General features: G+C 34.6%; 1 protein-coding gene across 5 annotated transcripts; it reads right to left on the bottom strand.

The window, feature by feature from the left end:
- Positions 1–15316: 15316 nt before the first annotated feature.
- Positions 15317–51604, bottom strand: LOC106875963 (eukaryotic elongation factor 2 kinase). Of its 5 annotated transcripts, none has more exons than XM_014924302.3 (12): positions 50676–51604; positions 38458–39019; positions 37151–37188; positions 34971–35142; positions 32780–32926; positions 29104–29364; positions 24608–24931; positions 22891–23016; positions 20508–20699; positions 18041–18156; positions 16358–16536; positions 15317–15593 (listed from the first exon to the last, which is right to left on the bottom strand). In XM_014924302.3, exons 2-12 carry the CDS (start codon positions 38845–38847, stop codon positions 15472–15474), a joined length of 2067 nt encoding a protein of 688 aa, XP_014779788.1. In that variant the 5' UTR covers positions 38848–39019; positions 50676–51604; the 3' UTR covers positions 15317–15471. The 5 variants fall into 5 exon arrangements, with proteins under 5 accessions (XP_014779788.1, XP_089208608.1, XP_014779789.1 ...); XM_089352482.1 differs by lacking the exon at positions 50676–51604 and adding an exon at positions 49731–49762; XM_014924303.3 differs by lacking the exon at positions 50676–51604 and adding an exon at positions 47483–48354.
- Between the last annotated feature and the right edge of the window lie 20485 nt (positions 51605–72089).

Raw genomic sequence — 72089 nt, 5'->3', positions numbered from 1 at the left:
TCACTATTTCAGAAAATTATTGTAGTTCTCTTTGAGCATATAAAAGACAAATTTGGCTGGGACAAAATGAGTAAGCCAAGATAAGGTAAATTTGCCGCTTCAGTTCTCCAGAATACAGACTCATACACATTAATATCCATCCTTAGACATCAGAAAGATGAGAAATGCAAAAAAAAAAAAAAAAAAAAAGGTTAAATGAAAGAGGGTCAGGGAAAAATGACACATGATATGAAATTAAGTAAACTCAACTAAATAAATAAAAAAACTCAACATTAAATATTATCTCCAGCTGCTTGAAGATCGGTTGGAATGTCCTCTTCATGATATATTTACTCACCTTGCAGTGAAATAACACATTACTCATTTTGCCCCCCCCCCCCTTTTTTTTTTTGAAACTTGAAAAATTGACTTGGAATCTAACAGAGAAAAAATTATCTAGATACTGGTTGTAGCTTCATAGTCTCCATTGTAGCTGTCCATGTCATGTCATACGGCCTTTACAAGCTTTGAGCAGCATTCATGACATTGGCATTTTGATATCCAGTGTAAATCACCATGATACAAATAAGTCTTCCAGTATTCAGATGTCTTTCAGTCCTTCATGTCAGCTAACTTTTTCTCAATTACGTGAATCTTTATGTTCTGTAACATCATTGATTGTTCACCAATACATTGAGCTATTCCTGAGAAAAAGGAGATGTGCAAAGCAATTTATACAAGGGTTGGCTGAAAAGTTCGAGGCTGACCAAGATACTCTTAGAGAATGTGACCAAGAAAGTCTTTTTTTCCAATATAATTCCCCTTGCGGTCCACTTACCTCTCCCAATGGTGTTGCTTGGATTCTATTGGTGAAGAAGCTTTCATCCTGTTGGTCAAAGATGTCATCAGCAGTAGATATATCATCACTGTAATACTGGTTCCCAGCCAAGTGTTTATTCATGCTGGGGAACAGACTAGATGGGATCAAATCAAGAGAATAAGGGTGGCGGGTGATCAACCAGTTCAAAGCCAAGCACACACAGCGGCCATTGAAACCAAGGACTTACATGGAGTATTGTCCTGACAAAACAAGATCCCTTTTGTCAGTTTTCCTGGGCATTTGGTCCTGATAGCCTTTTGTAACTGCCTCAGCAAGTTGGCATAGTACTCTTCATTGGTGATGTGGCTCTTTTGAAAATAGTCAATGAACACAATGCTTTTTGCATCCCAAAAAACTGAGATCATCACCTTCCTTGCAGATGAAACAGCCATCTTTGGAGCTGGTGAGGTAGTTTCCACTGCATGGATTGTCTCGTTGTCTGTGGCTCAAAGTGATGAATCCAACACTCATCCTAGTTGAGGAAATGTTCAAGGAAACCAGCTGGATCTGCCTCAAACAACATCAGATTTTCTCGTGACATGATCAGCCTGGTGCGTTTTTGATCAGGTGTTAGAAGAGATGGCACCCACTGAGTAGAAACCTTCATCGTGCTAAGTTCATTGTGCAGAATATTCACAACTCTCACAGCATATTCTAATAATATTGGCTATTTAATTTAAATAACCACCTGTCATCTATCACCATATCATGAATACAATCAATGCTTCCCTTGGTGGTAGCAGTTGATGGACATCGGTCTTCACGATTCTCCCTTCCCCTCCAACATTCAGCTGCCCACTTTTGCCCCGTTGATAAAGCTGGAGCATCATTCCCTAATGTAGCAGCCATGTCAACATAAATGTTCTTGTGGGCTAAACCCTTTTTCCGCAAATATTCAACAACAATGTGATGCCAAATTTTGTTGATTTTTTAAGTGAAGTCACTACTAGTTACTTTTGAAGTATTCTTTGAGCAGTCAGATGTCAGCTTACCTAGCAAGAAACAATGTAATTATTAATAAGAAGAGTTGAAACTAATGCATGCAAGATTTCACAGCTCTAGCATCACCCTTTCATAGATGGCCTATGAACTTTTTTCCTCACCTTCATGTATATATATACACACATATATATTAAAGATAGTTATGGCCAATCCATGGGGTTACCTTGGATTTCACGTCCATAAAGCGCTTAGCTTTACAGCGTTTCTTCAGACCTTAATGGCCGTGTGTACTTATATATATATATATATATATATATATATATATATATATATATATATATATATATATACGCAGGCGCATACACACGTAAATGTATGTCTACCCAGTCAGCTGGCAGATCCATTAGGGCCTGACGAGACGTAACGTAAAACGCCTGGGACGCGCAAACTGACTGGATGGATTCCAGATCGTGGTCTAAGGGAGATAATCCCTTGCGCTTTACTTCTCTTCGTCTGTGCATTCAAAAACCAGCCACGGGACCTTTCCTCTTTCATTTTGAAGATAGGCTAAAAGCCACCGACCATTAGGGTCTGACGAGATATATGTAAAGCTAAGCGCTTTATGGACGTGAAACCATGGGTAACCCTATGAACCGGCCATTACTATCTTTCTCTATATACTCTACTGTTCTACAACTTAGAGTGTGCTTCTCTTTCGGGTTTATGATTTACTTATGATATATATATATATAGATAGATGAATATATATAACTCAAATATTTACCTCTATTTAACCATTTCACATCGTCTCTGCTGAAGGGATATCCGTAATATCCCAGAAACATCTGTACGACTATATCTATATCTTTTCCCTTGTAAATGTCCTGAAAACTCACAGCCTTGGCTTTGTTATATCATTTTGTCTAATATATATATGTATATGTATATATATATATGTTTGTATATATATATATATATATATATATATATATATGTATATATATATATATATATATATATATATATATATATATATATATATATATATATGTATATATACACACACACACACACCAATATATATTTATTTATATATATATGTACACACATACACACACCAATATATATATATAAATATATATATATATATATATATATATATATATATATATATATATATATATATATATATAAATATATATAAGTCAGTAAATGGTGGGGTTGTGTTAACCGCACGTGGAGAAATAATAGGAAAATAAAAAATAATAATAATAAGGCAGAATGCTAAACTGAAAGCATATTTTAATAGAGATGTGTATAAGGAGGATTAAAAAGTATTTCTAACCGGTTTTCATTGCACGGCAAATTTTCAAGAAGAGGCAAAAGGAAAATAATGTTTTTTACAACAAAAATTTAAAATATATAAAAAATAAACATACCAATACATTATATATATATATATATATATATATATATATATATATATATATATATACACACACACATATATATATAGGTGTAGGCATGGTTGCATGGTGAGGAGTTTGCTTCCCAACCACATGGGCATGTGTTTTCTACTATGGCTCCAGGCTGACCAAACCCATATGAATGAACTTGTAAAAGAAAACTAAAAGCTCATCCTATCTACAGATATGTATATGTGTGTTTCTTTGTGTTTGTCCCTACCACATCACTTGACAAATGGTGTTGGTTTGTTTATGTCCCTGTAACTTAGCAATTCAGCATGAGTGAATGACAGAATAAATACTAGACTTAAAATGTTAAGTACTGGGGTCAATGATCGAAACAAGTAAAAGAATAATATGACCATTGCTTGTTAATGTGCTTGGTTGATGATGAGCAGTTTTTTTTACAACAGTGATCACAAAAGTCTGTTTTCAACTAAATGCAATGCTGAAAGCTTTTTTTTTTTTTTTTAAATGTGTTTTAGGTCAGCCACCATACATGTATAACCCAAAGAGTACATTAAAGACTACACAATCTAAGAATAAATTTCTCAAAAGATATCAAGAAATTAACACAGTTAAGTGTACCATCTGCGTTAATAAGCAATACCTGTGCATGGATATCTATAACGAAAAGAAGATATGGCTTGCACAGCACCACAGTCTTACTTGGCCATATGTAAAATCACCAAAAAACAAAGCAATGCCGAGATCAAAAACACACTAAATAAAACATAAATAAAAAGTGGCACCCGCCAAATCAGAAAGATCCCAGCTATGTATTTATTCTAGTAACCTTCTCTTAGACAAACTTCCTTTACCATGACTAAGGGGCGCAAATCTCCTCATCATTCAGGGAACTTACAGGGCAATCAGACACCATCTCTAATACTTCTAAGTGTCTGTACACTATTGCTGCATGACTATTGACTCTACACTGGGTTCATCTGTCTTTTGTCAAATTTTGTTGGAGATGTCACTATGAAAGGTTGCTAAATGAAGAGAATGAATAGGAGAAAGAGAGTCTGCCGAATGTTGATCCAACAGAGGGACCAGCTATCCAAATTGACAGTACCTTGGTAGATAAAGCAATTAAGGGTATGAAGATAGGGAAAGCCCCTATCCCATCAGGAATCAGGGCAGAGATGCTTAAAATATCTGGTGGTGTTGGCTATAATCTAGTCACCCGTATAGTCAATCAGGTGATATATGAAGGAGTCATACCCAATGACTGGTGTAGCAGCATCATAGTCAACTGCTACAAAGGTAAAGGTGATGCATTAGACATGAATAATTGCAGAGGTATCCAGTTGTTGGATCAGGTAGTGAAAGTCAGGGAGAGAATCAGTTTAGATGAGATGCAGTTTGGGTTTGTGCCAGGGAAAAGCACCATTGATGCTATATTTCTGGTAAGACAGCTGCAGGAGAAATACCTAGCCAAAGATAAACCTCTGTACTTGGCTTTCATTGACTAGGAGAAAGTCTTTGACAGGGTCCCCCAATCCCTTATCTGGTGGTCAATGCGGAAACTAGGGATAAATGAGTGGTTAGTGAGAGCTGTACAAGCCATGTACAGGGATGCTGTCAGTACGGTCAGAGTTGCCAATGAGTACAGTGAAAAATTCTGGGTAGAGGTAGGGGTCCACCAAGGATCAGCCCTCTCTTATTCATCACAATCAGAACTAGAGAAGTTTCAGGTGTGAAAGCAAGGTCTAGAATCAAAGGGCCTTAGAGTCAATCTATCAAAAACCAAAGTCTTAATAAATAGGAAGACAGACAAACCACAAATCCCTTCAGGTAGATGGCCCTGCTTGATCTGTAGAAAAGGTGAAGGTAGAAACTCCATAAGATGTACCCGGTGTAAGCTATGGACACATAAGAGGTACAGCAATATCAAAGGAAGGCTAACTGGGAAGTTAGTTTTTGTGAGTGGCAAAATGACAGGGGAAATAAACACTGGAAATGTGGAGAAAACAGCTTCTATCACATACCAGGGGGAAAAACTACAAGTAGTTGATAGCTTCCATTACCTAGGTGACCAAGTCAGTAGTGGGGGTGAATGCTCTGAGAGTGTAGCTGCCAGAATAAGAATAGCCTGGGCAAAGTTCAGAGAGCTCTTACTTCTGCTGGTGACAAAAGGCTTCTTGCTCAAAGTAAAAGCAATATGTGCAAACAGCCATGCTACATGGCAGTGAAACATGGGCCATGACTGCTGAGAACATGTGTAAGCCTGCAAGGAATGAAGCTAGTATGCTTCGCTGGATGTGTAATGTTAGTGTGCATACACAACAGAGTGTAAGCACCCTGAGAGAAAAGTTGGACATAAGCATCAGATGTGGTGTGCAACAAAGACGACTGTGCTGGTATGGTCATGTGTTGCGTATGGATGAGGACAGCTGTGTGAAAAAGAGTCATACCCTAGCAGTAGAGGGAACCTGTGGAAGAGGTAGACCCAGGAAGATCTGGGATGAGGTGGTGAAGCATGACCTTCGAATGTTGGGCCTCACGGAGGCGATAACAAGTGGCTGAGACCTTTGGAGATATGCTGTGCTTGAGAAGACTTGGAAAATCTAGTGGGACTGTAACCATGGCCTATGACAATGCAACATAACTGGCCCATTCAAGAGTACCCTTCAATCATTGGTCAATAAACTGTACTTGCAAACACCTCTTGAGTAAAGTGAAGTCATTGTCATGGCCAATGACAATACCGCCTGATCGGCACCCATGCTGGTGGAATGTAAAAAGTACCATTCGAGTGTGATCATTGCCAGTACTGCCTAACTGGCTTGTAAAAAGCACCATTCAAGCACGGTCAGTGCCAGTGCTGGCCCCGTGATGGTGGCATGTAAAAAGCACCATTCAAGCATTGTCGTTGCCAGTGCCACCTGACTGGCTCTGACTCCTATGCTGGTGGGACGTAAAAAGCACCCATTACACTCTCGGAGTGGTTGGAGTTAGGAAGGGCATCCAGCTGTAGACACTTTGCCAAATCAGATTGGAGTTTGGTGCAGCCTTCTGGCTTGCCAGCATGGATAGCAGATGATGATGATGTTCTACTAGATTTCTAGCACTCTCCTCATCAGGATAGCTTAGAGAAGTTGCTGATTTAGTCACCAATGACCCAACCATATAACAGGTTGTACTAGATTACATATTACCAATAGCATTTATATACATGTACCTACATATTTGTATGTGTGTGTGTGTGAACTGGACGGAACTATATATATATATATATATATATATATATGCTCTTACTACTACTACTCTACTTTGCATTTTTTGATCTGGGACCTTTGACAAGGTACCACACTGTAATTTGTTAGGCACTAAGGAACTAGGTTTACATGAACTGCTTGTAAGAAGTGATGAATGTGTTAACAAGGAGTTTAAGTTATGTAGTGTGTTCAGGAATGAATGTAATGTACAGGTCAGTGTTCTTCAGTGCTCAATCATCAAGCTTTTGTTATAGTTCTTGAGACAAATATTAAGTGGTTGTCATTGGTGAGTTTTGTATGTTGATGACCTGATTTTCATTGCAGAATCTAATGAAGTGATTCCAAATCAAGAAGCACACTCAAATACCATTCTTTTTAAAAGTTAATCAGAGGAAGAGAAGTGATACCTCTCACCTGCTAAGCACCTCCCAAATTTGTGACAATCAGTTTAAATATCTGTGATTGAAATGTAGCCCGTGAGACTATTCCAGAAGATATCAGTGGATAAGAGTGATTGAGCAAAGTGTTTAATGCAGTACCTGGAAGGTGAAACAGTTAGAGTGACAAGAAGAGAGTGTTGGGTGACCCTGGGTGAAAATAAATGCAGCTAGGTAGTTCACATGATCAGAAATTACTCTTGTAGTGTGGAAGCAGCAGAGTATACAAACAGTATAACCATGAGCAAATCGTCATCGCAGAATTTGGCAAGTGAATTTTTATGAATCAACCAATTTAATTTTTTAATGTGATCTATATGTCGTCATATATAACAGCAGTACCATCTCCACCTAAACTGAAGATCGAAGTACAAATTTGTAGCAGAGAGCACAATATCCCAGTACTATAAGTTGATATGTAAGAAGAGAATTTGTAGAAACTTCATGTAATATACTCAATACAAAATTGATACATAAAAGCTAGACACATCTCTGGCAGACCAGTGAAGAAGCAGGATTTCAAATGTGATATATATGTAGTAATTATATCACCAGGAGCTCACTAGACATAAAAAAACAGTTACTAAAGTTCGACACACTATAGTAATTAAAGTAAATTATTTGCTCTGGATGGTGAAGATGAATTACTGTTAAAAAAAATGCTGCTCCAATGATATTTTTTTTTTTTAAGATGGTCCTCAAGTATTACTATAAGGAGGAACTGAGAATGCAATGTATACCTTAAGAAGATAACAGTAGGAATCACTAGAATGGAGCATGGAGGTCTCAAGTGTTGGGAATATTAGATTGATTTAGGATCTCACCTCAGCAGGAGTGAACATTGAAATCTATGAGCTAAAGCTAGTAGCCAGAGATTCCCATACAATCCCCTTTGGAGATAAGATAGTCTCTCCCTATATTCATTTACTTCAGCATACTGTTACACATTGAAACACTCCATCTTTGACACTACCAAAGTTCTTAGTAGCCATCTCAGTGTTATCTTGAAGTATCTTACTAGACATCATATTCTTACTTTCCTTCCTTCCAGAAAGCTGGTCAGTGACTTCTTGCTAAAAAGGGAATGATGATAAATTATTTTAAAAATCTTACTGATACGAGTTGAAATACTGTGAATGAAGTATATGCTTGTCATTTCCTACAAAATAAATGTTTATTCTAGCTCAACATGGAGTTCAACTGTATCTGCCTACTCCCCAACTATAATCTGACTTCTTTGTATTTTCTTACAGCAATGTATCTTTGCTTCATTCACACATTTTCAGTAGCATCCGTTCAGTAAGTTACCATTTCAGATGCAGACTTAGTTTTTCACATTATTGTCTAATGTCTAGTGAAGAAACAGCCAATCTACTACTGTTGACTGATGTACTTCTTCCAAATTGAACTTTATTGTAATTCTAAGGAATGCACAGCCAAACAGTTTTATTAATATAGCATAGTTTTCATCTAGTAATTTCTTTAGAATATTGTATTCATTTGTCTGATGAAACAGACAGCAATCAAGTAGATCTAGTATCAGACTCTCAGCTCTTAAGATTTTGGTTCATATTGCATCACATGCATAGATCAAATAGATTTTAATAGAAATACTGCTAGAAAGCTACCAAATGTGAAATTTTAAATCAGGTTAAAATTTGTTGACAAGGGCATCCAGCTATAGAAACCATACCAAAACAGACAAGTGGAGCCTGGTGTGCAGGTCTTCAGTTTGCCAACATGGAAAACATAATGAGATTGTTTACTACTTTGGATTGTAATTTGCAAGAGATCTTCCAATATTCAGATTTATGTATGTGCACACTTTGAAAAGATTCATAGACAAATCATTTTCTACTGAACACCGACATTATAAAAATAACAATGAAATGGTACTGGTTTCCATCTAACCAACAGAGTGACATACCTGTATCAGCAATATCAGTGGCATAATTTGAATTCATAACTATTTGTTTATCAACAACCATGCCATATGAAATATCAATACAAGGCATGATTATTAGTTCATACACTTTATTTAGAAAGGTACAGAATGTTCAAAAATGAAAATAAGGTATTTTATTAATTAAAAAAATAAAAATATAATCCAAAAACATTAATTCAAATTTTGGCAAAGAAAAAAAAGACATATTAAACTTAAAAGCAACTCAAGATTCAATGTAAAAAATATATCATAGGACAGACAGCATATTTGATTATTTGAAGACATAATATGGATCTCATATTTTGGCCCAAGGCCAGCAATTTAGGGAGAGTAAGTCAATTACATCGACACTAGTTTTCAACTGGTACTTATTATATCGACCCCAGCAGAAATTTGAAGACATAATATGGAACAACATACTGCTGGTTATCTTAAAACAATTTGGTGTGGGAGGGGGTAAATTTCTCATGATTGGTATGAAGTATATAAGATGGCTATGATAGCCCTGTAGTATAGCATAACTTTAACACTGAACATTTGTAGCACAGCAGTAAAGTTGTAACAGCAAAGAAAAAAAAATTTCTTTTGATAAAAATAATCAATTGTGCCACCCATCCTATGATATACGATGTTAACAGTAAAAAAGTGCGAGGACAAAATAACATTTTCTAAAATAACTCGGTAACTCTTTAACTACAAAGAATATATCACAATAGTAGTATTTGAGTTTGATTATATTATTACAAAAACTGAACCAACAAATGAATGATTCAACGTACATTTCTAATTTTCTTTTTTACTCATAACCATTTACACATACAATCATCCATTCATGTACATACACACACAATAATATACAAAGGAATATAAAAATATGCACTATTGTTCATAATTACAAGGTGAGCAGATTAGAGCAAATAATGAGCAGGTGACTTAGTTTTATATCTTCATTAAGGCAATTAGGAACAGCATGAACAGTAGAACACCATATAAAGTTCAACTTAGGTCCTTGTGTTGAAGTACTTTATTAGTTTTGAATTTTTAAGCTGTTTTGATGGTAATTTATAGATTGTAGCAGAAAAACTTTGCTTTATTCTTGAATTCACTTCAGTTCTGGAAACCAAGAAAGTATTCAAGCATGATAATTTTGATTTTCTTCAACCAAACACCTAAATGAGACCCCATTACAGAAGAGATTTTTAATAAATCTCTACATGTAGGTAAAGATACAGCCCTTTGGTTCACTGTGCATTGTGTTAATACTTTAAGAAATGTCTTCTACTGCAACCTGTGGTTGATCAATGCCTTGTGAGTGGATTTTGCTATACAGAAACTATGTGGAAGCCCAGTACATGTGTGTGTGTGTGTGTGTGTGTGTGGTGATGGTGTCGCAATCCTTTATGTCAAAAGGTAACTCAGCAATTCAATTAAATAAGCATATGACTGAAAAACTGAAATTAGTAAGAAAGTAAAAGAATATTTAAACTCATCAGCATCTACCACCACCATGAGAATGCACGTGTAGCTTTATTTTTGATTTACTGAGTAAGTGTGGGAATAAATGTGATTCAATAATACTAGTGGTGTGTCATGTTCATGATCAAAATGCTATTGCCAATTGTAAATTTGAAGTCACAAATCACAAGCCAAATATCTTACTCTTCTCAAATCATTTCACTATTGAAATTTAAACTGCTAGCTAAAAAATTACATAATAACTGTTTATTGTGGAAGAAAAGAGAAATTAACAAAAGAAGCCTATGAGTGTATTAACTCTTCTGAAATTAAATTTGCTGAGAGCATTGTCAACAGTGCAATAATAAACATAAAAAAAAAAATTTTGAATCAATATATTACAAAGATGCATGCAATCATTTAGTTAACTTCAGTTTACAAACGAATAAGAAATTAGTAGCAATAATGAAAGAAAAAATTAAATTTTAACATTGGTAATATAAAAACTTCAGACCCACATAGGTCTGATTTCCATGTTTAGTCCTGTTGTTGGAGAAAACGTTGCCAGTGTATGCCTATTAAGTAACACTTTGGCCATTAATAAAAATTATACACTCAAACTATAAAGAAGGAGAAAAGCTAAGAAAGGAAAAACACAAAAGCAAAAAGAAATAAAAGATTTGTATTTTAATCTCAAAAATATGATATCTGGTTTATTCACACTGAGCTGAATATGAGAGAAAAAAGTTCAAGAGATCAATAAGTGTAGAAAATATTAAACACTTAAAAAAAAAAAAGATTGAAAAATTTGAAAAAAAGAAACGAAAATGTAGATGAAAATAAAATGTATGTATGTATATGTAAAAAGTAAAATTAGAAAAGAACCAGAAATGGTAATAAAGTACAAATGGTTTGAAAAGTTTAAATGGTAACCATAAAACAAAATAGAAAAGTAAAAAATATTCAGTTGTTTGGCCAATAAGTTTTTAAAATAAACTGTAAATAAATAAATTGCAAAATACCCCCAACAATCTCAATGAGAATAACAATGGCAAAATTTTTAACATCAATGGTAAAAACGTTAGCAAAGATGCTCAGGTAATAATAAATACAGACATCCCCTACATTATAGAAGTGTGTACTTCAATATATTGCTATTAACATGAAATAAATTTTCCAGTGACTTCTATGTACATTGCTTTCAGAGTAACATAGAAGTCTATGGCAAAATAGGTTTCATGTTACAGAACACGACACTTCTGTAATGTAGAGGAAGGCTGCCTGTATATATTTGTATGCATGTGTACGTGTGGTCATGTATGAGCCATAACTTGGTTCATACAGGCACTACAAGACCACTAATCTTTTGAGTAGTGCTTCTAAAGCAAGCCAACTTGACAGAACCCATTCCATTTTCAGCAGGTCATTCCCATACAGTGTACAGTGTTTACAGAGTATTCTGTAACTGTACATTTTGTGTGTGTGTATACACACATACACACACACAATTGGTATGACATATTTGAAACTCAAGTGTATTAGGTTATAGAAATTGCACCTCACTAGTAATGAGATATAACCTGTAACCTTTTCATTTGCAATGTGAATCTATCAACTTGTGTACTAACACACATTAGCACAAAATTTAAAATTGTTCAAAGTGCTGAAGAAATAATCCACTTCCCACCCTCCAAAAACCTATCCCCACTTACAATTCTTCACCCATGATAAAGGGAGCAGTAAAATATCCCCATCACACAACTGTACGACACATACCCAACTCAAGATATCAGAAATTCTCAAAATTTACAAAACAATGTATAAATAAATGTGCTGTGATGGTATAGCAGCTGGTTTTCCAACTGAACCAAGGAAGTTTCATCTCCATTGGTCTTTCTTTACATTGTTGATACTATCTGTTGGTTGACACTAACCAGCCTATCAATCCACTAACCTGGACTGGTATTTTATTAATACTAAAAGTACAAAAAGCTAAGTTGACAACAGATAGATTTGAAGTCAACAGAGAGTTATAACAAATACCAGAAGGCATACTGCCCAATGTTCTAATGACCCTACCATTTCACTTACTGTGATGATAGTAAAACTTAAAACATTTTATCACATAACACTGGGAAATCATACAGATAGTAATAAATTCTAGTTACTGTAGTGCTAACTGGGTTTGACAATTCTTAACCTCATACTCTAGACAAAATATTTTGTTTTGTATGACTTTCCCTGATTACCCAACAGATAAGTAAACTGAAGCAGTGTAGAATAAAGTGTCTTGTCCCAAACACTATGAAAAGTTTGCAGCAGATTTTAACTCACAAACTATAGGGAAGTAACCCAATACTTTATCTACTTAGCAATTTCACCTCTTTGCTAGCATTTGAAGTTAAGGAAAAAGATTTAAAAAAAAAAAAAAAAAAAAGACACCTTAATCTGAACAAAAGATGTTTCTTTATACATTTTTCTTAACTGATTCATATCAATAGAGGCTGAGTATCTACATATTTAATGAGAATTATCATAATTTCCATAATTAAAGAACAAAACCATGACAAACAAAAAAATAGTAGTAGGGAATTGTAAATTATAAATCAAATGAATGCCATCATAATGTAGTGAGGAGAAAAAAAAACATTATTTCAGTGATTAATATTATTCTAATATCAATAACAATAATTTTTTATTAGGTATGAAGCGATAGTAATGCGCAGGAAGAAATGCTGAGGTGTTCAAAACTGAACCCCATGCAATGGAAACACACATTTCCTTCTGGAAGACAGTCAGTTGAATATATTTGAGAGAAGAACTTAACAGGACTTGAAATCAGTAGAGCAAGCCAAGAAGGCAGTATTGCAGCCTATTATAGCAGTGAACTACATTTACCTACATACCCACTTAGCATTAGATGAATTTGGTCATCAAGTGTTAAGTGTATGTCGGTTATGAACACAACACAGGTGAAAGGTCATAACCCACAACTCTTCTGGCAAGTTGTCCATTAACTCTGCCTTTCAATGCTTTCTAATTATAATACAAGAGGAAGGACAGATTAAACGTTGTATTTACTAAAGCTCAACCAAAATGTAAAAGAAAAAGCTTAATTAAAGCTTGTAACCTACATAGAGTTATATATCTGATATATTTTTAGTTTTTTTTTCATAGCTTGTTATATATATATATTATACACACACACACACACATTTATTATTCATTTTGCAAGATTCTTAATGTGAAATTGTGTATTGAAAGAGATATTGTTATATTTGGGGATGGTCATCTTTTCCCAATAAAAACACACTATATACTTGATCACATGTGATGAAAGAACTCTGACAGAGTAATAATAATGATAATAATAAAGTTAAAGTGAAGATCAAATATATAATGCATGTGTTTTATTGGCAAAAGATGAGCATCCCCAAATATAACAATATACATATGTACAAAAAAAAAAATATATATATATATATATATATATATATATATATATATATAGATGGATAGATGTCTTTAACAGACTGAAATGTTTTAACACAGTGTGTGAGACTAAATTTGCCCTCCTGAATGCTGCCATAAATTTAATTATTATGACCATTTTTTTTTTACTGATTTACAGTAATAAACATTTATTATACATGAAAACAATGCAAAGGGAAACAGAATTTCACAATGAAGATATTATATTACTATATCTAATACAATATACCAATTCTAAAAGTTTCCATCAACCATTACTTATATAAGCAAATCCCATTCTATTTCAGAAAATAGTCTGAATCTTCACCAGCCATTGTTTTAAGCCTCTTAAAATTTCTGATTTACAGTGCAATATTAACTGTTTACTTCCAACTTTAATTGTGAACTGTCGACTGTGTCACTAAGTAATTTTTAGGAAATTAGAATGGTATATTTGACAAAGCAATTCTTCTTGGCATATAATCAGAGAATTTCCTTTCAGGTTAATGTTAATAGAGTACCCACAGATAATGTACGAAAAACAATAAAAGACTAGATAGAAATTTACAAATTCCACATTTCAATAAAAAAAGAAAAAAAATAGCTAATGAACTCATCAATAATCTAAAAATAAAATACAACTAATTGGTCAAGAGAAAGAAAAAAACTAAAAAATAAGCAAAATATATTTGTAACATGTGTTACAGTGTTCCCAATAACATTTTTAGCAACACACAGCTACTCCTACAGCAAAAAATTTTTTTTACCCTTTCTACAGAGTAGATTGGTCACTACCCCTACTATAGTTTTAAAAGTCAGCTCTGACAATTATAATTTTATTATGGTAAACACTGTATATATGACTTATGAAACAATTTCTATACTTAAAAAAATTATTACATAATAGTTTTACTCTATATTTTGACACCCACCCTTACAGTACTCTGAGGTTTCCTAATTAGAAAAACAGAACATGAATTGAAAAATAAACATAAAATAATTTTTAAAAATATATAAATACAGATAGAAGTTTTAAAAATCTACATGTAGAACACTGATTTAACTGGGTACAATTGAAGCTAAAACTTCAAGAGTATTCAAACTGTAATATATATATATATATATATATATATATATATTTCTTTTAAAATGCAGAGATGCCTATAATAGGACATCTACTCGCTAGAAATAGCAGCAAAAGACTACATACCACAAAAATTGCATTTTAAATGAATAGTACATAGTCTATTGACTGTTTTTTTACTCTCGCTAGACCACTGGTGGTAAATAAAATTTCTAAATTTTTTTTTGCTACCCTATCATTTATTAATATATATATATATATATGATTGAAATGCATATTGAGATCATTGCAATCATTTCTTTTTCTACTACTTCCTACAAAATTAAAAAAGAAAATTTACAAAATGAAAATAGTAAAAAATTTCAAAGAAAATTCAAGTAAAAATCTATATATAAAACAAATATAAATGAAATAACTCAATAACAGCAAAGATGCCTTTCTTTTCTTTTTTACAAAATATACAGTTACATCAACAGTTTACTTTTTTCTGATTCTTTTCCAGTTGTTATTAGTGCAGTTATTTTCAAAACTAGGAAGAAAATAAATTTTAAAAAAAATAAAAATAAACTAGAAGTTTGTATAATTAATCTTCTACTCTTCTTCCTCCTCCTCCAACTGGCTCCAAGCTTCTTCAGCCAAAGCATAATAATGACAAGCCATTCTACCATTCATTGCTTCTGTTGCCGCATCAGCTGCTTCAGTGTATAAGTCCCCTACAAGGAGTAATAAAGAGAACGTTGTCAGATATATTGATATTAAATCTGTTACTGAAAAGCCCATCAAAATAGTACATTCAAAGAGATTTAAAAAAAGGAGAGAAACAAAAGAAATATGAATTAATGTGCATCTCATCATTTGAATCAGCTTACATTTACTTTCTAAACTGGCGTGGGTTGGATGAGTTATTACTTCTCTCCTATTTGGGACGAAAGGCTGCATCTCACTTGAACATTTCATTTTGGCTTGATTCTTACAGCTGGATGCCCTTTCTAATATCAAGCACTTTGCTGAATACAAAGTGTGCATTTTATTATGGCACCAACATCAGAGTGGTTATCATCTCTTCAACAAAACTGAAGGGTCCTCGCAACCTCAATACTTTATATAGCGTACTGGGAGCCTTTTATTATGACAACATCTCTGAGGAAGACTACCATGTCCTTAACCCAACATCACTGCTTACCAACCACTTTATGGAATAGGTCTGCAGAGCATAAATATTAGTGAAGATACATAAAATTTAAGGCAATATAAATAATCGCAACTAAAAAGTCTGCAGATAAAATTCATCTTAAATACAAGCCTAAGGTATTCAGTGGAGAGTAAAGAGAGCATTGTGATGTTAATGATTTTGTTTTGTTTTTTTACCAAGGGTATGGGAAAATTAACATGAGACTTGATGTTCAATTCCCCCACTTGAGTTTACTCATATGCAACAATGTTGGTAATACTGTTAAATAGTGACAATATAAATTACCTGCTTTCTGAGGGTCTTTCTCAACACCAAAACCACCAATGTTGTAGATGTTTGCTTGTGCAGCAAGTAACAAATGCAAAGGGCTATGCATAGTAGAATTAAACAATTCAGAAGTATCATTCATTAAACTGTGGATGGCTTTATCATACCAGTCTATTGCTTTTTCCCATGACTTGGTTCTATCAAAGAAAATTTTCAGCATAAGGACAAAGGAAACACAAAAATAAACAAACACAAAATTATTATAAATAAATGATTAAGATGTTTGCTTTGCAACTAAATGGTTCTCTATTTATACCAGTGAAGCAGCTTGGACAAGCATAGTCTTAATACCTAGTGAGCAATATATGGTAACCAGAAACTGTGAAGCTCATCATTACACACAGAGATACAGATATATCCTTCTTTCTTTCCTTAAACTTTCAACTCTTTATAGAGTTGCAGAGGTGCTGTGATGACACAGTGTAAACTGGGCATTTTAAACCTGGTGGGACCTATCTCTTTCCAAAATGTGTGCATGTATGTGTGTATCTAAATTAGTGTGATGAGCTATATTCAGACATTTAATAAATGGAGATTACTAAAATAATTAACAGTCTAAAATCAGTACTGAAGTTCATATGATCCACTAAAAACCTTTGAACACAGTTTCTCATCATGGCCTTATTCAAATGATTGAAAACCATAAAAGGAATAAAAGTATATAAATCAATATCATGTTATAAGTTCCACTCTACACCCTACTATACACACACATTCAGGTACAAGTTGCTTGCTATTTTCTGTTTCTTTTACAACAGTGATCACTTAAAAACCTTTTTGTTTCTTTATCTTACTATTGTATATTTCCAGATTTTATATTCACCATTATACCAATGGCAGCCAAACTGCATCTTATGAGCTATATGCAGCTGTAAATGTTACAAAGTTTCTCTGCACACCACTCCTGGGCAAACAGCTTATTCAATGAAATATTTAGATTCCCTCATGCAAGCACAATGTACTGAACTGTTTGAGAATCATATTGGAAACATACTGTACAGCACCATGGATGTATGGTGCTTTGATAGGTTTACAGTGCCTAGGGTACATGACAGTATCTTACAGCTCTGTTAGTTGTTGAGAGCCCCAAGGAAGGAAGAGTGTGTATGTGTGTGATCTACCCAAGTCACACTAACATGAATATAACGTTTTTTTTTTTTTAAAGTTGTGACCATATAATACAGTAGGTTACAGCATTCACTATGAAACTGAAAAGTATGAACGAGTCCAAATGACTGGGATTCTTTTGTTAGATGTAAAGTTATGGAAGAAAAACACTGGACAAGTAAGGAAAAGTGAAAAAAGAAAAAAGAATAATGAGGCCCCATTAATGATAAATAAGAATGGGATGACAGTAGTGAACTCTGGACTAAATGATTTGCTGTTATAAAGCAGAAAACAACTGCACAGATCTGTCTGTAGATCAGGACTGCCTACTTTCTTGTATAATAGGATAGAATACAAGGAATTTACCAAAGGAATCTGACAATGATTGCTTAAATTCGAAAACCAAGTTATGAGTTTGACCCCTTCATCATTTAACCATATCATCTCTCTGGAGGTAATATGGAAAAATTTTCTTAAATCTCCTTTCCAAAAATGTTACTTTTTGCTTTTAATGAACAGAAATGATTCTCTGACCTGTAAGATCCCAGATTATTTCCAGTCTCATAAGCTTTTGCCATGTACAATACAGCATCACGATCTCCTCTTTCAGCAGCATTGCTCATATAATCAACACCTTTGTCTAAGTCAACCTGAAAGGACAGAAAAGCATATAATGTATCTCTTTGCTTTATGGTGTTTCCTAATTTATACAAGTAACGGAGCAAGAAAGAAAAAGTTAGCAAATTTATTAGAGCCATTGCTGCTAGCATCAGTTTGCCGGCATTATTCAACTTAAAATAAGAAAAGATCATTTTGTTGATCTAAAGTTAAGTATTACAGTGCATACAAGGAATTAGAGATTACATACATTTCTAACTCTGCTGAAGAAAAGTTGTAGTAACATACCAAAGTGATTAGAGAAATTCCATAAACATATGAAGGGGTACCACACACACACACACACATATATATATATATACACATACGATGGGCTTCTTTCAGTTTCCATCTACCAAATCCACTCACAAGGCTTTGGTCAGCCTGAGGCTATAGTAGAAGACACTTGCCCAAGGTGCCATGCAGTCGGACTGAACTCGGAACCATGTGGTTGGTAAGCAAGCTACTTACCACACAGCCACTCCTGCACCTATATTTAAAAAGTTAAATTGCAAAATCTATCTGATTTCCAAAGAGGACAAATTATTGGAGTGGAGATAGATGGAGCTTCAATCACTAAAACTACAGAGTGTTTTGGTGTTTCAAAAGATAACTAAAATCATGTTGGTATTCCAAAACCAAGGTAAAACCAGCTTTGGCAAGCATAATTCTGAATGGAAGGCAATGCTCAGAGAGAGGAGCCACAAAAAAGTGAAACATGTATCTAAAAACCATCAAACTGTAGCAGTAAAGCTAAACCACCATGATGCCAACCCAGTGTCAACTAAAACTATTCATCGTGAGCTCTATAAAGTTGGATACCGTAGAAGGGATGCAACTGCTAAACCGCTCGTCTCACCATCAACAGTGACAAGCAGAAAAAATGGTGTCTAGACTATCAGAAATTGTCAATGGCTCAAAGGAACAATACCATCTTCTCTGATGAATTATCATTCATAATTTTTTATCCTTCCACACCAGAGTGAGCTTATATCTGAAGACAGCTGAAAGAAGCCTCAAACCTTCATCGTTAACCCTTACCGTGAAGCATGGATGTGGCTCTGTGAGGATTTGAGCAGCCACATCACAGAATTTTCTTAACCCTTTAGTTATTCTACAAAGCAGAGTTAACTCCAAGGATTACCTAAGTATTTTGGCTGATCATACCCATCCAATGGTACAAATATTGTCCCTTGATAGTAGTGTAATCTTCCAGAGCAATAGTGTAGCAATTGATATAGCTAGTGATATTCAAAGTTAGCATTTGGATTGGCCCTAACAATTCCCAAATCTTAATATTATTGAGCGGTTATGGTAAATTTTGGAGCAGTAAATGAGGAGCACTTTCACCTCCACCCTTGTTACTGTAAGTGCTAAACAGGTTTTACTTGAAGAATGGCTCAAAATTCCCTTAACAACCATTCAAAACTGATACAAGTCAACATGGTGATTGAAGCCAAAGGTGGTGATGGAAGCCAAAGGTGGACCAACTCCATATTAATAAAAAAAACATTCACTTGACAAGGTATTTCCATTATTTTTCTGAAGTGTGTGTGTGTGTGTGTGTGTGTGTGTGTGTGTGTGTGTGTGTGTGTGTGTAAAACGTGTGTATGTTTACTAATGTCAAAAGTGGTCCTATGTCAAAAACTGTAGCTTAGCTAACAATTTGATAAAATAAGTACTTAAGTCAATATGATTGAGTAAAACACCCTTGAAGGTGGTGTCCCAGCATGGGGTGAGGGAATCCTTACTCCAAGATTTCAAACAAATTGGAGCTGATTTGTGAAGTAGTGGATGAAAAAAAAATGTACACCAATATGCATGCATTCATGTGAGTGCTTCAGGGCAAGTCCTGGTAATTAAATGTATGCAATGTTAAAAATCAGTCAGGGCACAGTACATATAGCAGCTATACTTCATAAAAAAAATGGAAGATTATATTAAAATCTGATAAGTCATTTGCATGAATTTATATTTTTTATACATACCTACATCCATGCAAGAAACACCACTGACATGTCTATATATATATATATATATATATATATATATATATATATATATATATATATATAGACATGTCAGTGGTGTTTCTTGCATGGATGTAGATATGTATATATATATATATATATATATCATCATCATTATATATATATATATATATATATATATATATATCTCATCATGATGAGATATATATATATATATATATATATATATAAATATATATATATATATATATATATATATATATATATATATATTTATATATATCTAAGTACTTTTTGACAATAAAATATTGCCAATTATGAAATTTGTCTAAACAAAAAAAAAAATTGCTTACACTCATAGGACAGTCAACTAAAATATCCCTCTGGAGACCAAGGTAGATCCTGGCCAAAGAGGAAATAGCTTCCAGGTTGCCCAGTTGTGCTGCATGTCTTTCATGATACATAGCAGACTCCCAGTCAATTGGAGAATTAGCATCTTTCTTAAATCTTCCCAGTTCATAGTATTTAGCAATTTCATGGTGAATCTGAAATATAGTTTGTCATTTATCAAGACATGAATATCTGGTAAAGAAATCACAGCAAACTTGTTCTCTTTTAAAATAACTCTACAAATAACACCTTCATTGTGAAATATTTCCAAAATTAAAAGTGAACAAGAAATTGTATACCTTTCTTTTTTTTATATGGAATAGACAAACACATTTCTAAACATGCTAATCATTTGAAGACATATAGGTTTGAGTGCAAAATGTCAAAGTTAATTTCATTGGGGATTTAGATTTTTAGATATATGAGAAACTTGTATGTGATGCTATTTGTATGTGAGAATAATTTTCTCATAAATAGAGATTTACAGCACTCCAAAAGTCTTTTTGTATATCAAAACAAACTATTTTTAATTTCTGGTCTACCATATTTAACCATCTATTCATTCTTTATGCATTGTACCCAATCCAATATTAATTTAAATCAATTTTAAACTAAACTATTTTTACTCAGCTCTTATAAAGGAAAGTCTTAAATTCTTTACCCCTCAAGTAGATGTTGAACTATAAGATAGATAGTGTCCTTCATCTTCCCACCATCCCTCACATAGTAGTGAACACCTTTTACAGTAAGAATGTACCCAATTATGATATTACAATTCTTATTTATTCCCAAGAATATCTCTTCAAAAGCTTTTATGTATGCGTATACTGTTTCATTTTGTAGTTGTTTTTTTTTAAAGTCCATTAGAATGCATTATGATTTTATAACATGAAAGTCAATGGGAAAATTAATTTTGGCTGCAAGATTTTGTATTACAAATTTTTTAGGAACACATTACTTTTGTAATGTGATTCATGCACTTTGCTCAAAGACATATGTCTACTGATCCATGAATTGAACCCATGACATCAGGATCATAACATCCTAACTGATATGTTAAAATATTTTGTTTCACTTTTCCCGAAACAAATATAGGGCTTCCATCAGTAAAGACCGACTATGCATCTGACATGTATGCACAGGCCAGGACAAGATTTTACAGTTGAAGGTGGTGACCCAGCATGGGTTGAGGGAATCCTTACTCCAAGATTTCAAACAAATTGGAGCTGATTTGTGAAGTAGTGGATGAAAAAAAAATGTACACCAATATGCATGCATTCATGCAAGTCCTGGTAATTAAATGCATGCAATGTTAAAAATCAGTCATATGGTTGAAGCAGGGCACAGTACATACAGCATGTATGTATCCTCTTTCTGCATAACAGTAATGTTTTTCCAAAGGAAAGGACATTGACTAAAATCAATACATCTTGGCCTCATTGTCAGTGCATGGTATTATTGTGTGAACAGGAATTGGAACAGATAACACAAAGCATCTTGCCAAACCCTTAAACAGTTCTGCCAATATGTAGCCTTAGTACCATTTTATCAACTCAAAGAGTGGAAGAAAGTTGACCATGGCAGGTCATCTCAGAGCACAGAGATGATTCAACCTAGATACAGTTTTATCTAAAGCAGAGAAGACTGCAGTTAAAAAAGAAAAAGAAACCAACATGCAAGCAGTGAGCTAGGTAGGAAACCAGTGACAATCACCAGGTATTTTACAGTTACATTATAATTTTATAGTTAGTCTGATTATAGATGGACATCCTAATACATATGAAACCATGTCTGTATGTATGTGTGTGCTGTGTATTAGATCTAAGTTCAATCATTGTTTTATCATTAATTTTTCCATGCTTGCACGAGTCATATGAAATTTGTTGAAGCAAACTTTTATGGCCAGATGTTTTTCCCGATACCAACTCTCACCTACTTCCAAGCAAAATAATACTTTATCTAGTCCTTTGAATATGAACAAGAGAATTGCTGGCCATGTTTTCACTGAAGATTGCAAATAAATGACAGTGCTTGTCTGACACTATGCTTGTTTATAAAAAGTGCATAATATAAAAACAAGGAGATATGAACACACATATATAACCACATCTTATATCAAATCCATCTTTGGCTAACCTGGGACTATAGTAGATGCTTGCCAAGGCACCATTCAGTGGGACTGAACTCAAAATCACATGGCTGTGAAGTTATCTCCTTAACCATACAGTCATCCCTGTGCCTATATAATAACCTACATAATGCAAGATCTTACTGCTAGTGTTATAGAAAATGTACTTTTGGTAGTTTTAACAAAATTTGCTTAATTTAAAAAAAAAAAAGAATTACCATTCCAAGAATGTGCCAAGATTCTTCATAATAACTGTTGCATTTTTCAAGGCTTATTTTACCATTTACACATGAAGGACGATGATTTCTACCAGCAATTTCATTAAAAGCAATTCTTTCTTCCTCCTGCAGAAAAATTAATAAGAAATAAAACAATGCTGCTTGAAATCTGGACATAAATGTACAATCAACAACATTACTTAGTATAAAGAGAGTTCATTCAAATCACAATATATCTGCAATTCTGCTTCTTGATACTTTGGCTGCTAAATGATTAAAGTAGTGAGCCCTATGAAAGGACTTAAGACACTCCTGAAAATGTTGTATTTATATAGAGCATCTAGACTATGTGAGATTGGTAAAGTCCACGCTAATTAACTAAAACTTATTACCAGAGTGTACAAATATAAATTGTTACAGTAAAGTAGAATGAGTTTGATTATATATTTGTTCATTTAGGGTTAACCTGGAGTTACAGCAATAATTAATTGGTAAGCATGATCTTCGAACTTTGAGCCTCACAAAGGCAATGACTGGTGACCAAGACCTTTGGCGATGTGCTGTGCTTGAGAAGACCCATTAAGCCAAGTGCACCCATGCTGGTGGCACATAAAGAACATCTTTTGAACATTAGGCCTCACGGAGACAAAGTGGCTGAGTTCCTCTCGAGCGTTGGACCTGACTGAGTCAAAGTGGCTGAGCTTTCAAGCATTGGACCTCACAGAGGCAAAGTGGCTGAGTTCCTTTTGAGCGTTGGACTTCACGGAGGCAAAGTGGCTGAGTTCTTTTCAAGTGCTGGGCCTCACAGAGGCAAAGTGGCTGAGTTCCTTGAGTGCTGGGCCTCAGAGGCAAAGTGGCTGAGTTCCTTTTGAGCATTGGGCCTAACAGAAGCAAAGTGGCTGAGTTCCTTCCATGTGTTGGGCCTCATGGAGGCAATGACTAAGACCTTTGGCATTATGTCATGCTTGAGAAGAAGACCCATCAAGCCAAGCAAAATCACAGTTGTGACAGATACTGGTATCATGCAAATTAGCACCAATGCCAGTGGCATGTAAACATACCCCAGTGTCGTGCAAATAGCACCTGTGCCTGTGGCACATAAAAGCACCCATTACACTCACAGAATGGTTGGTGTTAGGAAGGGCATCCAGCTGTAGAAAACCATACCAAATCAAACTGGAGTATGGTGCAGCCTTCCAGCATGCTAACCCAGTCAAACCATTCAACCCATGCCAGCATGGACAATGGACGTTAAATGATGATGATTTGCTTATTTTCTTATCACCCTCAGAAAATATGAAATAAATGTTCCATAGAATTCTCCTGGATGTAATGGATATGTCACAATTGTCATACCAAACAATATTGAGAAAAAAATAAATATATAATAAATATATATATTAAAGTGAAATGTATATTTTCACAAGACAGATTTGTCACAGATAATTTTTCCATTCACTCTAGGCATAAGAATAAGTCCTGGGGTTGATTTGCTCGACTAAAGGCAGTGCTCCAGCATGGCCAGAGTATTTCCAAAGAACAATAAAAGCAGAATTCCAAATATACAGATTTTATAAAGGACAATTTATTGAGGGTGTTGTCAGGAGTGACACTGGAAAGCACAGCTTCATTGTTATTTCTTTTTATAAATCATTCGTTTCATTAACATTCAATCTTATATTCTGTTCATTTGACATTTTACAAAACAAATACATACCTCTGTCATAGAATTTTCAGATTCACTAAAATAACGCATCCGTGAAACTCTGAAACATGGAATTGGACTACCAAAAGACATTGGCTCTTCATCATTACTTAAACTGCTGTTCAAAGGAGAATGTCTTTCATTGCTGGACAAAGGAGAATGTCTTTCATTGCTGGACAAAGGAGAATGTCTTTCATTGCTGAAGAAAGGAGAATGCCTTCCATTACTGCTCAAAGGAGAATGCATGCCCGAACTGAAGAAATCATGGATTTCAGCAGGTGATCCACATATTACTGACTCTTCAGTACCACGAACAACAGTCATGGGAGACTCAGTCTAGAAATAATAAAATATATGGAAAACAAAAAACAGAAATCAGTGCTCTACACTAATACCAATACATAATATATACTAAAATAATGAATACATATGATTGTGTATGTGAGTGTATATCTTGGATACAACTGATGATGCTTAGAAAAGCAAATGACAATGATAAACTATAACAATTTCCAGCAATTTCTAACATTATCATCATTTTATGTCTATTTCCCCAAATTGTCATGATGTGGATGGGTCTTACAGTAACTCATCATTCAACTGCAATACCCCGATACACAGCAACAGAAAAAAAAATACTGTTTTTACTATTGTTTGTTTTTTGTCATGGTTTTTATAGCTGGGTGTCCTTCCTATCACTAATATTTTACAGCATGGACAGGGTGCATTTCATCATGCCAAAAGCACAACCCCACATTGATGCCACTAACCAAAATGTAATAATGATTTTCCAAATTGGTACAAAGGCCTAAATTTCTAGATAAAGGGTGAGCTGAATTGAGTCCAGTGTATAACTGGTATGTGATTGAACACAAAAGGGTAAAACTGATGGCTTGATTTTGAACTCAAAATATAAAAGGTTGGAAATAGATATTGAATGGGTTTTATTTAGTACTAGCCTAAGTACCCAATGTTGCTCGGAAGTTTAAATAATGTTAAAGGAAATAAATTTATTTATTTTGATAAAAATATATTTTTAGAAAAATTCTATCAGATGACGTGAGTATAAACAAAGTTATTAAAACAAATCCTGAAATCAATCGCAGTTTAATTTTGTAGAACTTCTAAATATACAATGTTTTCAGCGTGTCCTTTAATTGGGGTACAAATAAAAAGAGTTTTGAGACTTCCAACTCGCAAACATCCTACATATAATTGCCCATGAGAGAAGCAAGGTTAAGTCCAACAACCTTGAGAAATTGTCCTTGAGATTTGTTTATGGACATAGCAAATGTAGTAAGAGTTTTCACCAGGTGTGCATCTGTATGAAGACCTTTCGTTATTTAGAAACCTTACAGTTTCTTTTTCTATTGAAAATTACATAAGTTGTGTGTAACATCGAATTTTAAGTTTTACATTAAAGTAATCCCAATTCTTCACGGAGGCTCCCTGCGACTGCGAGGGTTGCATGGGCTTAGCACCGGCCCTGCTGTAAACAAATTTATGGTTTAAGGTTACAGTTAGGGGTAGTATTTAGTGAGTATGGTGTTATTGTAAATATTTACCAAATTTTTATCCAGTCACAATTATGTTTATCAGCAACCAACCTTTGTGTGAAAGCATTGGTGTGAATGCATGAGCAACAGGATGGTACACAGAAAAGTACTTCTTACATACTTTGCAATCAATTCATTGGATTAATCCCAACAAAATACATGTTTAGTCAGTGGCTCAGCATCTATGCTTGTATCCTTCATTCCAAAATAATAAAAACTTTAACATACTTCCAAAATGGGGCTTCATCCATATGTATCTGTGCGCATATATGTGCAGGTGTCTGTGTATGAGTTTGTAGAGGGTTAAAGCACAAGAAAAACATTTATGGAAATGTACTCATAAAAATTCTATTAAATTATCTTTATATGCTATGTTTGCAATTCTCTATATAAATGATAGCAAAGTGTGTATCAAATGAAATTAAAATCCTGGTTCAGTAACAGATTGATCAAGTTAGTAAAGTTTTAATGTTTTCAGTAACAACACATTTTCTCTTCTAATTAGATATTGAAAAAGAGAGAAAATGCCACCCTTTCTTTTGTAAGAGAAATCAATTTTGGCAGTAAGGATTAAACCACTTGTTTCACTATCACAATTAAAAAGCATTTACCTTTACTTAAAAAAAAAAAAAGGTGAGGGTTGTAGACATATGATGGAGAATTATTCAATATAGTGTTTGCTTCTATCAGAATCATTTAACTTTAAAACATAAAAACAAAACCAGTGTATACAACGGGTATGTAAAACGTTTGTTTACTTTCTCTGTTCATTCACATAAGCTGTAGAAATTATTGTGCACATGCACACAAACACAGAAATTTTCCAGACATTTAGCTGTTATTTTTAGAAGTTCATTTTCAGTTTTAGACAATAGGATGGGGTAGTGAGGGGTGTATGGATCAATTTTGGAGTTCTTCATAGAAAATTTGAAATTAAAAATTGTTTTTTCTATATTCTTAATCTCCATATTTTTCCATGTAGATTGAAAAAAAATTTGAAAAAAAGTTAAAAATTTAAAATTTGGAGGGAGGCTGGGAACTAAACATTTTGGAAACCTTGTTTCTTTGCATATTAGGAATCTGTCATCAAAAACATGGGAATCTGCTAAAAAAAAAAATTGGGTCTTGGTCAGGGACTACAGCCAAAATTTGATGCCCCTAGAAACTTCCCAGAGTAGTGAAAAACCTTTGTGGCAAACTTGGTACAGATTGATCCAGCAGTTTGGCTGTGCATAGGGACACATACACACAGTGAATTTTATATATTAAGATAATAATACAGTTTCTGCTATTTTCAACTATTATAGTCATTTGTGTGTGGGAAGAAGGTGAATAATTGCTTGCACAAGTCCTAAATTTGTAGGGAGGGTTATAATTAGTTGAATTGATCCAAATCTTTTTTTTGTTTTTGTGGTGTTTATTTGACTAACACCAAAGAAGTGAGAGGTAATTCCAGCAAGGTTAAAATTTGGGACCCTGAGGGATAAAATTCAATACTATAAGGTAGCACTTAATCTGGTGCTTCACCATTTGTGCCACTCCAGTGATAATGGTTTCTAAGTTTGGCACAAAGTCATATATTTTGGAGTGGAAAGGAATTAAGTCAACTGAAATGATTCCAATTTTCAATTGGAACTTCATTGAACCTTGGGAAGGACAAAAGGTAAAGTTAATCTTAATAGAATTTGAACTCATGAATGTGTAAATGGCAAAACTAAATACTGTAAATCTTTAGGCCATTGGTTCTTGGGTAGTAGCACCTCCCCAGAGGCATTGTGAGCTCATAATGGAGCACTAGATGTTTAGAGCGGGCATGAAATTTTTTTATTAATAAAATATTAAAACCAGGTATAATACATATATTTTAAAAACACATTTTCAAGAAAACCTTCGTCAGAATTAAAATATAAAAGTATAGTATTATCAGAGAGAAGAAACATGACTGGTGATCACTATAATTTCATTATCTAAAAGTCATTCTGTCAAGGTTGACTTTGCCTTTCATCCTTTCAGGGTTGATAAAATAAGTACCAGTTGAGCATGGGGGAGTCAATGTAATCAACTTCTCCCTCTCCTCAAAATTGCTGGCCTTATGCTAAAATTAGAAAAAAATATCTAAGTTCTTGTTTTCTTTAGTAATTTCAATAAAACTTAAACACAGTGAGTACTAATACATGCAAATATCAGAAAAGCTTGATCAAAATGATTTTTTAAAATTTTTGTAAAACATCATTCCATGATAGGGGGTTTTGAATTATACATAGTCAAGGACCAATGCTTCACCTCATTCTCTTCACTTTACAGCTCCAATACAGCAATGCATACTCCCTATTTTGTATATCGGAACCAAATTTAGATATGCAGTAAAGGGTTACATTGTGTTACTTGATAGGCCAGAAACTGATTAATTTGTATTCAGCTTTTACAATTTGTTTCTGTCTCTTATTTTTATTTATGAAAAGGAGAGGTAACTTTGAAGACATAACTGCCAATTCAACACCATATTGCAACAGAGTGGATTCTATTAAAGACCCAAAAGATTCAGGTGGTAGAGTTAAACCTGTCAACAGATTACGTCAACCATCTAAGAATAAAAAGAATCTATCCAACAAGCTTCTTCAGTTTTTATCTTCCTTATTTCACTCACAAAGGTTAGATCAATTCAAGGCCAAGGAAGAAAACATTTACTAAGAGTGGTAGGCAATGAAATCAAACCTGGAACTCTGTGATTGCAGAGCAATCTTCTTAACCATGTACTTGTGTCCATTTATTGGGCCCATCATGTATTTAGTTTAAACATTATTTTGAGCACATTCTAATTTATATACACAGTCTAGTTTATTTCTTACATATTCAGTTTATTTTACATCTTATTCATAAGTAATTACCAGTTCTGAAGAACACAATCAACAATTCTGAAGAATAAAAAAAATAGAAAAGAACTGTACACACCATAATATGGACAGGCAGATTTTGAATTCTTTTCTCCTCAGATGACAAATCAAATGGTGAAAGTTTCAGAGATTTGCATATTGAATTGCAGCGGTGTGAATGAAAAAACAGTGCCATTCCCTTTGTACCCAAATTGCCATCACCATATTCACTGCCATCAGCTGTATGTATTTGAGGATCAGTATAAAGGTCTCCAACACCCTGAATATCAACCACAATCATTTCATGGCCAGAACGCTCAAATGTAAAATGACTGAAAGCCTGGAGAAAAAGAAAAATAAGTGTTAATCTCTATGAACTAAATGCAAAGCCAATTTATTCAGAGATAAAATAAGCATTATATAGATTTGTGTCATATCAAAGACATAATTTAAGTTCATTATGTATAAGGCTTTTAATCTGGTATGTTACTGTTTCAGTCAAATAGCAGGCCAAATATTTACTGCTTACATTTACATCAGGCTAGAAATTTATCAAATTTAGCTAATAGATCAATCCTAGAGTGCATGATCAGAACTTATTTTGTGAAGCCCAAAGAAGATTCGAGCAAGATCTGAACTCAGGACATACAAGTAGGTTGCACAAAACACTAATGTTATTAGTCAGTACTTGACCATTTTTTGCCACTCCACCACTTTCCTAATATTGCCATCAAATAAGAAATGTGTGTTTCTTACACAAACATTCAAAATGGTCTACAGAAACCGAAAGTTAGATAAAGCAATTAAAATACAAAAAATAAAATAAAATAACAAAACTGTTCTTTGTACGCAACTTGGTAGCAAATACCAAGTTATTGCTGTTTTAGCTACCTATGTAATTGTAAGCAAACACAGACACCCTTTCAGCCCTCCCATCCTTACCTAGTGGAACACTGAAGGATGTAACAACTGGAGGGACAGAGTATTGCAGCAGCACTTGGCTGGAACTTGTTTTTAGCTGAGTAAGGTGGAGCAACACAAAATAAAATGCCTTGCTCTAGGACACAATGCCCCATCGAGACCAGGAAGTGAACCCACGAACTTATGATTGAGTCCAACATCCTAACCTCTAAGTTGGAGTGTTGGACTCCCAATACCAGATACAAACTGAAATTAAATGATTTTAAACCGAGTAAAAAAAAAATTCCTTTGCATGACACCTTTGAATTTGTATTGTTAAAAGGCTTAATCTTTTGCTTTGACATTCTCAGGAAATTCAGAGAAACTCTGCTAGTTAATGATAAAATATATATTACACAAAACAGGAAAATACACAAGTAATCCAAAAAGGGAAGGTAAACAATAAGTTAAAAATATCTTTAAGGAAGGGCATATTTAATAGTCAACTTCCATACAAACTATAAAAGTCTATTTTTAAAAAGAAAAAATTTGGTTCGACTATTCCCAACTTTTCTGCATTTATTTATTGACAAACCTGTCAAACAAAAATAGCAACATCTTATGTATTACAGACGATGCTCATGAAAAGATATACTTAACAAGTAGCTTTCTTCATGTTAATATTTCTAGTGAGGAAAAAGGTGGTGAGCTTGCAGAATCATTAGCAAGCCAAGCAAAATGCTTAGTGGCATTTTGTCCATCTTTACATTCTGAATTCAAATGCTGCCAAGGTCAACTTTGCCTTTCATCTTTTCAGGGTCAATAAAATAAGCACCAGTTGATTACTGGGGTCAATGTAAGCAACTTAACCCCTCTCCCCCGAAATTACTGGCCTTGTGCCAAAATTTAAAACTGATATATCTAATAAGGAAGTGACGGTGGGGTGGATATGACAGAAACAGTAAAAGGATATACAAAATGACATGCATTATTTAGTCGCATATCTTCATGTTCTAGGTTCAAATGCTACTGAAATTAACTTTGTCTTTCATCGTGTTGATAAAATAAATATCAGTTGAGAACTGAAGTCCATCTAATCAACTATACTCATCTTGCAAATTTGAGGCATTATGCCTTGTACAAAATCAACATTAACAATAATAAGATGGTGGATTGCTTAGTTACATCCTTTTATGTCCTGAGTTCAAATCCCCTAAGTCAGAAAATAGATAAGAGTTACATGCTGAGAGTTGATTCTACAAACTTCAACTACTGGTAGACAGTGCAAATGAACCATAGTCATTTAAGTCTCTAGATGTGCTGATACCAAGCAATATTAAGAAAAGAAATTCAGTTTGGTAGAGAGTATTAGGTGAAGTCAAAAATAATATATAAATAATATTCAAGGACACAAACAAAGTTGAAATATTTTGTTAGCAAGTTAAAGTACTTAAAATTTTTCTCTTGAGAATTCTGTTGGAATTATCACACAGACCTAAACCTACATATGCAACTACCAGTTATTTCTCTTCCCTTGCCTCATTCTTTATCAAAGTAACTTTACTAAATCAATTTAAATTGCTTCATACAAACTAGCCTACCTCCATTTTGTGTCACCGTTGTTCTTGTTACAATTTAAAATATATACATATTTAGTTTTGCTATTCTATTTATGAAGGCAGTGCTTTGGAATGGTAACAGTTCAATAACTCAAACCAGTGAAAGAATATATACTCTCTAAAATGTCTCAAACAAAACAACAATGGAATTTCAGAAATAAAACATACCTTATTAAATAAGAGACACTTCAGAATGCATACAGTAAAAAGAAAAAATTATTTACTCGATTAACAAACCTCATCTTACTGCAGGTTTTCAGACACTGTCTTCTGGTGTTTTCAGTCATTTTGACAAATATTATAACATTTTACTCTTCAACATTGCCTGTTTTATCCAAATTACTTGAGTTTTACACTACCCCTGCTCTTCTCCCATATTTTTAAAAAGTGTATTCCCAATCCATCAAAGGATCTCATTCCTACCTTCAATCTTTCAATCAAACACTGCCCTTTTATCACTTTAAAAAATCAAAACAACTACACTGATTGTACTATCTGAGAGCTACAATTTGCTAAATTGATAGAATGTTAGGCTGTGAAGAACAGTATATATTGCCTTGGATGCACAATTCCTGGTGGAGTTGTAGGGATGCTATCTTGACATATGGCATATATTGGTCCCTTTAAACTGAGTAAATTCCATAGCTCTCTAGGTCTTACTACAGCTTACTTCTTCCAGAAAGACTGATCGAATATAGAAATGGGCAGTAGTTTACTGACCACAAAAGATTAAAGGCAAAGTTAACCGTGGCAGTATTTGAACTCAGTGTGTAGAAAACTAGAACAAATATCACAAGGCATCTGTCCAATACTCTGATGACTGCCAATTCACCACCTAAAATAGCTCATATTTTATTCCTTGAATGATGCAAGCACTTAGTGAAGTATTTTATAATTCACAAGTGTTTCATTAGTTGGAAATGAACAACTATTTCATTAGCTGGCAGTACTGAGTTCTTGTACAGTCTGAAGAAGGCAATTCGAAACCACTCCATGTATGTTCCCTGAAATTTCTGTAGGTGCTTCATAAACAGAGTCACTGAGAATCATCCTCGATTTACTGGTGATCCTTAATCATGCATGCTTTGAATACTCACAATAGTGATGATAATTAGCTTTATTTTCACATACAATAAAAAATAAATATGATCAAAAGCAAATTTGAAATATTAATCATGACAGCTGCAACAATTCCAATATTCTAAAGATAGGAAATCTACAGAATTGAATTCTCACCTGTGGGGTGGAACGTAAGTCTTCAACAACATATCCCGAATTTGAATTATATTTGATGTAATCACCTTCGATGAAATGCTCAAGATGATAGAGAGGGTTTCCCTCACGTTCATGAAACTCAAGAACATACATCTGGAAGATGTCTACCTACAAAATAATAAAGGTATGAAAAGAAATTTCAATTTGAAAAATTTTCTACATAAGCTGGTCGATCATTTCAGGTGTCATTATTATTGACACCTAAAAGAGAATTATGCTACTGTTTTTAAGACATCTGAAACTCAAACTAACAAAAATAAAATATAGATATTACACTTACACATACAACTTTAAATTATACAAATAGAAAGTTTTATTACAATAATTCTTATGAGATATGCTGACTACAGATTTTAATTTCTTTTTTTAATACCATAAAAATCCATGTAATTTGCGCACCTGTGATTTTCAAGATAAAATTTGTTAAGAAAAAGCTTCTACTCATGTAAAATTCACACCCAAAAGTTTTCAGAATTGCTGATATAGCCAAGGGAAAAAGGTTTCCGATTTAGTCATATTTAGCATAATTTCACTTACTTATGATTAGATTTTATTAAAATTTCACTAAATAAAAATAATTTCTGTTTAACAAGTATCACATTGAAAGCTATTAAATTACAAAGTGTTTGTGTTGTTTATAATAAACTCTACTTTACATTTCTTGCCCACAAGAGAATGTCTGATCTTTAGCATACTGCTTGTAAGTCTTTTCAAATCACAATCACAGGAAAAGATGTGGATAAGAATTACCAATAAAAACAAAGCTGATAAATACACACAGGTGTTGCAAATCAAGTTTAATTACTAATAAACATCAGCTTGGGTGACACTTTACTCAACCGACAGAGGAAGGTGATTAATCAAACTGATTATGTAAACAGAATTCTTTTCTGCCTATTCTTGTTGGAACCTTTGATATGGAGTATCAAAATTTTAATCTCTTTCACACTTATAAAATGTCAAGCAAACTTTAAAATTTGTCATTACCATTATTGTCAGTAATGGGCAGAACTTATGAATCATTTACTGCGAAGGTGAAATCAAATATGTTGAATATGCATTTGAACGTGGCAATAGAGCTGCTGGAAGGAATTTTAATATTAATGAAGCCAATGTTCGAAATTGGCATAAACAATACGACAAACTTAAAACTGAGCCCAGTAATAAACAGACAAAAATAAAAACATACAATCAAGATTATCCATAGCATTACATTTTTTTTCACTCAGGAATATCCATATCACTATGTCAATGGTGCTCCATTGCGATAGGTAGAAACTCCAAGCAATTTAAAATATGACCCAGATCGTGTTTACCAGCATGAACATCAGACTTCAAAAAGTAGTTAACCATTTAATGGTTTTAGAAAATTTATACAGAAAAAGTAAGCATTATACTGTCCAGCATACATAAAAGTCAACTTCATTATATTTAAGCCATCATATTTTTCTGCAAAAACCTATTCTGACATTAAATAAGTCAACTTCCGATATGAATGTTTACGTTTTATACCTTTTTTTTCAACAAAAAAAATTTCATAAATTCTAGAAATGATCTACTCATGTAATTTACACACCCGCTAAAGTTTATTTTTATTTTTGTGAAAAAAGTGCATAAATTGCATGGTTTTTTACAGAAATCAAAAATTTAGAAGGATTCAGTAAATCCTTATCATTGTTTTAATGTTCACGTTTCCAAATTGGCATGGGTCACTCATTGAGGCAGTTTTTCTACAGATGGATGCTCTTCTAGTCACCAGTCCTCACTGGTTTCCATGAAAGTGATTACTCATCCTTTAAACAATGAACAGCCATGTAGCGGTGAAGCAAACTTCTTAACCAATATATTAAATAAATATTTGGAACAACCAAATTTTCTGATATAAAAATTTTAAGATTTAAAGTAAAATACAGTTTTGTATCATAGAACCAGGAGTGACCTTAAGTAGTTGGGTCTCAAAAATAGTTAAGGTACAATGTTATATTGCTTTAAAGTTAGTCATGATTTGGGTCAATTCTGGACAAAACTTCTCTAAATAACTATAGGACTTGAACTCTTGATAGTTAGTCCAGTATTTCATCTTTTTAAATCTTCAGTCAGCTTGCCCCAACATTTATAGCACAAAGTTAAATCAAGAGAGAGTTTTTCTTACTTTTTTTGGTGGATTATGCCTGTTATATTCCTCTCCCCATAATTTAGCATCCATTTGCAGTTTGACATCTTCAAAATAAACACTCCTGTCAACATCTTCCAAATAACGCTTTGCAACATAGTTCTGAGCATGTTTCCAGTCACCATGATGAGTAAAATTGGAGAGCTTCTTCCTGGAAGTTATTAAATTACAAATGATATTATCTATGTATGTAATACAATTAAAGCCAGCTGTTAAAACATCAGTCTCTCATATTGCACACAAGCATCCTTAAATGAAATAATGGAAATGAGCAAGAATTTATAACAAGTCTTGACTGTAGATTAGTCAAAAATACAATCTCCAAAGAGAATCAGAACTGTAAAATATTGAATTACTACTGACATCCTTTGGACAAGAAAGGAACCATGTAAATATTCAGCAGCTAACTACCAATAACTTGCAGACATCAACTTGCATTTAATTGGAATCATGAAGTCAACAGTATCAGAAAATCAAGTAGAACAATAGCAATGATTGGAATAAATTTTGCTATCACAGAAACTTGCATATTTTCCAAGGGGATGAGAGATGTTTGATAGTCAAAATTCTATTACAGAAGAGAAAGTTGCCTTTTAGCAAACTTAGTAGAGATTAAAGCAAATATAAACATTTATCTTGCTCAACAAGTCAATGAAATTTTGAAATTTTTTATTTGAAGTGTTTCATGAAATCCTTTATGGCTGCATTTGCTAATGAAGTTAGAAATATTAATGTAGGTATGAATTAGAACATATGTAAACAAAATTAGAATAAGAAATATAAATTCAAATATGAAGGTAGTTTTATACAGTTTTGAGTAAAAAAAAAAAAAAAAAAAAAATTGAAATTTTTGCAAGTTCTTCAAGCAGAAACAAAAACATTCCATAGCTACCAGTTAAAGCTTAAAACTTCCAAAAGTATATCATCATAAATATATTCTATGATCTGGAACTTTGAAAACATCTTCCAAAACTGATATACCAATCTTGTCTCTTTCAACAGCAAAACACAATCATTACTAATGTCAAGAAAACATTACCACACCACACCTACTTAAACATGAGTGACACATAACTACAGCCCTCATGACTACTCCAAATGGTGGATATCACAATCACCAAGGATGTATCTAGGTGTAAACACATCCTTAGCATAGCTAGGACCACACATAGTGATTGAACAATCTCTTCAGGTTCAAAGAATACTTCTGCTTCCAGCAATTATTGAAAAATACAAAGAGCAGTTAAGGTCTGTAAGTGAATATTTCTCTTAACATCTGAGACAGTGCTGTTGTTGCACACACAGACACCATAGACTGCATCCTGAAGAGCCCTCCCCAACAACTGAGTGGTATAAATTCACTCACAGACACACTCTAGTCACTGTCTTTGCTTTATGCCTTTTCCACTGCAACTATAATGGTCTCTGTTCTTTGGAGTTGGCTGAAATTATACCATCTCCACTCAAACATCCCAACCAAACCCATTCATCTCTATTCCTTCTCCTCTTGCCCCACCCTGACTTGTGTTAAACACCCTAGATCCTGCACAAACCACGATGCTCAGTTCTTCATTCCCAGAGAGTCATCCCTCTGGAACTCCCTCTCTGCTCATATCTTTTCTGTAAGTGTTGACCTGCAATGCTTCAAGATGAACATTAATAGCATCAATCTCACTAGTCTCAGTGAGCTAGAGAAGGCTATGGAAATTACCTCCTCCTTCAGATCCAACAGAAAAAAAATCCAGCTTTGTTTCAGTTTTGGGAAAAAAAAAAAAAAAAAAAAAACTTCATTTCCAACATCATTTTATCTGTTTAGCATAATTGACTGAAAAATTTCTTTCATTTGCCTATTTTCCTGAATGCTAATACCAGTATCTATCATACACCATAATTACATACCAGAACCAATACAATGGTCTCTCTTACATATACTGACCCTTGGTTCAGATACTCAGATGTTGTCCTCACCTCACTTCTGATCAGTTTACCTTTCAAAACAACAATGTATATTCAACTAATCAGACAGTCCTCTATGGTAGCCACAGATGCTTCATTTTTAACCGTTCATGTGTCACTGTTGTACACTATCACACTTCTAACATTCGTATCATGCTGTCTACCTTATGGAGAAGGAGAGAAAGATGATAAAATAAACTCACAGTCGGAAACACTGTCTCATAGCACCTCGATTGAATGACTACAAAATAGAAAATATCAGAAGGGAAAAAATAAGTTGGCTAGACAAATAAATAAACATAGTTAAATATCAAGTTTCTTATATGAATAATAAAAAATATCAGATTTTAGATCATTTTCCACTCATGTTCAGCTAGTTTTACAGTTAATCACTAAATGAAATAAAGATCTATAAAACCAGTTTTCAAATCCAATTACTGTAGCAGTAAGCCGAGACACACATCTACAAGAACAATAGGACCACATCCCAATGACAAGCACTTTTCTTCAGTCCCCAACAATTATTATTACTATACAAAGTTCAGGTAAAACCTGCAATGGAATATTGCTCCTACAACTGGGGCAGTGTTGCTGCTGTACACACACACAACAGAGACTGCATTCAGAAAAGAGCAACTCAACTGATTATCTACTATAGATAACTTTCCCACAAAAGTTTGATGTCTGCTCCTTACCAAGTCAATGAACTGAAGTAATGCAGTCAGCTACACCGTCTTGTAACTATAGATTTGAACTCGAAATCAACGAGCTAACCAACATCTTCTCCACATTACTAGTTTTGTCTCTAAAGCTCACAGGAATAAATTACCTTTTCCCAAATGATCATACTTCAAAGTAAGATTTTCTTTTTCTCATTAAACAGCACAAGATAAACCTTTGAAAATTAATTTTCAAAACATCCAAAAATAATTTTCTTTCTAAAGTATGTTAAAACTACATAAAGGAAATCTAAAAGGTTTTTTTTTTTTTTAATTAATTTTACTGCTTAACTGATGTATGTGTTCTACACCATTACTGAGAGATCTGATGATTTTCAATTCATTTTAGGATTTCCTGATGAAAGTATCCTACTGTCTACTCAAGATCTTTTGTTAATCTACCTGCATGAAATTTTCAAAACATCTATTCACAGAACACAAACCAATCTTATTTTATGAATGTTATTAGGCCTGCAAGAATTTGGTTACTGCAGAATGGTTACAAAAATATAAAAGAAATAGATTAAGAAAGAAATACTATTTTATGATTTCCTTTTTTTGACTTCACTGTTTACTATCACACTCATGTTTAATTTTTTTTTCAGCTGTTTTAATTTCTCTTATTTATTTTGTTTGATTTTTGTGTTTTGAAAACTATGTTTAGAAGACATATTAAATCTGAATATTCAGCATACAGGAAAAACAAAACAATAAAAACAAATGTGAACAAAAAATAAAGTTGCTCACATTTTAATATCATAATGCTCTAATTTCAATTGTTTCATAATTACCTTATTATCAGCTTTCACTTGCACAACATCATCAGACCATCTTTTCTTCAATGCATTGTACCGATATCTTGTAACATTCTCAATTTTGAGATCTTCCAGGTGGAATTTAGCCCAAGGATCAGTGAGGTTCTTGATCTTTTGAAAAGCAGTGAACCAGTGGCGTTGAGCTTTACTCCGATATTTCTCAGGAGCAGCTTTCACCTTCAAATAATTAAGATTGAGGGTGCCATTAGCCTTCGATAGCCTTCGCTGTCGTAATGACATAAGAGCCTTTGGACGATCATCAATCTTTCTCTGAACATTGTTGCTGTTTTCATTATCAGATTCAGAATCGGAGATATCAGTTATTGGAAACAGGAAAAAATTGCTTTCACTCTCATACAATGGCATCTTGGCAAAGGGATTCTTTGGTGATGATCTTTAGTATGTTATAAACGAACAATCAAAGTCATACTAGTTCAAAGCACTGTAAAATAGAGCCACTTATATAATCTGGGTAGAGGCTTACAGGTCATGTGATATTCAGAGTTATCTAACCTGTGACCGTGGAATATCATAGAGACTGAAACAGAAATAAAATACAAATTACTTTTTATTCATTTTATTTTTTGTTAAAAAAATCAAAATTACAATTACATTTTACCAGTAGAAACTTCTGGTTTTCAGCAAAGACGGGGTAAGCAGTTTCTTTTTGCAATGACCTACTTTTGATTTCTTTTTACATTTTCCCCATGGACCACATGTATATTTTTCTTACATATAAAAATATCCCCACATATCCCCCACCACCATTCCCGTCAATGGCAATTCTAAGGTAAGCAAAAGTTAAATAAATCAAGGCACAAAAGACTATCTAAAAAGCCATCAACTGTTCAATAGTCCAAAAATACATTAAATTCAAAAACTTTGCAGAGAAAGATCCAAGGCCCACAATGAATACCTCAGTGGTCCACTTGTAGCTGACCCCTGCTCTATGCAGTCATCTGACTTATTAGAGATAGTAGCCAGATCTCTCACAAATCACACTTTACCATCTTAAAAATGGGAAGACCATGGATAATGTAGTCCTGAATAACCTTAGAAAGACAATATTGTCACAGTGGAAAGCTTTTGATTATATGTCTGCTTGATCAGGGCTCACCAGATCTAACCAACATCAACAACTGGTTTGCAACTTTTGGTTAAAAAGGGACTATGTTGCACAATTTTGAGACCTACTTCAGTTGTTACTTTTTATCATAAATTCATATCTTAATAAAGGATTAATGCTCACTGCACAGTGAAAATCAAGTAAAAAGAGCAATAAAAATTAACTAAAGTCTCAATATAATACTAACTGAGAGTTTGAAAATATCTCATCTGTGGATTATGAGTTTAACAATAAAACCATACACCCACAATATATATTCCATATATTCAAAGCCATCATAACAGTATTGTAGCCTCTTCCATCACCCCATAACTGGGATTATAGTGTTCATATATATTTATTCATTGACAGCAATAAATACATTATCACTCAGTTCCTAGACTGTAAAGCTCTCAGGCCAAGCGTAGTCATGCCATAGGATGATACTGAATATAATGGCATTAAAAGAATTCTCTTTGAGAAGCCGTACACATTTACATTATTGGTTTTCCAAGTACTCTTGATTATGTAATTAGATATTATACATAATATAGTGTACTTTATATGATTAAGTACACTATATTAGTTCACTTTTGGTAACCCCATTAAAAAATTTCTACCATAAACACAATGCTAGGAATTTTAGAGACAGAAACACTCAATCATTAACACCTCCAAACTGGATTAGTAGTTTATTGATCCTGAAAAAACAAAAGATCAAGTTGGCTTGAAAAGTATTTGAACTCAGAACTTAAAAGAGCAAGATATCTTGTTTGATGCTTTAACAATTTTACCAATCCACTGCATTAAATAGCTATATCAATAATACCCTTAAGTATACATGTCACTGAACAATTGAACAAAGATAGCATATTACTTCTAAGGGTTAATGTAATAAGTTCCACTCCATTCAAAGCAAAAACATCACAATCACAAAGTTGAAGGGACAGAGTTATCAACTCAACAGAATATCAGACGAGCCAACCAAACCAAAACATTCACAGCTCATATACTGTCAACAGTATTACCCAATATACTGAACCTCTAAAATGATTTATCCTGTCTAGATAAGCAGTGCTGCTTTTCACTGTTGTAAGCAGTGGTAACATAATACAGTAGGTGAATGTGGTTTTAACATATGTCAGCATTGAATTCAAATCGTTCTTGTGCAGCTTTGAGAGGAATAAATAGGACCAGCTGACTTTCCCTGTATAATTCCACCTGATACGAAATCTTTAAGTATTGTCCATACAATCCACAAGAATTCACATTTTATGCTAAACTAATGGTATTTAGATTAAAGACTATTTGCCAACATGATGTGGCTGTCCTGGAATGGAAGATTGTTACTGCTGTTTAGCCCCAGGAAACATTGTTTCTAGCTGGCTATATGACAATATTTTTGAACAGGGAATCCAGCACAAAGCAACATCTGTGGACCGGTTTTGGGGTTATTGCCCTTTATCAATACAGAGTAGCTGCTTGGTTAGGTGGCACTGCTGAATTCCCGTTCGAAAATATATTGTTTTCAAAGTTTTCAGATTATTTTCTCAATTACCTATAGGCAAAGCAAGGCTGTGTGGTTACAAAATTTGCTCTGCAACTATATGGTTTCAAGTTTAAAATCCCACCACTCAAAATCTTAGGTGTCTTCAACCAGAACATCAAACTGATTAAAGCTTTGTGAGTATGGAGACTGTACATATGCCCAGTTTAAACACCAACACCAAGCTCTTGGATGCCTTCAACAAAGATCACTCTACTGTAAGCTTCAGAGCCAAGACTTTGGTCTTACAATAAAATCCTCCCTTTGGTTTTCCATTGTCATCAGTACCACACTCTTTCTGTCTCACCCATTAAAAAAGAAAATGCTTTGTGTTACTTTAATTTCCCAAAACTAGCCTTTGTAGCATCAATTCTCATATTTAGATATTAAACACAAATTATCTGATTCTCCTCAGTATTTCAGAGCTCTCCTAACTTATTTTTCTCAATATATTCTACTGTTAGAGGGTTAGATCTTTCAATATCACAAAGTATTACAGTTATTAAATAATAACAAAATGACAAAAGCAATTCTAATGTTTTGTGTAGAATGTCAACTGCTTAGCAATCAGCATCATACTTTGGCAGGGGCTCCCCACAATCTTTCTATTGGGGGTAGGTAGTCTACAGGTAGGTTGTCTGCAGGTAAGCTGAATTAAGTAATTTGCTTGAGAAAGATCCAGGAATTTGTTCTCTAAAATTTACCCAGTTCATTTTAGAAACAGAATTCAATATATTTATACCTGATAGTGGCAGTAATGATATTACTTCATATTTTTTAACATTGTTGTTCTTTATGGTATTTTTGTACCACTGGTTGAAAATACCCAAGTGTCATTATGTATTTCCTAGATAACCATTTTAATTTTCACACCATTCTGTATTCATTCACTAATATTGTGTGCATGGATGTGTATGTGTATGCATAAGTGTGTGTGTATGCATAAGTGTGTGTGCGTGTGTGTGTAAGCATGAGTAGGTGGGTATATGCATGGGTGTGTGGGTGTGTGTATGCATGGGTGTGTGTGTATGCATATGTGTATGTGTGTGGCTGTGTATCTCTGCTAATCATTTTAAATCTGGCTATACTGGTAAGACTGTTTCACTGATGAAATTAAGACTAAAAATACATCCAAGAGTTGTCACTGTACTACCAAAGATAATTCTCATTCCCTGCTATTTTTAATGTTTACTAATTTAAAATTTGTGGTTACCTCATCTGTTTTTCTGAACGATAATTATTAAGCTAATGGCTTTTGCTGCTCATGGGAGTAAATGTGAATAACAGTTTCTTAGCTCACTAACAGTGAGCTCCAACTTTACAATATATTTATAAATGTCAAAGTTTAATGAGCTATTCAAAATGAGAATGACAAGCTAAACTTCTGACATCAATGTGCCAAACCACATAGTTGTTATAGTGTCAACAAATTAAAGGATCAGCATCCTAACTCAGTAACCAAATCAAGGGTAGCACATGTGAAATGTTTCTGTGACAACAATTAAATGATACATCATTAAAATTTCGCTTTAGACAATAAGAATTCAACACCTTAGACAAGCCAACTGAAACCTTGCATGTGTCTGTACATATGTGTAAATATTTGTACTTCTCCAGAAGCTACAAGCCATGATGCCATTTCTCTTGTCAACAAATCATCCACTGGATTTGCATCTTCAAAGACATACAAAATTAAAAAAAACCCTTCCTTGAAAAAAAAAAGGATTAGTAACAGGAAGGACATTCAGCTGTAAAACAACGTCACAATAATATAGTTGTCTGATGCTTGCAGAGAAAAGAAAGGACATAAAACAAATCTAGATACCACAATGAAATAAGATCCTTCCCTTCAAAACTTAGTTCCATGGAGAAGCTTATGCTATTGTAGTCAAATAGTCTTCATGATGAATCGCAACAATCAAGACTAAATGTTCCAAGTTCCAATCCTTTGAACAACAGAGAGAATTAGGACTGGATAAAACAAAATTTAATTGAACCTGGGTATGTAATTTTTTTAGCTCAAAGTTGCCACTAAGTGAACAGAACTATGACCAGGAGTGCATTCTAGCCAGTCCTAGCAGACTGTATTTTTCAACACATCCAGTCTTACTTTTTTAAAACTGTAGGATGTAATCTGAGAAATATTTGGGCCACTATTTCTCGTACATTGAATGACTACATAGAGGCTCCCTTACCAATTCAAGAGAAACGGAAAGTAAAATCAATTCTGGTGAGATCTGAACTGAAAACATACAATACGAAAATCAATGCTGGCAAAGTATTTTAGGAGGACAAGAATTGGAGGACGAAGTGAGCAATTTACCCTCAAGTCTGTAAAATACAAATAAATAAAAACAGTTTAAACCGTAAGACCAAAGCAGCAATTTAATTTAAATTATATATCTTTGAATGTGAAGAATTAAACATTCATTATTTTAATCGTGGTAAATGCACCCGACAGATTCGTATACATTTGCAATTCTACCCCCAGTACTTAGGAAACGAAATCCTTTCTATGCAGTCAGCTAAAATATACTGAGCTGACAACAAATAGACAAAACAAAAAAATTTCTATTTTATGACTGCGTGGGGCAATGGGCTCAGTAGTAGTTCAGTGCCAGATCAACCCTTAAGTCAAAAATATTCCAGCCGTGACCATCACATCTAACATTCCGGCACAGTGGATTTAATTACATTATCCAACGTGTTCTTCCTCTTTTTTATGGCAATAGGGTCTTATCTAAGGGAGATTTAGTTACCTTTTCTAACACCACGCTAGAATTGTGGAGTGACCCACCTATGGCTCAATAATAGAATGTTGAATAGACTAAAATTGTTTACGTTTCTGAGTTTAAATCATGCGAAAATCGATTAGCTTTTTTAGCTGGGTAGAATCGATAAAATACGCATATGAAACATGCTGGAGTATAAATGTGGTGAATAACTAGACGAACATCTAAAGTCACGTGGATTTATTGACCACACAACTAGTTTTTCAATAGAAGAGTTTTTTTTTTAAATTTGCTTTCTTATTCATTGTTAAGCAAGCAATTTAATAATAATAAAAGGGAAAACAAGACAATGCCATGACCGATAACAAGAGTTCAAATGTTGCCAAATTCGATCTTGCCTTTCATTCTTCTGGAGTTCGGTAATGTAAAGTACGAGCGAAGTACTAGGATTAGTGTAATCTTGGCAAGCATATACAGTTCACAAACCCTTGTCCACAAACTAGTCTAGGCTGATGTCCTAAATGGCTTATCCATATTTGCAGCCTTATGCCAATGTTGAAATCAATATTTATATGAAACCAATACTTCAAGCGGTCGATGCAAACAGACAAAAATCTCCACTAAATAACCAGATTATATAATTGCATGCAGTATAATGCATGCAATTATAATCACATTCAAAATAAAGTAATTTATAATTATTATTGTTAATAATAAATTCATATTAATGATGCACAAAAACCGTTTGACGATTTAAAAAAAATATTCTCTTAAAATTACTTACTATTCTTACTTAAAATTTGAATGCACGGAATAAATTAAAACCGAAATTAAACACGTGACAGTTCCTTTTTACAGTGAACATTAAAAAAAAAATATTTTTGGTACTAATTTTATTGACTCCGCGCGAGGAAAATGAGATCATCTTTAGCAGAATCTGAACACAGATGTGAAACAACGAACTAATGGAGTTCCTGTCAACTGACGTCTTCAACTCTCCTCCTGTTTACGACATAATACTGCACTTCAACATATGACACATCAATATACGCAAGCAATATGTTATGATTAATGCACAGATTACGATTAACAACTTATTCATTCTTACTAGTCTTTTTTTTATTTTTTATTTTGTTAGGGTACATATTAGATCAAAAAATCTTGGCAAGCACATACAGTTCAAAACCTTGTCCACCAACTAGTCTTTACCATACTGACATTTATGAACTTAGGCTGATGTCCTAAATCGCTTATCCAATGTGTATTAGAAGATGGATCCCCCCCCACACACACACACCGAAAACCCTTCTAGCTTTGAAAACTGATATCATATATTCTAACATAATGCATGTGTTGCTCCATTCTTTTATAATTATTTTTAAAAATTGCTTTTTATCATTTAAACGATGTATATAAATTAGCTCGTGGAAGCCACAATGCAGAACATAAGGAACACAACATACCGTTTTCTATTTAACACATACAAACAAGTTAGTTAGCGAGTGCATGTAACTTTTGCAAGCCCTCCTGGAGTGATATAGCCAACTGCTCAGCAAGTTAAAAACAAAAGGAAGGGGTGGGGCACGGGAGGTGGCGCACCAGGATCGGGTGTGACTGCTTGTAGTTCGGTCCAGATGGACTATATGTAATCTGAACCTTTCCCCCCTTGTTTTATTTTATTTTTTTTACGGAATCCCACGTTTTAGGCTATGGAGATTCAGATTCTGAAAAATTTTTTTCAAAAATCTCAATTTCAAAATTTCGATTCCCCCCCCCCCGGTTTTTATATAGATCCACAGGGTAAACCTAACCCTAACTCAAAACCCTAACCCTAACATTAGTTTTGTGAGATTTGGCTGTTATTTCTAGCATGTAAATAGCCTGCTTGGTGGGGGGGGGGGAATTGAAATTTTTCAAAAAATCTTTTTTCAGAATCGCAATCTCCATAGCCTAAAACGTGGGATTCTGTAAAAAAAATTAATAAATAAGGGGGGGGGGTTCAGATTACATATAGTTCAAACTCTACTAAAAGTGCCCAGACCATGTTTTTTTCTCAAACATCTGTAACTTTCGCTTCTCACATTTTGTAGGAAATTTTCACATCAACTTTAAACAGAATATTTATAAAGTTATGTTCTCAGTGTAGATTATAATTGCATTTGTTTTTTATGCATCTTCTATTTAACACTGGTGTGTACTATAAAATTCATGAAAATTCTGTTGGCACAGACTTACACTCAATGTAACTGGAGGGGGGAAAGGTGAGCAATGATTTCCTTGGTCGCGAAACAGTGTGTTCCCGTGCACTAAGAATCTGCTACGTCACTGTTTCACACACACACACACACACACACACGAGTGGCTGCTGAAAAGTTCCTGGCTTTAAGGGTGTCGCGAAAAGCCTGGTTGGCGGCCCAAACTTTCGAGCTCTTTTACAGTGCTTAGAAAAACTGAAGGACCGCTGCAATAAGTGTGTGAATCATAGAGGAATATGTTCAATAAAATCATAATTAACTGATCCTCCCGTATTTTCTTTTACCCAAAGCCAGGAACTTTTCAGTATCCCTCGCGCGAGCGTGTGTAATTGTGAAGCAAAGACTAATTTCTTTAGTTTGGAAATAAAACATTTATGAAAGTGCTATAAGATGGGCTCGGGAGTAGGAGGACCGGAGAACATTGATACTACTCACCCCAGCCTTCGACATGTGGCGTCTACCAGCCAGTCAACACGGAAAAATACAAGCCGTTAAAAACTTTCTATTTACAATAACAAGTATTAAAAGATCTGGGTGGCAGCAGCCAGGATACATGCAGTTTTTATTTTCAGTAGACGAAAGGACTGGGGTGGGTGATGTCACGAAATAACAACAGAAAACCAGCTACAACTAACCGTCTATGTTTGTGTAATTATAAAAAAAAAACAACAACATAGAATTAAATATGTTTCTTCAATAGAGCAAAGTTGTAATCAAAGCGACTATTCCTCAAAATATGTATGCCAGCAAACACACTCGTTTACGAACATATGCTTCACGTCCCTCCCACTACACAATTATAAGTATTAAAACTTAAATTCCTCTTCTCATGGCTCTGGGTTCACGACACTTATGATATATAATTCAAACTCCTAAGACACAAACAAAATTACTTATAGCGATGTGTAACGCACTGTTGTTGATCCACATGGAAACTACAACTGAAGAAGTGAGCTATCTAAACACTAGTTTATTTAAATTGCCCTCCATTTAAAAACATCCAGAACGAGTTTTGTTGGGTTTTTTTAAAATCTAATTACTGCCATCAAATTGATACTTTCTACTTAAAGAGCAAAATAAAAATAATAGTTAGTTTAGGCAATAATCCAAATATCTGCTAAATGATCACATCAAAACCAAACAACCTGACTTGTATTTTGTTCTGAGAATAAAAAGAAAACATCTTTGCAAAAAAAAGAAAAAAAAAGTGATGATACAATCTAATATTATGCCTTAGCTACAAGACACGGGGAAGTTGTGGTGTTCATACCTTCCTCAACAACAAATCCAACAAGTAAATGCTATTTGTGAAACTCAAGTATGTAATGGTATTTGGCAACAGTTCTGCACCAAAAATACTCACCACTTTACTTGTCAGCAGAAGATCTGAAGTAAACAAACAGTGTCGGAGACAGCTCGAGGGAAATGCAGCGATACGTGTGAAAATGTTTTCTAACCATATAAAGCGAACTGAGTAGTTAGCTGACGGGTAGTAGCAAGTAGACACACGTGCTTGACAAATCAATATGCAGACACAGATTGTATACAAAGTGCATAACAGAACAAAACAAATCGTCACTACGAACTCTACTCGCAATATCAGTGAACCATAAGATATTATTTTGTACTTATGTATCAACTTTCGTTTGTCCGGGAGCAGTTACAGCCTGGTGGAGCCATACATCTTTTGCAAAGAAGGAACGTGTTAGATACATTGAAATAAAGACAGGATAGCCATGATTGGAATATTTTTCGATCATAGGTTTGCTTACTGGAATCTATGACTGGCTAAACAGCAACGAATAAAAGTTGTGTAAGAATGAAGCTAAATAATAACAGAAGTTGTGCAGGAGTAGAGCAAAACAACAGATACAAGTTGTGTGCATCAATTAACTTTAAAGCATAATGAGCACTGTTGTTGATTCACAATATCTAAAATTCCCCACAAATAGTTTCAATACAGTTTTGACAAAGATTTGGAAGAATAAGATGAAAGTTCTCCGGTAATGCTTGTTAATTAAAAAAATTGTCAGCCAAACCCCATAAAATATCTAAGCAGCTTATTAAATTGTCCTCAGTTTAAGCCTTGAAAGCGAGTTTTTATATTTTTAAAATTTTAATTACCATCATCAAATTGATGCTTTCTGCTTAATGATCATAAATAATACATATAAAGTTGATTCAGGCAATCGCCCAAAAATCCGTTGAATAATCAAAATCCAATGTCGAATAATTAGATAAACAATAGCAACTCTCCCCACCTTCCTCATATTCAAAATTGTCTAAATTTGTCGTAACTAAACGCATCTAATCTGATCAACAATTTACTTTTTTCGCAATAAGTAGGTGGAAGAAATAATAACTAAATAACAACACGTGTGTTTCCTAAGGACAATATATGTATAATTTCATTTTATTTGCAATCGCTTCTTAAAGCTAAATGAAGAAATGACCAAACAATGCCTTTTAAAACTTCTGTAAAATTAATATGGAAAAGGAAAAAAAAATCAACAAAAAAAAACAAAAACGATCTAGCATGAATTAGAGATACTGCTTTCAAAACAGCAATGAAAGTATCTTTTGACATATTTGTACTTTGGCTCTCAATGAAAATATTTATGAGTAGCAAAACAAAGTGGGTGGGCAACGTGATTGGTATCTAAATAATTGCAACCATGAAGATTAACGTTTGCAATTAATTAAAAACAGAATTAGCAACCAAGTTAGTTATTAATCGATAGAATTCGACGCAAATTATATTGCACTTGTAATCGTTTCGGGTACTAGCATGGCAAAGATTGAAAACATGAGCCAGCAAGGCAACCTCTAAATGATCGCTCAACCCTGCTAGAAATATTAGCCAAACTCCCTTAAATCACTTCCCTACTGTTCTAAAAGAAAATGGCTTATACAATATAGTCCTAAAATGATGAGATGGTCACGGTTGGAACGCATTGTCGTCCACCGATTCAATTATAGCTGTCCTGCAGCAAAACAATTACAAAGTTATGTTTATTATAATGTAAATTATTGCATCATTGAAAAAAAAATCATTATTATATTGATGTTTATAGTATCACATTTCCAAAGACTAAGTCTTTAGATTTACTGATGTAATATTCTAAGAAATAATTTCATAATGTCTATTCAGACCTTTAACTGGGTTGAGTTTGTTTTACCAACATCAGCTAGTAAAAACAGACCCAAAAAACCGTCCCTTCTCCAGATGACATAATGAATGAAGGGTGTTAATGGTCTCACCAAACCAAATAAATGTTGCATAAGGAATAAATTTGCATTTTATTCTCGGTGGTTGAACTATTCTGAACAAAGAGAAATTGCAAAGCATGTCGATTATATATATATATATATATATATATATATATATATATATATATATATATATATATGACATGACCAAACAAGAGAATTCATTCATAACTGAACAGCAAAACAGATTTTGGTTTCTTATTACGTCGTAAGATTAGACGGAATGAAAGATGCTGACGAACAAACATTTTTTTTTTAACATTACATACTTTGTTTATTAAACAACAAAATTCATTTTCTGAGAAATTAGTAGGGCTATTTAAATCAAATTCAGTATTTACCAGTAATCATCAGCAATAATGTTGTTGTTATTACTACTACTACTACTACTACTGTTATCACTCAAGGAACAATGGAAACAGCATTTGAAATCGACGTGAAGTGAACTCAAAATAAGTTAAGATGAAATATCTTAGGCATTTCTCCTCGAAGACACCTCACTGGACTGAAAGTTCACAAACCCGATTTAAAAGAAAAAAAAGGTTTACGAAAAAGAAAATTTTAAAATTGTATTAACCAAATTGGTCAGTCCTGTATCTGCTTTCTATGAACAGTATTTACTAGTCTATAATGCGAGGAATTTATATTCAGTAGAAACAGGTGGAGATAATACAATAGTCGAGTATAAATAATGTTATGAAAGGAATAAAGGTAGTGTGGTTTTCGTGCACAAAATTTGATATACAACACACACGTATGCTTCTCAATCTGATTGAGTGAGCGAACGTATTCATCTCTGAGGTTCCAAACCTTTGGACTACAGGTCTAAAAGCCCTTAACCGCCTACTTACCCGACCCAATAACCTAATAGGTAAGTAGGCAAATGACTAGAAAAACAGTTTTGTTTTAGTTAACCCCAGTAAGGGTTGTTATGGAAACGACAAACTTCCTGGCGGTTTCCATTAACTGAATTTTATTATGTATTTGTCAATCCCAAGCAATAGTAGAAAGCACTTGCCTAGGGTTTCATGCAGTAGGATCGAACCCGTAACCACGTATTTGCTAAGCGAGCTTTTTAACAACACAGCTATGCGAATACCTGCACGAAATGTTTTCCAACATTATTTCATAACGAATCTCTGGCACAAAGCCAGAAATTTTCGGAACAGTTTAATTGATTACCTCAACCGCTGTACTAGACTATCACTTTATTTTATCGACCCCGGAAAGATGAAAGATAAAACTGATCTCAGCAGGATTTGAACATAACAAAACATGACACTTACGAATGGAGTCCTAAACGCAGCCGCAGGAGAAATCACTAGCAGTAGCCTTGAATAGGAAGTTAAATGATGTCCTTAAAATGATTTTCTCTTTTATTTCTTGCTAAGTAAACAGTTTTTCGGATATTGAAGAGGTCGACCTTGATATTACGATCGGAAGATTTGTACAATACTATTTTTGATTAACAACAAAATCCTCGAAGTTGATTAATGTCAAGGACGAACAGAAAATAATTGTGTCGTTTTCCTTTCTTTTCTTTTGTATTTTTAAAATTTTTTAATAATAACAACAAAGAGTGGAAGAAAAACCGTTCCTGGTGTCTACAGACACAATATCGAAGACTTCACGACAATCAAAACTCTGGCTGGTTTGCTATTTTTCTCTGCGAAGGTCTCGACTTGAAGCAGTGTTGCGCCCATAGCCTGCTTGATATATAAACTGCTTGCTTGCCAGCCAAAAAGTAGGCGGGGACACCAATCTTGTATGCTTGTTATGGTTACGTCCTTTTTAAAAATAGTCTCTTTTCAAAGATGAAGGAATTATTTTGTTTTCAGGAAGCTCTGAAATTCCTTTCGACTGTAGTAGCAATAGAATACGCTGATATCGTCCCATCAGTGAGAAAGGACGAGAGAGATAAAAGAGCTGTTTGTAAGCACGGAGTAGCGACATGAAATCTGGGTAGCGACGAAGTAAAGGCGTCGTGTTGAAATAGGCGAGATAGCTGACCAACGGAAGCACAAGTTAATACTTTGGGAATCCACAAGCTGAAAATTGCTTGTGTTTTCCCTGAATGAAAAGTTACTACTGACTCTCTAGACTGAATAATATTTGTATAAATTTCTACTTCAGCAAATATTATTTCGTAAAGCAGGAAATATTTCCAAAGACACGTACACTTCCGAACACCATATATATATATATACAGCTATATAAACATGAGCATGCGCATCAGTTTAAAGATATAACAACAACACCCCTCTCTCTCTCTCACATAGTTTCACACCCAATTTCTCTCTCTCTCTCACCCTTCCTCTTTCTCGATCTTTCTAGATCCTTCTCTCTCTCACCCTTCCTCTTTCTCGATCTTTCTCTCTCTTCTTTCTTTCTTTCTCTTTCCATCCGCCTCTATTCATCACTACTCACACTCTTTGTTTGTTTTTCCCTCATACTCTGTGTTCTCTCTCTCTCTCTCTCTCTGTATCATTCTTTTTCTTCTTTCACTACTGTTTTTTCCATTTGATACTCTTTGTTGTTACCTTTCTCTCTCTCCCTCTCTCCCTCTGCCTCTTCTTTGTCTCATCTTTCACTTACACTAACACATGGTACAAACAAGCGGACATTTATAATACATCAACGATCACGTTCTTTCTGTCATACTATTTATCAATTAAATATAAATTAGCAAAGAGAAATAACTCAGAGTAGTTAATGGTATGTATATGGACAACAAAAACAAACAAGAGTAAGCAAAAATTTTATCTTGTATATGATTTAATAAACCCTTATTCATTATAGTTGTTCAAACATATGCAAATATATGCTCCTGATTTATTTCTCTTAGCTCCTTTACTTTGCATTTATGCAAATTTCTCAGGTCATTATTGTGTTCTCTCTTTTCATTAGTCTAAGTATCTCATCTGCTGAGAAAGGTAGGAAAATTATTGTGCTACTGGCACCATTTGGAGACAAGTACACGTAAACACCTGTCCTCTTATTTTTACTAGTTTCAGCCATTAACCTGCGGCCATGCTGGGTCACTTCCTTGAAGAATTTTAGTCAAACGACTGGACCCCAGTACGTTTTTTTCTTTTTTAAAGCCTGATACTTCTTGTATTGGCTCTCTTTGCCGAACCGCTATGTTACAGAGACGTGAACACGCTACACTTGCTATCAAGTGGTGGTGATGGACAAACACAGACACAAAGACACTCGCATATAGATATATACGTGGTCTGATCAATAAGTATCTGGACTGTTGCCATAGTAACGAAGCTAAAGCACGCAGAGTAAAGCTGCATGGCACAGATTGACCTTGAACTCTGCTGGGCATGCACACTAAGTATTAACGTAGCTCGCTTCCGCTGTTTACAGCAATACTTGGAAGGAATGTGTGTAGCATGTGATCGCCGCATTGACCATGAATCTGCATCAAATTTTGTCAAAAGCTTGGCAATACCTGCTCAGAGGCCTATGCAAAGTTGCAGAAACTATATGGAGAAGTGTGTATGAGCCAAAAAAATGTCAATAGTGACGAAGGTTCTGGGAGACCCACAACCAACATGACTGTGAAAAACATTGCAGATGTGCATGCAGGTGTGAGGGGAAATCGTTGAATCACCATCCATAAGTTATTGGAGGGTGTGCAGATTAGTTACAGTTCAGTTCAGTCCATTATCACTGAAAATTTGGGTATGAGACGCTTGTCTACCAAGTTTGTGCCAAAACTTTTTTCAGCTGACAACTCGCCTACCCATTCAGCACAGCTTGTGCAGCAGTTTTTGGCAAGGCACATCATTTCCCAGGTCCAACAGCCAGCATATCCCCCAGATCTTGTCCCTTGCGACCTTTTCTTCTTTCCAAAAATCAAATCCCACTTGAAAGGAAGAAGATTTCAGGACGTCAAAGAAATCAAAATGAATGCGACGAGGCAGCTACCAATTATCCCAGAAAACGAGTTCTAGGAATGCTTTTATCAATGGAAACATTCTAGGAATGCTTCTATCAATGGATTAAGTGTGTGGCTTCTGAAGGAGATTAAATGCCAAGTTGGTATGTGTTGTAGTTTTGTTTTTGTAGCACCAGTCTGGATACTTATAGATCAGACCTCGTTTATATGTATACATATATATGTAACAGGTTTCTTTCCGTTTTTGTCTTTCAAATCCACTCTGAGGCTATAGAAGACAATTGCCCAAGGTGCCTCACAGTGGAACTGAACCTGGAAGCATGTGGTTGAGAAGCAAACTTCTTATTAAACAGCCATGCCTGCACCTATAGCCACACTATCTTTGTTTATAAATTATATTGCTGGGTAAATTACAAACAAAAGCAGGCAGAAGATGAAACAAATGAAAACAACAAACAGGATTCGGGAGATTATGAAAGAAAGGATAATCAATGTTTGAAGAAAAGTAGCTTTAAACCTTTAGTGTGGTTTTATGTTTATTAAATAATTATTATTGAATAACAACAATCAGTGGGCTGCATACTATATTCAAAATGACAACAGTATTATTGGTTTCAAATTTTGGCACAAGACCAGCAATTTCGTGGGAGGGGATAAGTCAGTTATAACAACCAAAGTGCTCAACTGGTACTTATTTTATCAACCCTGAAAGGATGAAAGGCAAAGCCGACCTTGGCAAAATTTGAACTCAGAGTGTAAAGACAGGTAAAATGCCACTAAACATTTCAATCAGCACACTAACAATTCTGCCAGCTCACTGTCTTACAAGGACCACATTAATATTAGCATAAATTATCACATATTTATTAACCTGGAACATTTGCCTTTACATATATAAAACAATTGAATCATTAGAATAGTATTCAAGAGATATTGAATGAAATAAATACAAATTTCCATTGCATATTATGCATGATAATTATAGGAAAATAGTTCATGGTTATTAAAAAACAGAATAAGTTGAAAGAATGATAATGCCTTATCACTGACAATCCTTGTGCTACATAGCACCCAAGGCAGTTCTATAAGGAAACATAGAAGAGGATGAAAGACCATCTCACAGGGCACAGGTTCAATTTGTCAACTTTTACATAACTCATAGTCAAGCTTCTAGAACTTTCAGCAACTTGTTGGGAAGGAAATTCTTGCATTAATTACTACAAGTCAGCCAATGTTAGTTGATCAAATCATGTTTGGATAGGCATTTATGCTTTATTTCGAAATATACCTATGAAGAGGTTCTAAGCCAGAATTCTGAGCAAAGTGGTTTCAAATCTGGACAGAAGCCTTGCTATAATGCAATATTAGTACCTAACAGAATCAATGAAAATTTCATGTTTTGTATATTTTTCAAATATTTTTTTTCCTAATACTATCTTACTGTACTTGCCACCTTTTTCAAAGTTGGTTTTTGATATTCTGCTTACAGTTCTTAGTTCATATTTCTTCATCATAGTTGGTTCTTTTATTCATTGTTCTAAATATTCAGCCAGTAATTCTTCTTTCATGTTATCTTCTTGCATTTGTGCTCTCTCTCTCTCTCTCTCTCTCTCTCTCTCTCTCTCTCTTTGCAAATAATCAGCTCATTGTTCATTATCATTGCTCTCTCCTCATATCTATTAACTTTTGTTTTTGATACTATGTATCCTGCACATTTGTGCTACCATGTTAGCCCTTCATATTTGTTGGTTGTGTCATATCCTTTTCTTATTTCCACTTTTTATTTGTTATCATCTCGTTTTTTTATTTATTTATTTATTTTTTTTTTTTTTTTGCTTTAAGTCTTCAGAGTTTTGATCATTCAGAAGCAGCTTTGCTATTTTTCTGGGTGAAACACTTTGCAAGCTGTATGTAAACTCTGAAACATAAAATAACTCACTCTGCCTTCAAACATGTTGGGTACTTTTTCATTTACAGACACCTTAATTATATGACTGAGAATAACTTTACAACTATATATTTCTAATGAAGTATTCATATATGTATACATATGCATACATAGCTCTGGAAATGGCAAGTAATGTGCAAACATTGCATTTTCTTAAGAAAAAACAAAAAAATTACTGGAAATTCTGCTTACAGTCCAGTTTCAGAGATGATTGTCCCCTCAGCAGAGATGTATCTTTATTCTGCCATCCAGAGAACTTGTAAAATGTTGTGTATATAGTAGTAGCTTGTCATGATATAATATTAATAGGTTTCCTGATTTGTAAATGATGCATTGCATTATTGATCTATATAAATATATACTATTTTGCTAATATATAGTGAGCTTCCCTTGTTCCCTGTAAGACTAAAGAGTCTTCACTACACATCGTCTCCATTCATCCAAGGCGTACATAACTGAGAAGGTCAGTAGATGAGAGAGTCATGATGAAGAGAGTAAAAGAAGAGAGAGTATGATGGGACAAGGAAATGGGAGGACAGTAAGTAGAAGAGGGTGTAATGGGAAAGAGACAGTTACAGTTGGTTGTTGGTAAGGTGATTGAATAGAGAAATGGCATGAGTGATGTGATAGGATTAGTAATAAAGATGGGGAAAAAAGAGTGAGAGCAACTGATGGATAACAAAAGAGATGGCTGATGGTAGGTAAAAGCAGCAGATGTCAATGAGGATTCTCTTGGGAGAAAAAGAGTGACAGCTAGCAATATAGATGGATAATGATAGGAGGTACTGGATATGAACTGAAACCATGGCATCCCTATTACATAAGCATTGTGATAGATGACAGAGTAACAAAGGATGATGGAAGGGAGATTGAATATGGATATACCATATACACTCCCCTGTTACATGGCTTAGTGAATTGGTGAGAGGGTGAATGATAAATGAGACAACATCAGAAAGAGCAATATATGCAGACTTAACTGGAATATAAAGGGCAGACAAATCACAAAATGTGCAGAAAACAGCTTCCGTCACATGCCAGGGATAAAAACTAGAAGTAGCTGATAGTTTCCATTACCTAGGTGACCAAGTCAGTAGCAGGGGTGGATGTTCTGAGAGCATAGCTGCTAGAATAAGAATCGCCTGGGCAAATTTCAGAGAGCTCCTACCTCTGCTGGTAACAAAGGGCCTCTTGCTCAGAGTAAAAGGTAGACTGCATGATGCATATGTGTGAACAGCCATGCTATATGGCAGTTAAACATGAGCTGTGACTGCTGAGGACATGCATAGGCTTGAAAGAAATGAAGCTAGTATGCTCCACTGAATGTGTAATGTCAGTGTGCGTACATGACAGAGTGTAAGTGCCCTGAGAGAAAAGTTGGACATAAGAAGCATCAGATGTGGTGTGCAAGAGAGACAACTGCACTAATATGGTCATGTGTTACATATGGATGAGGACAGCTGTGTGAAGAAGTGTCACACTCTAACAGTGTAAGGAACCAGTGGAAGAAGTAGACCCAGGAAGAACTGGGATGAGGTGGTGAAGCACGACCTTTGAACCTTGGGCCTCACAGAGGCAATGACAAGCAGCCGAGAGCGTTGGTAATAGGCTGAGCTTGAGACGACCCAGCACGCTGAGTGAGATTGTAGTCATGGCCTATGCCAATGTCGCATAACCGGCCCTTTTAAAAGTGCCCTTCAATTATCTGGCAATATGCTGTGCTTGAGAAGACCTGTTGAGTCAAGTAAAATCGTTGTCATAGCCAATGCCAGTACCACCTGACTGGCACCCATGCTGGTAGCATGTAAAAAGCACTATTTGAGCATGGTCAATGCCAGTACTGCATGACTGGCACCTGTGCCAGTGGAATGTAAAAGGCACCCACTAAAGTCTCAGAGTGGCATCCAGCTGTTGAGACCTTGCCAGATCAGATTGGAGCTTGGTGCAGCCTCCTGGTTTGCCAATCCTCAGTCAAACCGTCCAATCCATGCCAGCATGGACGTTAAACAACGACGAAGATGACGACAAGGAGTCACCTGCTGGCTTATTCCTCAGTGGATTCTCCTTGTTGCTTCAGTGATTTGAGAAATAACACAAAGATTGTACAAAATTGCATAAAAAAGTGGAAAGAATTAATTCATGAAATGATAATTTCTGACATAGGCACAAAGCCAGAAATTTGTTGGAAGGGGAACAGTTAATTATATCAACATCAGTTCTCAAGTGGTTCTTTATGTTATTGACCCTTGAAAGTGAAAGGCAAAGCTGGCTTTGTTAGGATTTGAATTCAAAATGTAAAAAGCCAAAACAAATACCACAAGGCATTTTGCTTGCTGCTTTAACAGTTCTACTAATTCACCGATAGCATCACAATAATACTACACTGAAATAAATATTAGGGACAAAATTATCAATTTAGAATCCTTTACAGCGGTGTCCAACATGCCTGCAGTCCAATGATAGAAATTAGTGAAACAATAAAAGAATTAGTAAAACACACACACACACATGCACAGAGTGACACAAACAAAAAGGAAACAAGTGTACACACACACACACACACACACACACACACACACATGCATAATTCAAAAGTATACAGTCATACATTCAGACACAATTACTCACACACACCTGCACAGAGAAATACACCAAAAAGAAAGTACGCATGCACACACACACACACACACACACACATTCCACTGTTATTTTGTTCAATATTGTGGTCATTTTTTCATTTGATGTTTCTTCACATGTTTTTATGTTACTAAATTTTATGAGAACCATGAGAATGGTTAAAGAGAACAGATGGGAAATTATAATATTGATTAGAACAAACCATCATATTTGTTTGAGAAATGTTATAAGCTCACAGCTGGTTAATTGAATGACTATGAACTACTTGTAAAAATTCAGTGGTTTTATATCCTGTCACTAGTATTTGTCTTTCATTTATCTCTTTACTGAGGAGTTGAGTATGTTATCAATGACCCTTTACAGGGCCTCTGAGACATGTGGGAGGGATGGAGAGGGAAAAGTATCCTCAGATTAGAGATCTGGCCCAAATGCTCACAGCAGAGTGAATTCCACTAAAGGTACACAAAGTGCCTGGTAGTGGTATTAAACCGGCAATGGAATGATTAAATCTACCACCCAAGTAGGTTATACTGGAATTTGAACTCAGAACACAATGAGTTAAAGCAAATACTGCAAGGCATCTGTTCTAATGCTCTAATGTTTGTGCCAGTCCACCACCTTAGACTGGTGCATTATTTATTGACTTTGGAAGGATGAAAGGCAAAGATGACCTTGGTATGATTTGAACTCAGAACACAAAATGCCAAAACCAATACTGAAAGCATTTCATCAGATGTTATAATGACTCTTCCCATTTACCAGATTTGTTGTATGTCTATGTTGATAAAAATGCTTAAATTCTAATGAACCAACCACATATCTACATATTAGGGAGAATCGCAACATTTGAGTGTTTTGTAGCTTGTGGTTCTGAGTTCAAATTCTGTTAAGTATGTGAGCCATAATGTAGACAACAGCTTGCTTCAATAAAAGTAAACTAATATAGGATTCACTCACCAGTCACTCACTCTGTTAGAAATAACAGCTAGATATCCCTCAAAACTTTATCATAATAAAAAAAGAAAAAGACATTTTAGTCCTAGGTATATGCAAAAATTATATGGTCATGGTTGGAATGCCTTTAATCACAGATCTGTTCAATCAGATATGCTGGAGCTAAACAACAGCAGCAACTGCCATCACCACCACCACTACTTCAAAATATAAACAAGTTTAATAAAACAACAAGTAAATTCTTGTAGTGCCACTTATACTTCATATAAATGCAAGCCAGTCTACATGGCCATTTGATCTGATAAGAATAGCAGTGAAATTTCACTCATAACACATCCTATGTAAAAGGAGTCCTACACATTCTACAACTTTCACACACAAACATGTATGACTTGGCTACATGTATCATACTTTTGTGTCTTAAGTGCTCATGTAGTCATTAGTAGAGCAGACACAGACACACTATTGACCCTCTTACTCTTGATCAAACAGGTTATCCATGATTATAACAGCAGCAGGTGGAGAAGGCTACACCAGCACTGGGTTGGTACTTTATTTATTGACACTGAAAGGATGGAAAACATAGTGGACATCAGCAGGATTTGAACTCAGTGTGCAGAAAGTTGGAACAAATATTACGATGCATTCTATCTGACACTCTAACAGCTCTGCCAACCAGTTGTTTTTATTCTAGGTATAGAATACCTGGAAAATAAAACAAAATGATCATCAATGCTTTTCATCATAGATATAGTTGAACAACAACTGATTTATTGAATTACAATAAATTTTATTTTATTTTTTTATCAGTCTCTGATGCCAGTTTATTCTTATATTTTAAGGGTTTAATCTGGAAGGAGGAGCTGTGTTCAGAGTCTTCTCAAGTCCTTCACGACTGGTGAGATTGGTGTGGTTAATCTTCCTTTTAAATAACTAGTTACAAGCAGAGAGGGTATTCTGGAGGCTTGATGTTTGTAAAAGGAAGGGCTGGGTGCACTAGTTACTACAGGTGGTGAAGGATAGCAGTGAGAAGAGGCAAAATGGTCTCTGGGGAGCAGATGACACAGTAAAAGCAATAGCAAAGGCAGAGAAAAAGAGTGAGAAAAATGTCAGCTCATCTGTGATCCAGAGGTTAGAGAGTTTTGGCATACTAATCAGTTAGATGGGTTTTTTAATGCAGTTCTAGAATGTCTGAATGTGTAATAAATGCAGCAGCCCAGATGAAGCTGCAATACTTCATTTATTAGAAATGACACAGCGTCGCACAATAAATGTAAAAGATCACTGAATTATCAGTCAAAACTAGGATAAGAATAGAACGTAAGACATTATTATGAAAAAAAAACACTCTAATGTAAACAATGTTAACAGAAAACGGTTGACAGAATTAATGAAAGGCATGTTTTGTTGAAGAGGAACAAAAGTGTATCAGTGCAAGAAAAATTAAAGGTTGCTGTGTATACCTAGGTCATCCCTAAGAGAGGAGACTGCATATAATGACTGAGACAGTGAGGGTTTAAGTTTACTGTACTTTTCACATGACCAAGTGGTCTTTTATTTTGAGCATTTTTAATTCAATGTCTAAGTGGTCTATGTTCAATCTCTGATGAAGCATAATGTGTTGTTCTGTGTTTTAAATATTTATTAAAAACACTTTCAAAAGAAATTAGATGGAACCACTTCCACCAGGAGACAAAAATAAATTCACAATGTTCAGCATGATAATCAGTAATACAAGTTGTTTTTGTACCAGCATGGTTATTTGAACTGCAAAAATGTCATAAAAGTCAAGTCTCCATAAAATCACACCCTATGCCAAAGAAGAAGGTGAAAGAGGAAAAGGAAAAGGAGGAGAAGGGGGATTTAAAGAGTCCCAGAAACACTACATCTAAAATGGAAAAAACAGGGAGGGTCCCAACTGGAAGTCTTTAATAGATTTCCTCAATCAGTGCTGGCTTTAGCTAAACAACACTAATATATATGTTAGACTACATACAGTCAATAAATTAATTGTAGGTGCTTCCAAATACACATCTTATAAGGTAATATATATAAGAAGAATACAAGCCCAGATGACATAGCTGAAACAGCCAGCATGATAAAAAGAAAGGCCAATAGCAAACACAACACACGACATAATATTAAATCCAACATCAAGTAACCAAAAGGAAACTGGTTTCATGAAACTTTGTTTGTGTGGTTGAAAAAGGGTGAAAGCTAAGTTTTAATGTATGCAGTTAATTATTTTGACTGCATGCATAATGAATCTATCTTGGTTCATTGAGTGTACAGGACTTGAAAGATTCCTTGCATTCTCTCTTGTCGGCTAGTATACTGGAAATAAAAGTTATCAGCTGAAATACTTGGATACTTGCTTAAAGAGTCCCCTAATCTATCACCATATTTTGTGGACCTTGATGGATCCATTTTATTTTTGTTGGTAACAAGAGGAACGATATGAATTCATAACGTACAGAGTTGAAACAGATGATGTAACATTCTGTTAATCCACCATCCTGACTGGAAATTTATTTATTAACTCTTAAAGGATGAAAAGCAAGATTTGAACACAGAGTGGAGAGAGCATGAACAAATATCACAAGGCATTCTGTCCAATACAAGTAATTTACTGCTTTATACCATGCTCATATTTATATCATATCTATACCATACTTATCAAGATATACAATAGCTCTGCTATGCTGAGGAGCATACTGCATGCTTTGAGATGCAGTGGCATACAATGTTTCAGTCTGGAGACATTATACAAACTCCACTGTCTAATTTATTTTTTCATACCTGCAGATCCACGGGAGGAGGATAAAGGAAACTCAGTCAGGATATGACAGTTGCTCACTCTCTGTTCCTCTGTACTTATCATTGGTGTACATTTCAGGATAATGTTTATGGTTAATGAGGCCATTAATATTGTTGATATTTTTGTGTGAATGTGTATTTTCTTATGTTTGTCTGAACCAAATAGGATAGATAGTGTTTCTTTTGGTAATGATTTCATAGTGGTATATTATGTGTGGAATGTTTCATAGTGGTATATATGTGTGGAATGTTTGAATGCGATTTTTTTTTAATGGAGTGGCAGAAACTGTGAAGGTTAGAACCACAAATTTTTTGTTATTTGTAGTTTAATTTGGGGAGACTGGGGATCCAAGAAATGATGGCATAATCCATGCTGGGTCTAATGTACTGTTTGTATACCATCGTTGTTGTATTTTTCACTTGGCTGTGCATCATTTCGTTTTGTTTATTACGTCTTCCATGTTTATGGTGAGCATTGTGAAGATGTTGTCATGCAACACTTAACGCTTTTGTTTTGCTCTGTGTGTGTGTGTGTGTGTGTTTTATGTTTATGTTTTGAATGTGATGTTTGGCAGTATTTGATGTTGTCTGGTATTACATTAGGAAGTAGAATTATAAATTTGGCAATTGTGTTGTTTTAGAATCAGATTTCTCAGTGATTGATAGACAGTTGGAGTAGTTGTGCTGCTGTATCTGCAGAACATGAACAGCAGGGGGATATGAATGCACTGTCATCTGCATACAAGCTGTGTGAATGTTTAGAATACTTTTTTTTTTTGATGGTTAGATGAATTTTGAAAGAGATTTGACTGATAATTTTAGAAGAGTGTGCAACTATATAGAACATTAGGTAGTACAGCTTGTTAAAGCAAGAAGTTGCTGAATTGTAGAAGAGTGGCAAAAAAGAGATTCATTTGCTAGTTGTGTTGAGTTCAATTCTTAGTAGAAGATTTGTTTTTTCAGCTGTCTGCTTAATACTACAGAAACTAAATGTAAGAAATGAACCAATCCTATGACTTTGAAACCAGAAGGATAACATAGAGTGTGTGTGTGTGTGTGTGTGCGCGCGTGCACGCATGTGTGCCTGCGCGCCTGCACGCCTGCATACGTGTGTGTGTATGTGAGTATTTGTGTGTATTTTGTGTGTGTGTGTATGTATATATGTATGCAGAAATGTATGTATAAACATATGTATGTACATACATATGTATGTACACATACATGCATGGTTATCATCATCATCATCATCTTCACCATTTAACATTCATTTTCCATGCTAGCATGGCCTGAATTTTTTTTAAGGATCTAGTGAGTCCAAGGACCATATTGTACTCCAGTGTCTGCTTTGGCATGGTTTCTATGGTCGATGCCCTTTCTAATGCCAGCCACTTTACTGAGTGTACTGGGTACTTTTTCATGCCATCAGTACTATCGAGCTCACCATGCAGCTCACAAAAGTATAATCCCTGAAGAAGTAGGGTCAGCAGCTTTATACTATTTGATGAAGGGTTAAATTATGCAAGAAGGGTCAATACCAGAGCATGTTTTGTAGAAAAGCTGTATGGTTAACATGTACCCCACAACATAGACTGGCAGTTAATGACTTCAGGATCAGGGCTAAATGGATGCCCAGAAGACGACCAGTTTGGAGGAGAAGGGTCTGGAAGCTTAAAGATCCTGCGAATGGACAGAGATTTAGAGACGTATTACTCGAAGCCTTTGATGAAATAGAAGGGGATATAGCTTCACACGATGTGGAAGACAACTGGGGGTTTCTACGGGACAACCTGCTGAGGACCACTGACCAGATCTGTGGATGGTGCGAAGTCCCCTCTCCACCTAAAATAAGGTGGTGGTGGAACAATATTTTAAAATATAAAATTTATGGAGAGTTAGAGCTTTAAATGAACAAACATCAGACTGGACATACAGAGTAAAAAATCGACGAATTGCAATGGGTAATGCCTGGGAGAAATTTTGAAAGGATGTAGAATAAATAGAAGAGAAAGAAAAGAAGAGAAAAAGTAGTAGGAGAGACAAAATAGTAGAAGAGAAAAAAATATTGAGAGGTGAGAGAAATTAATGTTCAGTTGGCTGGACTTCCCATCCAAAACAGAATTCCATTGGATTTGGAAAACAAAGCTATCACCTTCAACTGAACACCAATGCAGGATGCTTGTTTGAATTAGTTCACTTTGAAAACATCATGAGTGATAGACCTTTGTTGAAATTGCAGCGACTAGGATGTATAATTGCATACAGAGCAATGTGCAGTCACTGCAGTCAAAATATATGTAGGTCAGTGTTATATATCTTGTAGCAAACTTTTTGATAACAAGTTTTGGGTGTGAATAAATCTCCACTCTGCTCTTGGCTATCAATTACATATTCTACAGAATATTTGCAGTTCTGAATAGGAGCATGGAACTACCCAATGAGTGAAGCTCACAAGTATCAATATCTCTTTTAAGCTTGAGTACTATGTATATATATATTTGGCATTAAGAAGGGCATCCAGCTGTAGAAACTTTGCCAGATTAGATTGGACCTGGTGCAGCCTTCTGGCCTGCCAGTCCTCAATCAAACCATCCAACCCATACCAGCATGGAAAGTGGATGTTAAACAACAATGATATAGACAATATATATGTATATATCTATATATATATATATATATATGCATATATGGGTGCAGGACATCACAAAATGTAAACAGCATGAAATACGAATGTATATATATATATATATATATATATATATATATATATATATATATATATATATATATATATATATATATATATGTATGTATGTATGTATATATATAAAACTTACTTGGAAAAGGATGCATGGCGTTCGGTCATATAATAATACAAATAATATATAAATATATGCATATATCCATACATATATGTACATACCTACATATATATGTATATATACATGCATATATGGGTACAGGACATCAAAAAAACGTTGAACACAATGAGAAACGAAAACAAAAACATAGAAAACAAACTTTTTTCAAACAACGAATAAAACAAACAGATAAACGAGACATGCAACATAAAGAGTATACCCCTTCGTCAGTTGTCCCCATTTCATCTACTCCGCATCTGGAAGGCAAGGACAATACACGGGTTCGTTGAAACAGTCCTTCCCGCAAAGCAAATTAAATAAAATTTGGGATTTTTTGCGGAGGGTGAAAGTGTTAACAAGAACAGGACAGTGATGTGTGTGTGTGTATATATATATATATATATATATATATATATATATATATATATATATATATATATATATACATACACACACACACATATATATATATGTATGTATGATATAAGTTGCTCTGGTTAGAGATACTACACTTGATGACTGGCATGCTACTCTTTAAATGACAAGGTGGACAGGCATCACTGACCCTCATTCATCTTTTAGTCTCTGGCATGTGACTCCCAGCACCATCTCTTGATAAATCACTTCAGCTGGTAGATAAATGTGAGTGGGTGGTATTTACAATGTACCACTGGGCAAATGACTTTTATTATGAAACCACTGGCTATGTTGGAAAAAGATCCCAGACTATACTATAATGTCCTTGCATTCACAACCAAAGTAAACCTCCTAACTGGACGTTATCAGTTGTGATCAAACATAGAAAAAACTTGGCTTCCTTAGGATCTCATGCTCAAGATACATCATATGATAAATGAGGAAGAAATGAAAAAATAACTCTAAACTCTATACCAGATAGTTCACAGCCCAGATTAATGATGGCCATGACATCTGTCTTTCACCAGGTCGGATGTGATAAACATGCTATTGGGGACCCATCAAAAAATATTTATGGCATCATGATTACCACATGGAATATATGAACCCTGAATCACAATGGGGAATCTAAAAGCACTCACATAGGAGATAGAAAGGTACAGATGGCACCTCCTCACATTCTGTGAAACCAAATGATAAAATACTGGGGAAAATAGACTGAAGAAGGATATGTATTCTACTTCAGTTGAGAGGAGAATTACACTTCAAATTATGTAGGATCCCTAGTTAACAAATTCATCAAGAACATTGCATAGACTGCCAACCAGTGTCAAGTAGGATCATTTCCATCTGCCTACAGGTAAAGCCTTTCAACATTACAGCAGCACAAGTCTGTGCTCCAACTGACTATGATAATGAACGGGGTGAAGTTATTTAAGATGTCATCAATAAGACAGATAAAGGATATACTTATCATTCAAGATGACTGAAATGTTGAGGTAGGGAATGATGTGCAAGGTGACTGGGGGAATTCTATCAGCCCTTCATGTGATGTAATTTCAAAGGAGAAGGGAGTGTACCTACTGGAATTTGTCAGATATAACAATATGGTGCCACAATTACCTTTGATAAGCACAGAGTATCTCATATATAGACTTGTCATACCCCCAACAGATTACACTACTAAATCGACTCTATCTTAACACAAGGACAGTACAAAACTAGAGTAAATAAAGAAAAAACAAAAACATTCCCAGAGCAAATATAGATAGTGATCATGATGTTACGATAAAATTCAGGGTGGGGTGTGCTTGAAAGGAATCAGCAAGCCGAAAGTTAGCTGGTTAAGATTTGATACCACAAACCTTAAAGACCTGGCTATCTCTGAAGAACAATTAGTGGAAAATTTGTATCACTACTCCTCCTCAAAGAAGACCTTGAGACTGCAACATAACAAGTTCAGATGCTATGATGACAGAGATGGAAAGTGAGGTTCTGGAGAAAGACCATCACAAATCCAAACAATAGACTACAAATAAAATATTGAACATATGTGTCAAAAGAAGGATAAGAAAAACAACAGGGGAAAGAACAAAAGATAGGATAATCGATTAAGGAAGAAATAACATCATTATCAACAACAAAATCAAACTTCTGCATGCACTTGTACTTTCCATCTTGTACTCATGCATGACATGCATTCTCTCAGCATAGATTCAGAGTAAGATATAGGCATGGTAAATGAGATACTGCCACGACATCTTAAGTATTTTGTACCAGGACCACATTACAAATGAGTTTGTGAAACCATTAGCACTGCATTGGTTCTCATGAACATTTTCTCACAATGGTGAAGAAAAGAAAGCTAAGATGGTAGGGTCATATAACAAGATCTAATAGCCTTGCAAAAACTATTCTTCAAGGAACAGTGGAAGGTAAAAAAAAAACTATAAATGGGTAGAGGAAAAGATGAACAAACAACATCAAAGAATGAATGGGAAATTTGTTGGCAGTGACCCAAGCTGTGGCCCACTTAAGAGAGAGATGGTGATTACTGGTATGCAATTTGTCACAATGGGATTCCTATGACTCCATTGGTAGTTAAGGGACAAATACAAAGACATGACATACACATATATATATTATGAATGTATTTATGTATGTACATGGACATATGTCTGTGTTGCTGTGGCTTACAGCTGGTCAACTCATAGAAACTTCTAGTTATCCCCTATATTATCTAGGACTTCTCTAAACCATGTCTAGCAGAGAAATCTTTCAGCTTCCTTATCTTCTTTTTCAGATTGTCGTGTGTCTCAAGGCCCACGTGGCTCTTACTCTGAAGTCACTAACCTTATTTTGAATGAGTTAATGTTGACCGGTACAGTCTTCTCTGGGAAAGAATTTGCATTTACCATTATCTGTTTATTCCATTTCTGGTGAATACGTATCCTGTCTGGCTGGTGATAGGAGATCAGATGGCTGGCCAGTTTCCTCAACTTAGCATTGCAAATACTTAGGCTATTTGCATCCCAGGGATCCAAGAGCCTTGAGTTAGCTTCATTCTCCTTATGCCCCATTTCTCTTATCATATCAATAACTTCCATATATACTAGAGTAGCCATCATGGTGTTGCCCAATATAGTCATTAAAGTCATCATTAATGATAACAATGATTCTGTCATTTGTTTTAGAGGTGGCTCACAAGAGGGCCTCATAGTTACAATATCTTTGTTCATCTGTGAGTCCTGATTCTGAGTCATGTGTACTACAATGTGAGCTACCTGGTTAAGAAGTTTGCTTTGCAATCATGTAGTTTTTAAGTTTGGTTCCATTAAGTGACAGCTTGAGCAAATGTCTTCTTCTATGGCTTCAAAATGACCACAAATGCTTGGTGAGTGAAATTATTAGTTGGAAATTTGATGAAGTCCTCTCTGTATGTGTGTGTGTGTGTGTGTGTGTGTGAACGCTTGTATGTATATGTATGTGTGTTTGATTGTATATGTCTGTTTCTATTTTTATATTGACACCACTTAAAAGACTCTTTGTTTATGTCTCTTAACTTAGCAGTTTGTCAAATAAGTTGTAAGATCAATCTGTTCAACAAAAATCCTTCACGATGATGCCCCAGCATGGCCATAGTTCAATGAATGAATGAAACTGTTAGAATAAAAAAAATAATAAATAAATAAAACTTTCTGATAAAAGCAGATCTTACAAAAGCAGATCTGGTTCTCACTCCACCTGAATAGTTAAACTCAGGGAACACAATGAAAACAAAGCATTTGTTATCTCATGGCAAGTTTTAGTTTAGAGGAGTTGTGAGAAGATTGCACTGACCTAAGAATTGCACTGAATTACTTCTATTTTGACTGCAAACTTAAGAGGAAAGAAAGAGATAGAAAAAGAGAAAGGAGGAAGATAGATGAGTAGAGAAGCAAGAGCATGACCGAAAAAGAGAGAGAGAAAACAGTGATAAAGGGAAGTAGGAGAGAAGTAAACAGTGTTCCACAAATCTACATAGAAAATGTGCAGGTAGCTTTGAGGACAACACAAAACTTTATCTCTCTAAAAATAAGTTGGCTGACAATATTGTCTGCTGCAGCAGATAGCAACATTTATGTATATATGTTGATATCATCATCATTACGATTGTCATGATCATGATCAACACCACCACCACCACCACCACCATCATCATCAACATCATCATTGTTACCATCATCATCATCATCATTCTATGTTAGTCTTTACTTACTTGCATTGAGTTGGGCTGAATAGTATGTAATGTGTGGGTGTCAGTGCGGGAGCATGTATTTAAAAACATAACTGATATCTAGTTTTACAAGTTTCAGTATTTACATACAGTTAGTGTGTATGCACTGAATAAATTACTCAATAATTGCAGAATCAAAACAATATCAATGGTAACTGTTTAGTTCAATATTTTCCTGATACTGGCATCCCAAACTGTTTGGAGAAGCCAGTTTAGGCAAAACTTCAAAGCATACTATCAATATATATAGGCGCAGGAGTGGCTGTGTGGTAAGTAGCTTGCTTACCAACCACATGGTTCCGGGTTCAGTCCCACTGTGTGGCACCTTGGGCAAGTGTCTTCTACTATAGCCTCGGGCCGACCAAAGCCTTGTGAGTGGATTTGGTAGACGGAAACTGAAAAGAAGCCTGTCATATATATGTATATATATATGTATGTGTGTTTAGGTGTCTGTGTTTGTCCCCTCACCAGCGCTTGACAACCGATGCTGGTGTGTTTACGTCCCCGTAACTTAGCGGTTTGGCAAAAGAGACCGATAGAATAAGTACTAGGCTAACAAAGAATAAGTCCTGGGGTCGATTTGTTCGACTAAAGGCGGTACTCCAGCATGGCTGCAGTCAAATGACTGAAACAAGTAAAAGAGTATATATATATATATATATATATATATATATATATATATATATATATATATATATATATATATATGTATACACACTTCAAAATAGTTAGAGAGAAAGAAAAAGTCATACTTTTTCGTTCACTATTTAACATGCTTCTAAACTTGTCGGGGCTGAAGGCAGCAAATTATATATTTATATATATATGGATAGGGAGAGCAAGTGTATGTTTAGCCATCACTTGTACATGTAACTTGGTAGCTTGTAACATGCTTTTCCTAGTTGTTTTAAATAATTATGTACTTGTGACCCTCAGCCCTGTCATTCTTAACCTAGCAGGAATCAAAGACGTGACAACTGGGGAGAGAGAGATAGAGATAGAGGGAGAGTGTCACCATCAGTTGGCTGGTACTCATTATCAGCAGATTAGACTGAGCCACATGAAAGGAAATGCCTTTATGAGAATACAGCACACTACATACTCTAAGAATTAAACTCATGACTTTACACTCAAAAACACAGCATCCCAACCACAAGATCATTTGCATTCTTGCACACACACACACACACACACACACACACACACACACACACACATATACAGACACATAAACTGGCACTCTGTCGGTTATGACAAGGGTTCCAGTTGATCTGATCAATGGAACAACCTGCTCATGAAGTTAGCATGCAACTAGCTGAGCACTCCACAGACACATAGTTCTCAGGGGAATTCAGCATGACACAGAATTTGACAAAGCCGGCCCTTTGAAATACAAATACTACTCAGTTTTGCCAGCTGAGTGGACAGGAGCAACATGAAATAAAGTGTCTTGCTCAAGGACACAACACACCACCTAGAATAGAATTCATGATCTTAAGATTGTGAGTCGGATACCCTAACCATGAAGCTTCATGCCTTCACACATACACACACACACACACACATGCCCACAAGCACACAAGTCAGACAAGAACATGTTAGGGTAGGGCAGAGATTTTTTATAACTGGATGCCCTTTCTGTAGCCACCTACTACTTGTTTTTAAGCAAAGTAATAATCCCCCTGCCAATCAAACAACCAGCAGCCCAGGCATGTTTTATGTGAAGAACTGGAAACAAATGACATCAATCATAAAGCCATTGCTTGCAAACAGTAAGTAAACATGAAGATGAAGAAGAGACGAACTCACTTATACAAACACACACACACACGCTCGTGAATATATATATATATATATATATATATATATATATATATATATATATATATATATATATATATATATATATATATATATATATATACATATATATATATGACTCTGTGTGTATGTGTGTGTGTGTATGCATATAGATGTCATAAAAATAATTCTTTTTTGGGAATAGTGGATCTCAAAGTAAATAAAACTATAAATAATAGCATATAATTATTGGGTTGAAAAAGTTTATAAATTTTTTTCATGTCAGCAACATACAATTCTTGCTGGCAAGAATAAAGTTTAAAAAATGGATAGAGAAATCTGAAGGTTTGCATTGGAAAAGTAGTTGTTAAAATGATGATGATGCTGATGCTACTAGTACAGACATTCATATGTGCATATATATATATATCTCATCATTATCATTACTTTAACATCCATGTTTCCATGCTTACATCGATTGGACAGACTTCGTGGTGATAGATTTGCTATGGCTGGATGCCCTTCCTGTCATCAACCTTCATCTGTTTTAAAGTAAGATCATATTTTCTCCTGATCAGTTATGTCTTCATTGAGGAGTGGATATGAAGAACACTACTTGCATGGTGGTAACACTAATTTGCAAGAAGATACTAATACACACACACACACACACACACACACACACACACGACTGTGTGCAAAATTCCACCTCAGGACAGTTTGACTCTGCTAGAATTTACATCTAAGTTGGGAGACCATTCAACTCTTTAAAATCTAGGAAATATTTCACTCTTTTAGGATTCATGAAATATCTCTGGACCAGTCCTTAGAGAGTCTGGCTACAAATCAGAAGCTTTGCTCTTGGTGACAATTCCATGTCATGTTAAACATGGCTTCATGATGCATATTTCATTGTATGAGTAATGTTCTAATTTTCCATCTTTCCTAAGTGAGATCCTTAGAGTTTGACCAGTGCTTTTCAAGAGAGAGTCTGAAGCTTGAATTTGAAAATGTTTAGCACAATGTACGCATATCTCAAATCTTAGCTTTCTTGTTGTCAGGGTTGAAAATATTTTAATTTCATTTTTAAGTAACTTGACTGTAGACATAAGTGACAGCAGGATACATATAACTACCCCTTTCACCTAGAGGATGCTTCTATGTAGGACATGCAAGAAATTGCCACCCAAATCATATCCAGTTGGTTTTATAAAAAAAAAGAGAAAACATAATATAATATAATCCATGATATACTATGTCTGAAAAAAAAAAAAGACAAGATAATTATGGCTAGAATTCTTTTTGAATATAGAAACTAGGGATAAATAACAAAGGGTTGATTCTCACCCATCCACTGCTTTGACTAAACTTATTTACTTTCACCCAAATTTTAGTATTTTCAATAAACTGTAAACTGAACTGCCTAGTTTATAACTGAGAATCAAGTCGAAAATGGTGGGATTCTATTGGCTATTGACAGTTTGTTTTTAATATTATCATAACATACTTTTAATATTATCATAACAGAAACCACGCTTTCAGCAGCAATGTTTAGTTAGAAGTAATCACCTTCTTTGAAAGGTG

Source organism: Octopus bimaculoides, chromosome 5, assembly GCF_046866305.1.
Source record: "Octopus bimaculoides isolate indiv1 chromosome 5, ASM4686630v1, whole genome shotgun sequence".
Taxonomy (NCBI): domain Eukaryota; kingdom Metazoa; phylum Mollusca; class Cephalopoda; order Octopoda; family Octopodidae; genus Octopus; species Octopus bimaculoides.
Note: the sequence above shows the minus strand (reverse complement) of the source record. Positions and strands in the feature narration are given on the sequence as shown.

What these genes read in the sequence shown, in the direction of transcription:
- LOC106875963 (XM_014924302.3), bottom strand. Translation starts at nt 38,847, where the DNA reads ATGCCATTGTATGAGAGTGAAAGCAATTTTTTCCTGTTTCCAATAACT. An exon ending in ACTTACGTTCCACCCCACAG is followed by an intron (nt 29,365 to 32,779) that starts GTGAGAATTCAA and finishes CTTTTTCTCCAG; the next exon opens with GCTTTCAGTCATTTTACATT. An exon ending in ATCTGCCTGTCCATATTATG is followed by an intron (nt 24,932 to 29,103) that starts GTGTGTACAGTT and finishes TATTATTTCTAG; the next exon opens with ACTGAGTCTCCCATGACTGT.